Source organism: Rutidosis leptorrhynchoides, chromosome 10 (genome assembly GCF_046630445.1).
Source record: "Rutidosis leptorrhynchoides isolate AG116_Rl617_1_P2 chromosome 10, CSIRO_AGI_Rlap_v1, whole genome shotgun sequence".
In the NCBI taxonomy this organism is placed as follows: Eukaryota; Viridiplantae; Streptophyta; class Magnoliopsida; order Asterales; family Asteraceae; genus Rutidosis; species Rutidosis leptorrhynchoides.
This window is the reverse complement of record NC_092342.1, coordinates 136,086,263-136,158,351: the sequence shown is the minus strand read 5'-3', so window position 1 is coordinate 136,158,351 and position 72,089 is coordinate 136,086,263. Positions and strand designations below refer to the sequence as shown.

General features: G+C 36.1%; 1 protein-coding gene across 1 annotated transcript; it reads right to left on the bottom strand.

Annotated features, from left to right (window-relative positions):
* Positions 1 to 31,349: 31,349 nt before the first annotated feature.
* Positions 31,350 to 46,841, bottom strand: LOC139870638 (cyclic dof factor 1-like). Its single transcript, XM_071858418.1, has 5 exons — positions 46,746 to 46,841; positions 44,061 to 44,898; positions 41,755 to 41,819; positions 41,559 to 41,639; positions 31,350 to 31,511 (listed from the first exon to the last, which is right to left on the bottom strand). The coding sequence occupies exons 1-5, from the start codon at positions 46,839 to 46,841 to the stop codon at positions 31,350 to 31,352; spliced, it is 1,242 nt and encodes a 413-aa protein (XP_071714519.1).
* Between the last annotated feature and the right edge of the window lie 25,248 nt (positions 46,842 to 72,089).

Sequence of the window (72,089 nt, the reverse complement as noted above, 5' to 3'; positions counted from 1 at the left end):
CTACAAAATATCATATTGTGAGTTTCATTTGCTCCCTTTTTAAATGCTTTTGCAATATATATTTTTGGAACTGAGAATACATGCGCTGTTTTTATAAATGTTTTACGAAATACACACAAGTAATCGAAACTACATTCTATGGTTGGATTATCGAATTGAATATGCCCCTTTTTAGCTTGGTAACCTAAGAATTAGGGAACAGTACCCCTAATTGACGCGAATCCTAAAGATAGATCTATGGGCCTAACAAACCCATCCGAGGTACGGATGCTTTAGTACTTCGACTTATTATTATACAGATGAGAGGATTCTGTTTTGGGAATATTCTATATGCATCTTGTTAATGTCGGTTACCAGGTGTTCACCATATGAATGATTTTACCTTTATGCAGACGAGAGGATTCTGCTATTAGAATTATGTTTATAAAAATGAAAATCTTGTGGTCTATTAAAATTATTGAATGATTGATTATGATAAATCTATGAACTCACCAACCTTTTAGTTGACACTTTAAAGCATGTTTATTCTCAGGTAATTAAAGAAATCTTCCACTGTGCATTTGCTCATTTTAAGGATATTACATGGAGTCGTTCATGGCATATAGAGGTCAGCACCACGCGATGGGACCAAATGTTGATGACTTCGTCCAGATGGATTAGGACGGGGTTTGACAGGCAATGTTCCAATTTCAGCATTTTTATGTTTTGTCTTTTTCTTCCGTCTTTTGCTTTCGTCTCAATTCTTTTTGCATTAAAACTTTGACGAAACTTCCAAAACACTTCTTTGAACACTCTCTTCATTATTAAAACATTTATAAAACACAAATCTTCAAAAAGGCGTTAACAATAATCGAACCAAGAATCGATAACATGCATAAAAATGTGTATAAATTGGGCGTTATCAAATTCCCACCCACACTTGAACCTTTCTTATCCTCGAGTAGACATATCTTGAAAAAATATAAACCAATGCAAGAGTAAACATAACCAAAGCGTCTTCAATAATAACAAGATCAAGATACACAATTATTGTCATAAACAAATAAACCCAAAACGTGTGATCTTTAACAAGCAATCGCAAGGTTCAAGCCTTCAACAAAACTAAATTTCTTCAATTATCAAATCTAAAATTACCCACAAGCTTCACAACTGGAATCAAGAAGCTCAATTTAGCGAAATCGCCAAAAAGTTTGGCCTTAGTAAAAACAAGACCTTTGATAACTATTTTTGCATTTTCAGAACGGAAAAACAAGTTAAGTTTTACACAAAATAAGTTCTCAGAAAAATTATGTTGTTAAGGCTATGTGCTTTCAAAGCTATCCTGGTTTTGGAATAACCGCAAGGATAATTGCCAACTGTGACGACCCGGAAATTTCTGACCAAATTTAAACTTTATCTTTAAATGATTTCGACACGATAAGCAAAGTCTGTATTGTTGAATCTCAAAAATTTTGAACTATTTATATGGACTCAAGTAAACCCTGACCATCCCCTACGATTCACGAACAATTGTGTATACATAAATATGTAAAATATATATATAATTATGAATATAAATAAAGGTGTATATATAATATTTTGAAACAGTAAAATACAAAATGATTAGGCTATTATTAAAATGAAATCTATATATGAATTCTATAATTATTATGATATGTATATTATAATAAAAATATATAAATAATAAATAATCAATAAAAGTATTACATATTATATAACTATCAAATATTACATAATTAATAAATTGTAATATATTGAATGTAATTACAAGTTTAATTTTAATTGATATATTATTAATACATTTTTCATTATTATTAATATTAATATCTATACTATTAGTATATTTAAATAGAATTTTATGAAATTTGATACATAAAAATTGTTATGTTATTATTGTTAATATCATAATTATAATTAGTAATTATAATTTTTATTAGTATTATTGTTAAATATTATTATTACCATCTTATCATTATCATTATTACTACTTTTATCTTTATTATTATTATTAGTATTATTTGATGTTACTAATTATTTTTATCATTAAGACTAGTATTACTTCTATTATGATTATTAATATATATTAATTATTACGGATTATTAAATATAAAAAAAAAAACAAAAAAAAACAGATATAAATAAACATATGCTTTCATGTCATTATCCGTATTATTTATTTAGGGAATCGACTTCAGTAAAATCCAGTGGCACATCTCAAAGTGTAGTTTTGTTAGAAACCTTCTAGTCAAGTTATCTGTAAAGTTTCATGAATCAATTTATCGATTTGATCTTGAATTCGTGAGTCAAAGTTTAATTTGAAAAAGTCAACTAAATTGTTCTTCATAAAAATTTGAGTGCTAGTTAATGTTTCAGGATCAATTGATGATTCTAATACATTCTATTAATGATTTTTAAGATCTTTCATGTAGAGGTCAAGGTCTAAAAACGTTTCAAAAATCAAAATCATTATTTTGTGTTCTTCATATTACGGGAACGTACAGCAAGTTTTTTTTTTAAAAAAATTTTATTTTGTGTTTAATTGATAAAAAGTATCGATTACATGTAGTTTGCAGTTAGGTTACAAAGTTAAATCTTAATTTGATATTTTTATTGATATCGTGTTCCCTGGTTAACTGAGTAATATGAGGAAGATGATGATAAATGTAACACGGTTTATATTTAAAACAAATGGGTTTAAATCAGAAAGAATAGAATGGAGGAGTGGTCTGATGTGTTTCGGGTTGGGTGAGAGGTCGCGGGTTCGAGTCCCGGCGTGGGCTATTATTTTAGAAAGGCTTATATAAGGGTATACATTTTTATATTTCCATTTTTTTCATTATTATTATTATTATTATTATTATTATTATTATTATTATTATTATTATTATTATTATTATTATTATTATTATTATTATTATTATTATTATTATTGTGTTATTATTATTGTTGTTAATATGCTAATCAATGTTATTACTACATTTAATTTTATGATTAATGTTACCAATGATAAAGATAGATATTATTCTCCCTATTATTAGTATTTAATAAGTATTATTAATACTAATAATATCATTATAATAATAATTATTATTATTAGTACCATCAATTAGAATATTATTAGTCGTATTATTATAAAAAGCAACATTGTTTTTATTACTATTATTATTATTATTATAAATATCATTATTGCTAAAATTAGTATGAAAAGTATCATTTTAGTAAAAAGTATTATATTTATTAAAATTATTATCATTATTATTAAAAGTAACATTTTTATAAAAAGTATCATTTTGGTAAATATTAGGAGTATTATTATTAGTACTATTTTTGGAGACACCATTATTATTACTACTATAATAATTATTATTACTAGTATTAATATTAATAATATCATTATAATCAAACACAATTTTTATTATTATTGATATAAAAATATACTTATAGAAATGTTACATATAGATATGTATTAATCATATTATCATTTTATATAAATATTCCTATAAAACAAATTAGATATTTTTAATATAATATTTACTATATAAAGGGTAATCATTTTTAAAAGTATGTAAATATACTATATGAAATTGTCCAATTATAATTATGTGTATTAATAAATATACGAATTATATAGGTTCTTAAATCCAAGGCCAACCCTGCATTGTTCAATATAGTCATATGTATTTTTACTACAAATTACATTAGGTGAGTTTCATTTGCTCTCTTTTTAATTGCTTTTGCAATATATATATATATATATATATATATATATATATATATATATATATATATATATATATATATATATATATATATATATATATATATATATATTGGGCTGAGAATACATGCAATATTTTATAACAAAATAGAGACAAGTGATTAAAAATGATATTCTGCGGATTGATGTGCTAGGTAATTTAGTTATATGTTATAAGAGCATATAAGCGCGAATCCTAAAGATAGATCTATCGGGCTTAACACCCCCATCCTGTAGGCTGCACTAGACATAAGAGCTAGTGGGTGGATGTTTAGTACTTCGAGGATTATTTATACACTTGTGAGTGTACGTATCCATCTTTGCGAAGATGGCTTATTATATTATTGTTAAGGTTGGTTACTGAGGCCTCAACATAAGTAGAACGGTTTTATACACTTGCGAGTGTACATATATTTATAAACGGAAATCTTGTGGTCTATTAATATATTGAAATGATTGTTATGATAAAATTATGAACTCACCAACCTTTTGGTTGACACTTTTAAGCATGTTTATTCTCAGGTATGAAAGAAATTTTCCGCTGTGCATTTTCTCATTTTACATGGAGTCATTCATGGCATATTTAGGACAGCACCTCGCAATGAGACCAAATGTTGATGACTTCGTCCAGGTAGATTAGGACGGGTCATCACAGGCATTGTAACATATGTGTTAAATCCGTCCCACATCGGTTGGAGAGGGGAACGAAGCATGCCTTATAAGGGTGTGGAGACCTTTCCTAGCATGACGCGTTTTGGGACCACAAGCACAGAAGATCTCATGAGAACTCTGCAGTTAAGTGTAACATCCCGCGTTTTTCCGTTAAATTTATTTTAACACCGTCTTTTTTTATATATATATATATAATATCTTTCGTCATTTAAATTTGTATCCTTCGTTAACTATCGTTCATAATATCCTCGTTATTTAATTATAACGTCACCCGTTTACTCGGGCGTTTCAAAATAATTCGTTTGGATAATCCACGCACCCGACTACAAACTTGAGGGACTAAACTTGCCAAAAGACCAAACTTTTGACTAGGTCAAAGTGGTCAAACCACTCTCCACCATTCATTAATTCTATTTTCATTTTCCTTTTTCCTTCATACTTTCCATTTTCCTTTCAATTCTCCAATTTGAAGATTCATCATCCATTTCAATTCAAGCAATCAAACATCAAAACAAACTACATATTCTTGATCCTCTCACCATCCTCTTCGATTTGATGCTAACCACTTCGATTTTGGGTAACATTTCTAAAACACTAGATTTCTTTAAATTCGTGTTCTTGACTTATAAAGTTGTTAATTAGTGTCTATGGCTCATCGTGATGTCGTGTATGTAATTTGTATGCTCGATTCGTTGTTTTTGGTGTAACTAGTTCATTATGAAAATTTGCTTGCTAAATCTTTGATTTTGAATGATCAAATGTTGTTAGATTGTTAAAGTGCATGTTTTAAAAGTGTTACTAGTATCATTAGCTTCGTTTTGATGTATATGTTGATTAAGGAAACTCCAAGAACATGATTAGTGATTTTGTGAACTTGGATTAGGGTTTGATAAGCTTTAGATGAACTTTTGATGCACCAAATGCTATGAAATATTGTAGATAAGAATTTTGTTGCAATGTGTGTATGATTACCTTCGAAACGGCATATCATACATGTAAATTGGTTGCCCGAATCATAAAATGCGTTTTAGAACTTGAAACTTTGATTATGAACGTTTAATGCGGTTTTTGGTTGTTGTTAGTGATGAATTGCTTGATGAAATGTGATTAGTTGTTTTCCTTGTCAAATTACCTTTCTAATGATATAGGTTATGCGTTTTAAGTGTTTTCGGTGCATGAAATGTGTTATATTGTATTTTGGTTCGTGACTTGGACCATTTTTCTGCAAACTGCATGATTCCCAGGTATTGCGCGCCGCGCATTTACCCGCGCGCCGCGCAGAATCAGAGATCCCAGATGTTTGCCTTCTTGGTTGAGTTCTGACCAGAAATTGCACTTGGGTGCGCGCCGCGCAACCCAGTGCGCGCCGCGCAAAAGCCCCAGGCCACTCTCTTTTGTTTTTAAATGTCACAAAAATGTTTCCGCTTAACTAAAACTCCGTTTAACATGAAACTTGACTATTAGGCTCTTATATGACTTCTCGTCTTGGGAAAATTGTCGGATACCCGACCCGACCCCGTTGACTTTGACTTTGACTTTGACCAAGTTTGACTTTTAGTCAAACTTAACCAAACGATTATACAATCGTTCTAACATACTTAACTACTTGTATCGTGCATGAAACTTGACAAATTGATTCACATGCTATATTAATCGAGTCGTAACGAGCCATAGGACTAATTGAACATCTTTGACCGTTTGTGTTTACCGTTATTGTTACAACCTATATGTTTAGGTCAAGACTAGCTTTGTCTTTGCACGCGTCTACTTGTTGAAGTACTTTATTAACTCTTGCACTCAAGGTGAGATCATAGTCCCACTTTTTACTCTTTTGAACTTACTTTTGGGATGAGAAAACATAAACGATTCTTTTGAACTAAGTGAACACAAGAACGGGAAAACAAACATTCTACATACGAGTTTAGAACAAAAATCCTCAATTCGATTATCATTAGTTACATCAGATGGTGTAAGCGAGAACTTATGTTATATGGCCATATGGGTTTGACAACCCTCATCTTTGACGGTTCGCTACCGTCTACGGATGAAATATATTTTCGGGAAATAGTGTTGTTCTAGCACTAATTGATGGGGTATTCAACGGACGGAATGTTAAGTTTTGATAATTGGGTGCTCATGAATATTAACTTTTAGAATGTGTTACTATTATTTCAACTTTGCAAACCTTGTGGTTCGACTTACTTACTTTTACTCACTTACTTACTTAAACCTATGATTTCACCAACGTTTTCGTTGACAGATTTCTATGTTTTTCTCAGGTCTTGCACGATATGTGATACATGCTTCCGCTCACTATTTGATACTTGCATTGGATGTCGAGTATACATGCATTACTTGGAGCGTCTTTTGACTTTACTTTAAACCGTGTTGCCTAGATTTCAAATGTACTTATAACCTTGTAACTTAACTTTTGGTTGAACAATTCTTGTAAACTTTGAAAACAATCTTTATTTTGAAATGAGGGTGACATATTTTGGTCAAACATTGTCATAAAGACTTATGACCAGGTAATGGGACCCACGTAGTCGACGCCGTCACTTGACGATTTGTCGGGGTCGCTACAAGTGGTATCAGAGCCTTGGTTGTAGGGATTTAGAGTTCATTTGTGTCCACCCCGAGTCATAGGGTACATAGGTGAATCTAGACTACAACCGGCATATAGACTAAAGTAGGAATTACTTGACTAATTGTGCATTTATACTCGAACTCTTCTATCATATCTAACTCGTATTCGATCTTGATCTTACGTTGATAAATTTTGTTGATGCGCCACCTTGACTTTATGAAGTAATGTTAAATGCACATGAGAATCAGGGTAATATAATTTCCGGGATTATATTACGGTGATTCACATGGACGTTCCGACATTATGACATAGAGAATTTAAGGCGAGTCAAGGAAAATTTTCTCTCTATCCTTATTCCATGCCACGGTTAGTATTGTTGAAAATACTAACCAACGATATTCTTGTCTCATGAAGGAACAATGGCTCACCAAGGTCAACACAATACTCCTCTCGAAACTCTAGAACAAGCTCTTCAACGAATGATAACCACCGCCGTGGGTACGGCCGTGGCCGATCACTTTTCTAACAACAACAATCATGGAGCCGGTAATTCAATCGAAGGTTGCTCCTACAAGAACTTCATGAAGTACAATCCTCCCACTTTCAATGGAACCGGGGGACCGGTTACTCTCACCCGATGGTTTGAACAAATGGAGACCGTTTTTAACACAAGCGGTTGTCGAGACCAAGATAAGGTCAAGTTTTCCACCCTCACTTTCACCGGTATTGCTCTCTCATGGTGGAACACGTATGTACAATTAGTGGGAAGCGATGAAGCCCACACACTCTCTTGGACCGAATTAAGAGAAAGAATGATCACCGAATACTTCCCGCGCGATGAGACTCGAAGGCTCGAGCAGGGTCTAAGGAATTTAAAAACGGTCGGGAACGACCTCGAAGCTTATAATCAACGGTTTACTGAACTAGTCTCGATGTGTCCAAATCTCATGACTCCCGAATCCCTAAGAGTCGAACTTTACATGGATGGCCTCCCTAAGAGCATTAAACACGGGGTAATGACATCCCAACCCACTAACCTACAAGAGGCTTTAGCAAAGGCCCACCAAACTTTGGAAACGGTGAATGAAATGGAAGCACCGGCACCAATGGTCGAGAACCACCCGAGTAACAACAAAAGAACATGGGGAGCCTCTCAATTTAGCAACCACAACAATAACAACAACCCCGCCAAGAAGCCTTTCACCTCCAACGACAAGAAAGGCTATGCCGGAAAACTACCTTTTTGTAACGAATGCCACAAGCATCACTTTGAAGGATGTGGCAGGTTTCGCCACCGGCGCCAAGGAAGTGGTCATGTCACCAAACGTTGTGGAAGTACCACCCCCGTCGCTCGAATGATGCCCAACGCACACAGGACGGGTGCTTGCTTCGAATGTGGTCAAACGGGTCATTTTAGGATTGAATGCCCAAATAAGAAAATCAACCCCAACGCACGCCGTTGAACTTTCAACATCAACGCCTAGGATGCCCTAGACGACGATGGACTAGTCACGGGTACGTTTCTTCACAACAAACCGTATGTTTCATACTTATTCGATTCAATTACCGCTAGACGTTTTACAACCAAGACTTTGACTTGTACTCATTACATTTCACCTTTTTCCCTTAGATACTACTTAGGCAATTTAAGCGACCAACGGAAAGATATTGTGTGTCTATAAATTCTATCGAAGGATATACGTTAAGAATATTGACTTGACACCTATAGAACTAGGGAGCTCAGAACCTATTCGTTAAGGAGAAATTGTTTCCCTACAACTAGGTATAGATTATTGTGAACTAAATAATTTTCGGTTGAAAACCGATACCCTCTTCCTCGTATCCATGACCACCTGATTACTTGCATGAATCCCGTGTGCATTCCAAAATGACCTCCGTTCCGGTTATCATCAATTGGGGGTTAAGGGAGACGATGTCTCCTAAGCCATTTCCGAACTCGCAACGTTAGTTGTAAATCTCTCTTAGTACCGTTTGATTTATTTAGGACTCCGTCCGTATTCATGAACCTCCTAAACCATGTATGCAACTTATCTAGACAAATCTGTTATCGTATTTATAGATGACATCTTAACTTATTTAAGTAAAGAAGGAAAACGAACAACATCACCATCTTACGCTCGAACTTTTGAGAAAAGAGCAACTTTATACCAAATTCTCCGAGTGAGAATTTCTGTTGAACGAAGTCCAATTTTCTAGACCATGATGTTAATGGTCAAGGCATTACAATCAATCTCGAAATCAAGCCACATGTAATCAGGAAACTCTCCCAACTCAGACTTGTATTCGTAAAATCTTAGATCTCGTCTATTTTTACCGAAGATTCATTTCTGACTTTTCTCGTGTTACACGACTTTTAAACTCGTTAACTCACTAAGGAAAACTTTAAACCTCTCCGTGTTCGAACCTTGAGCGTGATTCTTCACACCAACAATTCTAGTTAAAATCGTATAGCAACAGATGGAACTCAAACATGGAAATATTTCTACTTGAACGCCGAAAGGCATACTCTCTCGTCTCAAAAATCAACATAACTAAAATTCGTTATTTTGCACGAAGAATTCGAATCCTAAATTGTGGATCCGATCAATTTTCTCGTCATCCCGTACCACACTACCTACCTCTGTTATTTCACCGTCACCGTCTAATATTACTGGAATTTAAGATAACACACAATCCAACGATACTTCACTCTTCTTTGACTTAACGCCCTTGTGTTTCTGATAATCGGTCAACTATTATTCAACCTCGAACTATACAACTACGTGTACTGCCTCGTTTCTCTTTCAAACTTCAACTTTTGACAACTAGAGGCACGTTATGGCAACCCCGAGATGTAAGCTCATCCTATTCTAAGTCCTCATTTCACTCCTATCTTTATCGCTCGCATTTCCGTTTAAGGAAACTCCTTGTAACATTTCTCCATGGATAGAGAAACTCTTCATATTACAATAGTATTCGCCACGAGGGTGAATAGTTCTAACGAACATTTTCGAACCCTAACTAACTTGTTCAAACGTATATTAAGAGATTCTATTCCAACACGGTGCATCTTTGTCAATTATCACGTATCGAAATACTCGTTTCACTTCTAGTTTTGCAAGAAACCTTGGAGACCCGCTTAGACATGAGTACCGCGTACCACCCACAAACCGACGAACCGAGCAAACGAACGATTTACGTCTTGGAAAGACATGTCACAAACTCGTATTGTCACCTTTAGTAGATCACTCTTACAACAGTAGATACCACTCGTGTGTTCACACGCACTTTCCGAAACCCTATATGACCGCTAATGTCATACCCCTGTTCATTTAACCAAAGCATCAACCACCGAAATCTGAACTCCATCAAGAAACAACAATTGAGATCGTTCAAGTCCGAGAAGGGCTCGAGACAACCCATTGTCGCCAGAAGAGTTATACCAAACTTAGATGAAAACCTCACCAAACCCAGTGTGTAACCGCGTAATATTGAGAAACCGCACCTTGGAAGGGTGTAATCCATTTTGGGAAATCGAGAAAGGCTATATCCGCAATATTGAACCTTTTGAAACCTTGGGGCGTATTGGAACCGCTTCCTACCGTTTAGAACTTCCGACTCAATTAAGTTTCCGTTTACCCTACATTTCGTGTAACAAACTTAGAAACGTGTCCTGCGGAACAGGAACGTGCAATCCTGCTAGATACATCAACTATCGATGACAAACTACTCTTCATAGGAAAACCAGTTGAAACCGGGGATCGTAAAAACCAAACCTTAATACAACGTGAAACCCTAACTATCCAAATTCATGAGAACACTCAAGGACGTACCTTCACTTATTCATAGCATTGACATCTCCGGTCTCGAGTGAGAGGCATCGATTATTACTTCCAACTAAATTTCGGTACGAAATTTCTTTTGAGGTGTGGATAATGTAACATCCCGCGTTTTTCCGTTAAATTTATTTTAACACCGTCTTTTTTTATATATATATATAATATCTTTCGTCATTTAAATTTGTATCCTTCGTTAACTATCGTTCATAATATCCTCGTTATTTAATTATAACGTCACCCGTTTACTCGGGCGTTTCAAAATAATTCGTTTGGATAATCCACGCACCCGACTACAAACTTGAGGGACTAAACTTGCCAAAAGACCAAACTTTTGACTAGGTCAAAGTGGTCAAACCACTCTCCACCATTCATTAATTCTATTTTCATTTTCCTTTTTCCTTCATACTTTCCATTTTCCTTTCAATTCTCCAATTTGAAGATTCATCATCCATTTCAATTCAAGCAATCAAACATCAAAACAAACTACATATTCTTGATCCTCTCACCATCCTCTTCGATTTGATGCTAACCACTTCGATTTTGGGTAACATTTCTAAAACACTAGATTTCTTTAAATTCGTGTTCTTGACTTATAAAGTTGTTAATTAGTGTCTATGGCTCATCGTGATGTCGTGTATGTAATTTGTATGCTCGATTCGTTGTTTTTGGTGTAACTAGTTCATTATGAAAATTTGCTTGCTAAATCTTTGATTTTGAATGATCAAATGTTGTTAGATTGTTAAAGTGCATGTTTTAAAAGTGTTACTAGTATCATTAGCTTCGTTTTGATGTATAGGTTGATTAAGGAAACTCCAAGAACATGATTAGTGATTTTGTGAACTTGGATTAGGGTTTGATAAGCTTTAGATGAACTTTTGATGCACCAAATGCTATGAAATATTGTAGATAAGAATTTTGTTGCAATGTGTGTATGATTACCTTCGAAACGGCATATCATACATGTAAATTGGTTGCCCGAATCATAAAATGCGTTTTAGAACTTGAAACTTTGATTATGAACGTTTAATGCGGTTTTTGGTTGTTGTTAGTGATGAATTGCTTGATGAAATGTGCTTAGTTGTTTTCCTTGTCAAATTACCTTTCTAATGATATAGGTTATGCGTTTTAAGTGTTTTCGGTGCATGAAATGTGTTATATTGTATTTTGGTTCGTGACTTGGACCATTTTTCTGCAAACTGCATGATTCCCAGGTATTGCGCGCCGCGCATTTACCCGCGCGCCACGCAGAATCAGAGATCCCAGATGTTTGCCTTCTTGGTTGAGTTCTGACCAGAAATTGCACTTGGGTGCGCGCCGCGCAACCCAGTGCGCGCCGCGCAAAAGCCCCAGGCCACTCTCTTTTGTTTTTAAATGTCACAAAAATGTTTCCGCTTAACTAAAACTCCGTTTAACATGAAACTTGACTATTAGGCTCTTATATGACTTCTCGTCTTGGGAAATTGTCGGATACCCGACCCGACCCCGTTGACTTTGACTTTGACTTTGACCAAGTTTGACTTTTAGTCAAACTTAACCAAACGATTATACAATCGTTCTAACATACTTAACTACTTGTATCGTGCATGAAACTTGACAAATTGATTCACATGCTATATTAATCGAGTCGTAACGAGCCATAGGACTAATTGAACATCTTTGACCGTTTGTGTTTACCGTTATTGATACAACCTATATGTTTAGGTCAAGACTAGCTTTGTCTTTGCACGCGTCTACTTGTTGAAGTACTTTATTAACTCTTGCACTCAAGGTGAGATCATAGTCCCACTTTTTACTCTTTTGAACTTACTTTTGGGATGAGAAAACATAAACGATTCTTTTGAACTAAGTGAACACAAGAACGGGAAAACAAACATTCTACATACGAGTTTAGAACAAAAATCCTCAATCCGATTATCATTAGTTACATCAGATGGTGTAAGCGAGAACTTATGTTATATGGCCATATGGGTTTGACAACCCTCATCTTTGACGGTTCGCTACCGTCTACGGATGAAATATATTTTCGGGAAACAGTGTTGTTCTAGCACTAATTGATGGGGTATTCAACGGACGGAATGTTAAGTTTTGATAATTGGGTGCTCGTGAATATTAACTTTTAGAATGTGTTACTATTATTTCAACTTTGCAAACCTTGTGGTTCGACTTACTTACTTTTACTCACTTACTTACTTAAACCTATGATTTCACCAACGTTTTCGTTGACAGATTTCTATGTTTTTCTCAGGTCTTGCACGATATGTGATACATGCTTCCGCTCACTATTTGATACTTGCATTGGATGTCGAGTATACATGAATTACTTGGAGCATCTTTTGACTTTACTTTAAACCGTGTCGCCTAGATTTCAAATGTACTTATAACCTTGTAACTTAACTTTTGGTTGAACAATTCTTGTAAACTTTGAAAACAATCTTTATTTTGAAATGAGGGTGACATATTTTGGTCAAACATTGTCATAAAGACTTATGACCAGGTAATGGGACCCACATAGTCGACGCCGTCACTTGACGATTTGTCGGGGTCGCTACATTAAGCGTGCTCAGGCGAGAGCACTACCAGGATGGGTGACCTCCTGGGAAAGTGCTTGTCGTGTGTGGTTTCCAAGAAAAATCCGTGCGCCTACGGGCAAAGTGGACAATATCATGATACGGGGAACGTTTACCTGGGATGTTCAGATGGTATCAGAGTCAGGCCCCGGACCAAACGTGCACAGCGAGGACGCTGTGTCCCATTAGGAGGGAGATTGTAACATCCGTGTTACATCCGTCCCACATCAGTTGGAGAGGGGAACGAAGCATGCCTTATAAGGGTGTGGAGACCTTTCCTAGCATGACTCATTTTGGGACCACAAGCGCAGCAGATCTCATGAGAACTCTGCAGTTAAGCGTGCTCAGGCGAGAGCACTACCAGGATGGGTGACCTCCTGGGAAAGTGCTTGTCGTGTGTGGTTGCCAAGAAAAATCTGTGCGCCTACGGGCAAAGCGAACAATATCATGCTACGGGGAACGTTTACCTGGGATGTTACACCAACCCTGTAGCAAACTATCCGGTTCGATGGAGATGGGAAGACAACTACCTTAGGTGTGTGTTTAGGTGCCATCCACAGTCGATTTGGTAGTAATCAACGGCACGGAACAAGTGACCAAACCTAACAAATTTCCTCCGGTGTTTTAGGAGCAAGATGGAAAGGCCACAGGAAAGCGGTTTGGATTTACCCTACCAAACCTATTTTTGGGTTGAAATGCAATTCGAAAGACTTGACTTCCTTAAATGGGTGTACTTGATACACCCGGAAGTGTTTAAATACTTAGTTAATTTTATTTAGGGTCCTTGGACCCCACTTCCAATGCATCTAGCTTTTAAGCTATTTTTAAGAAAATGTAGGAAGCATATACTACATTCCCATATTTTAAAGGGAGTACCATGGCTTTTAACCTTGGCATGTGTTGTCTAAGCAACACTAGCACGAAGCCATTGCTCTTTCTAAAGAAGACAACACATTGTGAAGCTCAAGGCTCCTCTTCTCACAGTATGATACATTTGTGTGATACATCGTGAAATGATGCATCAACTAATGTCAATATGAAATGATATGGATTAGGAAGTCTCCCACACCGAGTGAAACAACATCTGTTAGACTCAACTTCCTTAATGGATGGACATGAATCATCCTACAGTTTGGGTTTTTAAATGCCCTGGAATACTTTACTAACGGATTGTGCAAGTTTATTAACGAGTCTTGCACTAGACTCCACCTCCTTCTCAACTGACACCCGGATGGTAGGTTCCCTCATCCTTCAAACCACGGGAACCACCACTTACATTACCATCGCCAATCATACTTAATAACCAATCATCTGCCGCTCTTGACTCCCTCTTTCTCTTTTTTCGATAAATTAGAAACTAACCGGATTCTTATATTCTCATCTTTTTCATTCATAAGCTTCTTAATGTAGTGACCCGAACTTTTCCATGTTTATATATATTAATTGAGATTGATATTTACATGATTAAATGTTTCCAACATGTTAAGCAATCAAACTTGTTAAGGCTTGATTAATTGAAATATGTTTCATATAGACAATTGACCACCCAAGTTGACCGGCGATTCACGAACGTTAAAACTTGTAAAAACGACATGACGATATATATATGGATATACATATGGTTAACATGAGATTATGATAAGTAAGTATCTCCATAAGTATATTAACAATGAGTTATATACATATAAACAAGACTACTAACTTAAGGATTTCGAAACGAGACATATATGTAACGATTATCGTTGTAACGACATTTAAATGTATATATATATCATATTAAGATATATTAATATATCATAATATCATGATAATATAATAATTTAACATCTCATTAGATATAATAAACAATGGGTTAACAACATTAATTGAGATCGTTAACTTAAAGGTTTCAAAACAACACTTACATTAACGACTAACGATGACTTAACGACTCAGTTAAAATGTATATACATGTAGTGTATTTAGATGTATTAAAATACTTTTGGAAGACTTCAAGACCTATATCAAAACACTCATACTTAACGAAAATGGTTACAGTTACTTTCCCATTCTTTTCTTTCATCAAGAATTCTAGTCGTATTCTTACCCGTATTATACACAGCTTCAAAACGTACTTACTATGGGTATATACTAATAGGAACTAGCATGGGATTCCACTCTTGATTATGTCATGTATAACTAATCAATTTTAACTTCTACCATGAGCTAGTCAACTAACTAGAACTTCTTTTAACCCCACTCACCACTCATCATTCACTCCATTTCACTTCCAATTCTCTTTCTAATTCTCTCTCAACACACACACACTCTATTATGAACGTATTTTTCCAGTAGTTAATCATCATCTTCATCAAAATTCACTTCAAGAATCAAGCTATAATCATCATAGGAAGAACACTTCAAGAACACTTCAAAAATCCCTTCAAGTTTACTAATTTACTTCCAAGCTTTCTAATCCATTCCAAGTAATCATCTAAGATCAAGAAACTTTTGTTATATACAGTAGGTTATCTTTCTTATTCAAGGTAATATTCATATTCAAACTTTGATTCAATTTCTATAACTATAAACTATCTTAATTCGAGTAAAAATCTTACTTGAACTTGTTTTTGTGTCATGATCCTACTTCAAGAACTTTCAAGCCATCCAAGATCCTTTGAAGCTAGATCATTTCTTGTCACTTCCAGTAGGTTTACCTACTAAACTTGAGGTAGTAATTATGTTCATAACATCATTCGATTCATATATATAAAACTATCTTATTCGAAGGTTTAAACTCGTAATCACTAGAACATAGTTTAGTTAATTCTAAACTTGTTCGCAAAAAAAAGTTAATCCTTCTAAATTGACTTTTAAAATTAACTAAACACATGTTCTATATCTATATGATATGCTAACTTAATGATTTAAAACATGAAAACACGAAAAACACCATAAAACCGGATTTACGCCGTCGTAGTAACACCGCGGACTGTTTTGGGTTAGTTAATTAAAAACTATGATAAACTTTGATTTAAAAGTTGTTATTCTGAGAAAATGATTTTTATTATGAACATGAAACTATATCCAAAAATTATGGTTAAACTCAAAGTGGAAGTATGTTTTCTAAAATGGTCATCTAGACGTCGTTCTTTCGACTGAAATGACTACCTTTACAAAAATGACTTGTAACTTATTTTTCCGACTATAAACCTATACTTTTTCTATTTAGATTCATAAAATAGAGTTCAATATGAAACCATAGCAATTTGATTCACTCAAAACGGATTTAAAATGAAGAAGTTATGGGTAAAACAAGATTGGATAATTTTTCTCATTTTAGCTACGTGAAAATTGGTAACAAATCTATTCCAACCATAACTTAATCAACTTGTATTGTATATTATGTAATCTTGAGATACCATAGACACGTATACAATGTTTCGACCTATCATGTCGACACATCTATATATATTTCAGAACAACCATAGACACTCTATATGTGAATGTTGGAGTTAGCTATACAGGGTTGAGGTTGATTCCAAAATATATATAGTTTGAGTTGTGATCAATACTGAGATACATATACACTGGGTCGTGGATTGATTCAAGATAATATTTATCGATTTATTTCTGTACATCTAACTGTGGACAACTAGTTGTAGGTTACTAACGAGGACAGCTGACTTAATAAACTTAAAACATCAAAATATATTAAAAGTGTTGTAAATATATTTTGAACATACTTTGATATATATGTATATATTGTTATAGGTTCGTGAATCAACCAGTGGCCAAGTCTTACTTCCCGACGAAGTAAAAATCTGTGAAAGTGAGTTATAGTCCCACTTTTAAAATCTAATATTTTTGGGATGAGAATACATGCAGGTTTTATAAATGATTTACAAAATAGACACAAGTACGTGAAACTACATTCTATGGTTGAATTATCGAAATCGAATATGCCCCTTTTATTAAGTCTGGTAATCTAAGAATTAGGGAACAGACACCCTAATTGACGCGAATCCTAAAGATAGATCTATTGGGCCTAACAAACCCCATCTAAAGTACTGGATGCTTTAGTACTTCGAAATTTATATCATATCCGAAGGGTGTCCCGGAATGATGGGGATATTCTTATATATGCATCTTGTTAATGTCGGTTACCAGGTGTTCACCATATGAATGATTTTTATCTCTATGTATGGGATGTGTATTGAAATATGAAATCTTGTGGTCTATTATTATGATTTGATATATATAGGTTAAACCTATAACTCACCATCATTTTTGTTGACGTTTTAAGCATGTTTATTCTCAGGTGATTATTAAGAGCTTCCGCTGTCGCATACTTAAATAAGGACGAGATTTGGAGTCCATGCTTGTGTGATATTGTGTAAAAACTGCATTCAAAAAACTTATTTTGTTGTAACATATTTGTATTGTAAACCATTATGTAATGGTCGTGTGTAAACAGGATATTTTAGATTATCATTATTTGATAATCTACGTAAAGCTTTTTAAACCTTTATTGATGAAATAAAGGTTATGGTTTGTTTTAAAATGAATGCAGTGTTTGAAAAACGTCTCATATAGAGGTCAAAACCTCGCAACGAAATCAATTAATATGTAACGTTTTTAATCAATAAGAACGGGACATTTCAGTTGGTATCCGAGCGTTGGTCTTAGAGAACCAGAATTTTGCATTAGTGTGTCTTATCGAGTTTGCTAGGATGCATTAGTGAGTCTGGACTTCGACCGTGTTTACTTGAAAAATGATTGCTTAACAAATTTTGTTGGAAACTATATATTTTTAACATGTGAATATTATGTGATATATTAATCTCTTAACGCGTTTGATATTATGTGATAGATTTCTACCTCTAGAACAAGTCCCATTGACTCACCTAATAATAATGAAGAGTCAAATGTAAATTAGAATGATTCGTGGACTGATTCACAAGTTCCCGAAGAGGAACCGGAAGAAGAGTCGCAAACAGAAGAAGAATCGGAACCGGATGAAGAAATAGAACCGGTGGGGGAAATAATAAAACGGTTAAGTAAAATAAAATCCTCAACCAACCGACCAAGGTTAATTATGGTCAATGATGTTTCCGCTAAGGAAGCAAAATATTGGGAGGATTACCAATTCTCCGATGAATCGGATTCTGACGAGAATTCCGATGATGTTATAGAAATTACCCCAACTGAATTTAAAAAGGCAAAAGAAAATAATAAGGGAAAGGGCATAAAAATAGAGAAATCTAATTCCAACCCCGATGAACTTTATATGTATCGTCAACTCCCGAAGTCCTTAAGTTGTAACAATGACCCGGGAACCTCTAAACCACCAGGTTTTTCTAAACCAATGTGGAAAACGACGGCTCGTATTAGGGGAACATCATATATCCCTAGAAACTTGGCAAAACGAACCAAAACCGAAGAAGAAGAAACAAGCGAGTCGGAATAAGATAGTTGTATTCGTGTGGTGTAATATATGTAATATAGTGTGCTTATGCTTTATGATATATGTAAAAAAATTGCTTGTATTAATAAGTATTTTTTTTTATGAATCTAACTCTTGTCTATTTTACAGTATAAAAACACAAAATGGATAGACAACCCAATATTTTAAGAGACCTACCCGGAGACATGATTGATGAAATCTTGTCTAGAGTCGGTCAGAATTCTTCGGCACAACTATTTAAGGCGAGATCAGTTTGTAAGACATTCGAAGAATGTTCCAAGAATGCCTTGGTTTATAAAAGGCTTTCGTTCGAAAGATGGGGGATATCACATTGGGAAATCCATAAGTTACGATGTGTTTACTTTGATGCATATATTGCGGGGAACCCAAATGCTATTTTACTCAATGGGTTAAGAAATTATTTTGACTCAATATATCCGAATATTGGAATTCGTGATTTAGAAAAAGCGGCTAACATGCAACATAAAGAAGCATGTTATGCTTACGGATTAGTAATGTTCGCTTCTCACCAACGTGAGAACAAGAACATCGGCCTACAACTATTAAACAAAACGTTCCCACAAGTGACGGAGTCGGTAATTGGGGTAAGAAATGAGGTTTTTAGATTGTTACGGGACTGTTGGACATTACGTAACCCTCGTCCCTTTGACGACGTTACAACACGCTGTCTTATCAACGGCTATAATGGTTATGTTCCACAAGACCAAGGATGGGAAGTAGTCCTAGTAAAACCAGAATGCATGACTTGTTTCTGGACGTATGAATTACGTGTCTTTATTGCCTTTGCTGAACGACTTGTGTACTAGCTAGAATTATCTTCACAACTATCTTGTATCAAAGTTATTATGTGCTATATTTCATGCTTTATGTAAAATAAGCGGTATTGTAAGTTTGTAAAATATTGTATAAAAGTTTGAACGCGAAATATTATTATAATCAGTTTTTCATATAGAATTGTAATAGTTGAATTGTATATTAGCTACTAAGTATGAACTTAACGGGTAGGTACTACCCGAATTTAAACTTATAAAACGCTAATATGAAGAAAAAGCTTTTATAAATGAGTTCATATTATGCTACGAAATACTATTAACTACTCTTAATATTCTGTATGATTAACTTGTTCCATTTGACTATTTTGAAGGAAATGGCACCGACTACTCGACACACTGTGAATATGAATGAAGAGGAATTCCGTACTTTTCTAGCTTCAAACATAGCCGCAGTACAGGCTGCGCTACATACCAATAATAACCTTGGATCTAGCAGTACAGGAAATCATGTAGGATGCACCTACAAAGAATTCACTACCTGCAAACCTTTGGAATTTGATGGAACCGAAGGACCGATCGGATTGAAACGGTGGACCGAGAAGGTCGAATCGGTGTTTGCCATAAGTAAGTGTACTGAAGAGGACAAAGTAAAGTACGCTACGCATACCTTCACAGGTTCTGCGTTAACATGGTGGAATACCTATCTAGAGCAAGTGGGACAAGACGATGCGTACGCACTATCGTGGTCAGCATTCAAGCACTTGATGAACGAGAAGTACCGTCCCAGAACCGAGGTCAATAAGCTCAAGACAGAACTTAGAGGGTTAAGAACCCAAGGATTTGATATTACCACGTACGAAAGACGATTCACAGAATTGTGCCTATTGTGTCCGGGAGCATTCGAAGATGAGGAAGAGAAGATCGACACGTTTGTGAAAGGATTACCGGAAAGAATCCAAGAAGATATAAGTTCACACGAGCCCGCCTCCATACAACAGGCATGTAGAATGGCTCACAAACTAGTGAACCAGATTGAAGAAAGAATTAAAGAACAGACTGCTGAAGAGGCCAATGTGAAGCAAGTCAAAAGAAAGTGGGAGGAAAACGGTGATAAGAATCACCAATACAACAACAGCAGCAATTACAACAATAATCGCAACAATTATCCCAACAATCGTAACATCAATCGCAACTACAACAAACGGCATAACAACAACAACAACAACAACAGCAACTACAACAATCATCCCAACAACAATAATAACCGCAACAACAACAACAACAATCAGAAGCAGCTATGCCAAAGGTGTGAAAAGTATCACTCGGGGTTCTGCACCAAATTTTGCAACAAGTGTAAAAGAAATGGTCATAGCGCGGCGAAGTGTGAGGTCTACGGACCAGGGGTTAATAGAACGAAAGGAACAAATGGTGTCAGAACGAGTAATGGCGGAGCAAGTAGTGTCGGAGCAAGTTATGCCAATGTAGTTTGTTATAAATGTGGAAAACTGGGCTACATTATTAGAAATTGCCCGAACCAGGAGAACACGAATGGACAAGGCCGCGGAAGAGTTTTCAATATTAATGCGGCAGAGGCACAGGAAGACCCGGAGCTTGTTACGGGTACGTTTCTTATTGACAATAAATCTGCTTACGTTTTATTTGATTCGGGTGCGGATAGAAGCTATATGAGTAGAGATTTTTGTGCTAAATTAAGTTGTCCATTGACGCCTTTGGATAGTAAATTTTTACTAGAATTAGCAAATGGTAAATTAATTTCAGCAGATAATATATGTCGGAATCGAGAAATTAAACTGGTTAGCGAAACATTTAAGATTGACTTGATACCAGTAGAGTTAGGGAGTTTTGATGTGATAATCGGTATGGACTGGTTGAAAGAAGTGAAAGCAGAGATCGTTTGTTACAAAAATGCAATTCGCATTATACGAGAAAAAGGAAAACCCTTAATGGTGTACGGAGAAAAGGGCAACACGAAGCTACATCTTATTAGTAATTTGAAAGCACAAAAACTAATAAGAAAAGGTTGCTATGCTGTTCTAGCACACGTCGAGAAAGTACAAACTGAAGAAAAGAGCATCAATGATGTTCCCATTGCAAAAGAATTTCCCGATGTATTTCCAAAATAATTACCGGGATTACCCCCACATCGATCCGTTGAATTTCAAATAGATCTTGTACCAGGAGCTGCACCAATAGCTCGTGCTCCTTACAAACTCGCACCCAGCGAGATGAAAGAACTGCAAAGCCAATTACAAGAACTTTTAGAGCATGGTTTCATTCGACCAAGCACATCACCGTGGGGAGCTCCTGTTTTGTTTGTCCATAAGAAAGATGGTACATTCAGGTTGTGTATCGACTACCGAGAGTTGAACAAACTTACCATCAAGAACCGCTACCCACTACCGAGAATCGACGACTTATTTGATCAACTACAAGGCTCGTCTGTTTATTCAAAGATTGACTTACGTTCCGGGTATCATCAAATGCGGGTGAAAGAAGATGATATTCCAAAGACTGCTTTCAGAACACGTTACGGTCATTACGAGTTTATGGTCATGCCATTTGGTTTAACTAATGCACCAGCTGTGTTCATGGACCTTATGAACCGAGTGTGTGGACCATACCTTGACAATTTTGTCATTGTTTTCATTGATGACATACTTATTTACTCAAAGAATGACCAAGAACACGGTGAACATTTGAGAAAGGTGTTAGAAGTATTGAGGAAGGAAGAATTGTACGCTAAATTTTCAAAGTGTGCATTTTGGTTGGAAGAAGTTCAATTCCTCGATCACATAGTGAACAAAAAAGGTATTAAGGTGGATCCGGCAAAGATAGAAACTGTTGAAAAGTGGGAAACCCCGAAAACTCCGAAACACATACGCCAGTTTTTAGGACTAGCTGGTTACTAAGAAGGTTCATCCAAGACTTTTCCAGAATAGCAAAACCCTTGACTGCATTAACGCATAAAAGGAAGAAATTTGAATGGAAGGATGAACAAGAGAAAGCGTTTCAGTTATTGAAGAAAAAGCTAACTACGGCACCTATATTGTCATTGCCTGAAGGGAATGATGATTTTGTGATTTATTGTGACGCATCAAAGCAAGGTCTCGGTTGTGTATTAATGCAACGAACGAAGGTGATTGCTTATGCGTCTAGACAATTGAAGATTCACGAGCAAAATTATACGACGTATGATTTAGAATTAGGCGCGGTTGTTTTTGCATTAAAGACTTGGAGGCACTACTTATATGGGGTCAAAAGTATTATATATACCGACCACAAAAGTCTTCAACACATATTTAATCAGAAACAACTGAATATGAGGCAGCGTAGGTGGATTGAATTGTTGAATGATTACGACTTTGAGATTCGTTACCACCCGGGGAAGGCAAATGTGGTAGCCGATGCCTTGAGCAGGAAGGACAGAGAACCCATTCGAGTAAAATCTATGAATATAATGATTCATAATAACCTTACTACTCAAATAAAGGAGGCGCAACAAGGAGTTTTAAAAGAAGGAAATTTAAAGGATGAAATACCCAAAGGATCGGAGCAGCATCTTAATATTCGGGAAGACGGAACCCGGTATAGGGCTGAAAGGATTTGGGTACCAAAATTTGGAGATATGAGAGAAATGGTACTTAGAGAAGCTCATAAAACCAGATACTCAATACATCCTGGAACGGGGAAGATGTACAAGGATCTCAAGAAACATTTTTGGTGGCCGGGTATGAAAGCCGATGTTGCTAAATACGTAGGAGAATGTTTGACGTGTTCTAAGGTCAAAGCTGAGCATCAGAAACCATCAGGTCTACTTCAACAACCCGAAATCCCAGAATGGAAATGGGAAAACATTACCATGGATTTCATCACTAAATTGCCAAGGACTGTAAGTGGTTTTGATACTATTTGGGTAATAGTTGATTGTCTCACCAAATCAGCACACTTCCTGCCAATAAGAGAAGATGACAAGATGGAGAAGTTAGCACGATTGTATTTGAAGGAAGTCGTCTCCAGACATGGAATACCAATCTCTATTATCTCTGATAGGGATGGCAGATTTATTTCAAGATTCTGGCAGACATTACAGCAAGCATTAGGAACTCGTCTAGACATGAGTACTGCCTATCATCCACAAACTGATGGGCAGAGCAAAAGGACGATACAAACGCTTGAAGACATGCTACGAGCATGTGTTATTGATTTCAGAAACAGTTGGGATCGACATCTACCGTTAGCAGAATTTTCCTACAACAACAGCTACCATTCAAGCATTTAGATGGCGCCGTTTGAAGCACTTTATGGTAGAAAGTGTAGGTCTCTGATTTGTTGGAGTGAAGTGGGGGATAGACAGATTACGGGTCCGGAGATTATACAAGAAACTAACGAGAAGATCATCCAAATTCAACAACGGTTGAAAACCGCCCAAAGTCGACAAAAGAGCTACGCTGACATTAAAAGAAAAGATATAGAATTTGAAATTGGAGAGATGGTCATGCTTAAAGTTGCACCTTGGAAAGGCGTTGTTCGAGTTGGTAAACGAGGGAAATTAAATCCAAGGTATATTGGACCATTCAAGATTATTGATCGTGTCGGACCAGTAGCTTACCGACTTGAGTTACCTCAACAACTCGCGGCTGTACATAACACTTTCCACGTCCCGAATTTGAAGAAATGTTTTGCTAAAGAAGATCTCACTATTCCATTAGATGAAATCCAAATCAACGAAAAACTCCAATTCATCGAAGAACCCGTTGAAATAATGGATCGTGAGGTTAAAAGACTTAAGCAAAACAAGATACCAATTGTTAAGGTTCGATGGAATGCTCGTAGAGGACCCGAGTTCACCTGGGAGCGTGAAGATCAGATGAAGAAGAAATACCCGCATCTATTTCCAGAAGATTCGTCAACACCTTCAACAGCTTAAAATTTTGGGACGAAATTTATTTAACGGGTAGGTACTGTAGTGACCCGAACTTTTCCATGTTTATATATATTAATTGAGATTGATATTTACATGATTAAATTTTTCCAACATGTTAAGCAATCAAACTTGTTAAGGCTTGATTAATTGAAATATGTTTCATATAGACAATTGACCACCCAAGTTGACCGGCGATTCACGAACGTTAAAACTTGTAAAAACGACATGACGATATATATATGGATATACATATGGTTAACATGAGATTATGATAAGTAAGTATCTCCATAAGTATATTAACAATGAGTTATATACATATAAACAAGACTACTAACTTAAGGATTTCGAAACGAGACATATATGTAACGATTATCGTTGTAACAACATTTAAATGTATATATATCATATTAAGATATATTAATATATCATAATATCATGATAATATAATAATTTAACATCTCATTAGATATAATAAACAATGGGTTAACAACATTAATTGAGATCGTTAACTTAAAGGTTTCAAAACAACACTTACATGTAACGACTAACGATGACTTAACGACTCAGTTAAAATGTATATACATGTAGTGTATTTAGATGTATTAAAATACTTTTGGAAGACTTCAAGACCTATATCAAAACGCTCATACTTAACGAAAATGGTTACAGTTACTTTCCCATTCTTTTCTTTCATCAAGAATTCTAGTCGTATTCTTACCCGTATTATACACAGCTTCAAAACGTACTTACTATGGGTATATACCAATAGGAACTAGCATGGGATTCCACTCTTGATTATGTCATGTATGACTAATCAATTTTAACTTCTACCATGAGCTAGTCAACTAACTAGAACTCCTTTTAACCCCACTCACCACTCACCAATTACCACTCATTATTCACTCCATTTCACTTCCAATTCTCTTTCTAATTCTCTCTCAACACACACACATTCTATTATGAACGTATTTTTCCAGTAGTTAATCATCATCTTCATCAAAAATCACTTCAAGAATCAAGCTATAATCATCATAGGAAGAACACTTCAAGAACACTTCAAAAATCCCTTCAAGTTTACTAATTTACTTCCAAGCTTTCTAATCCATTCCAAGTAATCATCTAAGATCAAGAAACCTTTGTTATATACAGTAGGTTATCTTTCTTATTCAAGGTAATATTCATATTCAAACTTTGATTCAATTTCTATAACTATAAACTATCTTAATTCGAGTAAAAATCTTACTTGAACTTGTTTTTTGTGTCATGATCCTACTTCAAGAACTTTCAAGCCATCCAAGATCCTTTGAAGCTAGATCATTTCTTGTCACTTCCAGTAGGTTTACCTACTAAACTTGAGGTAGTAATGATGTTCATAACATCATTCGATTCATATATATAAAACTATCTTATTCGAAGGTTTAAACTCGTAATCACTAGAACATAGTTTAGTTAATTCTAAACTTGTTCGCAAACAAAAATTAATCCTTCTAAATTGACTTTTAAAATTAACTAAACACATGTTCTATATCTATATGATATGCTAACTTAATGATTTAAAACCTGAAAACACGAAAAACACCGTAAAACTGGATTTACGCCGTCGTAGTAACACCGCGGGCTGTTTTGGGTTAGTTAATTAAAAACTATGATAAACTTTGATTTAAAAGTTGTTATTCTGAGAAAATGATTTTATGTTTCATATAGACAATTGACCACCCAAGTTGACCGGCGATTCACGAACGTTAAAACTTGTAAAAATGACATGACGATATATATATGGATATACATATGGTTAACATGAGATTATGATAAGTAAGTATCTCCATAAGTATATTAACAATGAGTTATATACATATAAACAAGACTACTAACTTAAGGATTTCGAAACGAGACATATATGTAACGATTATCGTTGTAACGACATTTAAATGTATATATATCATATTAAGATATATTAATATATCATAATATCATGATAATATAATAATTTAACATCTCATTAGATATAATAAACAATGGGTTAACAACATTAATTGAGATCGTTAACTTAAAGGTTTCAAAACAACACTTACATGTAACGACTAACGATGACTTAACGACTCAGTTAAAATGTATATACATGTAGTGTATTTAGATGTATTAAAATACTTTTGGAAGACTTCAAGACCTATATCAAAACACTCATACTTAACGAAAATGGTTACAGTTACTTTCCCATTCTTTTCTTTCATCAAGAATTCTAGTCGTATTCTTACCCGTATTATACACAGCTTCAAAACGTACTTACTATGGGTATATACCAATAGGAACTAGCATGGGATTCCACTCTTGATTATGTCATGTATGACTAATCAATTTTAACTTCTACCATGAGCTAGTCAACTAACTAGAACTCCTTTTAACCCCACTCACCACTCACCAATTACCACTCATCATTCACTCCATTTCACTTCCAATTCTCTTTCTAATTCTCTCTCAACACACACACATTCTATTATGAACGTATTTTTCCAGTAGTTAATCATCATCTTCATCAAAAATCACTTCAAGAATCAAGCTATAATCATCATAGGAAGAACACTTCAAGAACACTTTAAAAATCCCTTCAAGTTTACTAATTTACTTCCAAGCTTTCTAATCCATTCCAAGTAATCATCTAAGATCAAGAAACCTTTGTTATATACAGTAGGTTATCTTTCTTATTCAAGGTAATATTCATATTCAAACTTTGATTCAATTTCTATAACTATAAACTATCTTAATTCGAGTAAAAATCTTACTTGAACTTGTTTTTGTGTCATGATCCTACTTCAAGAACTTTCAAGCCATCCAAGATCCTTTGAAGCTAGATCATTTCTTGTCACTTCCAGTAGGTTTACCTACTAAACTTGAGGTAGTAATGATGTTCATAACATCATTCGATTCATATATATAAAACTCTCTTATTCGAAGGTTTAAACTCGTAATCACTAGAACATAGTTTAGTTAATTCTAAACTTGTTCGCAAACAAAAGTTAATCCTTCTAAATTGACTTTTAAAATTAACTAAACACATGTTTTATATCTATATGATATGCTAACTTAATAATTTAAAACCTGAAAACACGAAAAACACCGTAAAACCGGATTTACGCCGTCGTAGTAACACCGCGGGCTGTTTTGGGTTAGTTAATTAAAAATTAAGATAAACTTTGATTTAAAAGTTGTTATTCTGAGAAAATGATTTTTATTATGAACATGAAACTATATCCAAAAATTATGGTTAAACTCAAAGTGGAAGTATGTTTTCTAAAATGGTCATCTAGACGTCGTTCTTTCGACTGAAATGACTACCTTTACAAAAACGACTTGTAACTTATTATTCCGACTATAAACCTATACTTTTTCTGTTTAGATTCATAAAATAGAGTTGAATATGAAACCATAGCAATTTGATTCACTCAAAACGGATTTAAAATGAAGAAGTTATGGGTAAAACAAGAGTGGATAATTTTTCTCATTTTAGCTACGTGAAAATTGGTAACAAATCTATTCCAACCATAACTTAATCAACTTGTATTGTATATTATATAATCTTGAGATACCATAGACACGTATACAATGTTTTGACCTATCATGTCGACACATCTATATATATTTCGGAACAACCATAGACACTCTATATGTGAATGTTGGAGTTAGCTATACAGGGTTGAGGTTGATTCCAAAATATATATAGTTTGAGTTGTGATCAATACTGAGATACGTATACACTGGGTCGTGGATTGATTCAAGATAATATTTATCGATTTATTTCTGTACATCTAACTGTGGACAACTAGTTGTAGGTTACTAACGAGGACAGCTGACTTAATAAACTTAAAACATCAAAATATATTAAAAGTGTTGTAAATATATTTTGAACATACTTTGATATATATGTATATATTGTTATAGGTTCGTGAATCAACCAGTGGCCAAGTCTTACTTCCCGACGAAGTAAAAATCTGTGAAAGTGAGTTATAGTCCCACTTTTAAAATCTAATATTTTTGGGATGAAAATACATGCAGGTTTTATAAATGATTTACAAAATAGACACAAGTACGTGAAACTACATTCTATGGTTGAATTATCAAAATCGAATATGCCCCTTTTTATTAAGTGTGGTAATCTAAGAATTAGGGAACAGACACCCTAATTGACGCGAATCCTAAAGATAGATCTATTGGGCCTAACAAACCCCATCCAAAGTACCGGATGCTTTAGTACTTCGAAATTTATATCATATTCGAAGGGTGTCCCGGAATGATGGGGATATTCTTATATATGCATCTTGTTAATGTCGGTTACCAGGTGTTCACCATATGAATGATTTTTATCTCTATGTATGGGATGTGTATTGAAATATGAAATCTTGTGGTCTATTATTATGATTTGATATATATAGGTTAAACCTATAACTCACCAACATTTTTGTTGACGTTTTAAGCATGTTTATTCTCAGGTGATTATTAAGAGCTTCCGCTATCGCATACTTAAATAAGGACGAGATTTGGAGTCCATGCTTGTGTGATATTGTGTAAAAACTGCATTCAAAAAACTTATTTTGTTGTAACATATTTGTATTGTAAACCATTATGTAATGGTCGTGTGTAAACAGGATATTTTAGATTATCATTATTTGATAATCTACGTAAAGCTTTTTAAACCGTTATTGATGAAATAAAGGTTATGGTTTGTTTTAAAATGAATGCAGTGTTTGAAAAATGTCTCATATAGAGGTCAAAACCTCGCAACGAAATCAATTAATATGGAACGTTTTTAATCAATAAGAATGGGACATTTCACTTAACCCGCCCGAATAACCTTCGCATAGACCTATCAACAATACTATCATCGAGCTGTTTGACTACGGTTTTTTCTTTAACAACTTCACCCCCACACTTAGGCTTTTTATCATTATTAGTTTCACCATTAGTAAGCACATTCACAAAATCAACGGGTGTGGTTGGTGGTTTAATGCTAAACGTTGTCTGAAAACTCAAAGTTTTACCTCTATCCCTTAAAATTAATTTACCAGTTCTCCAGTCAGTTAATGCACCTGCAGTTGCTAAACATGGTCAACCTAAAACAATGGGTACAACCTTATCCTCTGGCATATCAATAACCACAAAGTCAGATGGGAACTCTAATTGATTTATCTTAACTACCAAATTTTCAGCAATCCCTATGGGTTTACTAATCGACTGGTTAATTGGTCTAACTTCTGTATTAGTCGACTTAAGTTCACCTAAACCCAAACATGAATAAACATACAAAGGTATAAGATTGATACTCGCACCTGAATCAGTTAAACACCTAAAAAGTTTAGAGTCATCAATCCTACAGGGTACTATGAATGGCCTGGGATCACGTAACTTGGGAGGCATATCACTCTTCTTTAAATTTGCATGGCATTCCGCTTCAAGAAATGCGGAGAATGCTTGCTCATGTTCACCCTTCTTTGCCATTAAATCTTTCAAAAATTTCCCATAATTGGGCATACCTGCAAGAACATCAACCAAAGGTATATGCACACAAATATTATCATTATTATTAACCGGCTTACAAATAGTGTCCTTTGGCTGCTCGAATTGAATAGCTCTCGGATATGAAATTGGTGGCTTGTAAACTTTTAACTTAGGTGAAGGTGTCACCTTTTCATCTACTCCAACCTTCTCATCACTTAACTCGGGAGACTCGGTAGTCTCAACACTCTTCACTTCCGACTCTTGATTACCCGAACTCAAAGAACTCCCCGTCATCAAACTCATCAAGTAATTACCATACGCAGGAGTTATACCACTAATTCGAATCCAACCGTCTTCACCATTAAGAGTATAAGTCAGAAAAACCTCTTTGGAACCATAATCCTCAAAACTAAAAAATATTGACCTGCGAATAATTAGAAACCTGAGGATCTTTGTTCTTCACATCACTTCTATTAGCATTCTTTAAGATTGTTCGGGGCAGCCCACTAACGTTAGGATTCACTTGGGTAGTGGATGGGAGAGAACCCGGTGGTCTCTCCGTTAACACTGTGGTATCTGACCTACTTCCCGTTCCAAATTCTACATTGAAGCTTGTTGAAGCCTCATTTGTTGCTTTGTCAGATAGCTGTCTTATCTTAAAGCCGATATGCTTTCATCAGTCTTCATTATAAAACCCCGAAGCAAATCCTCCAACGATGGAACCTTATCCACATACGACTGATTCTGATTCCGATTAACGAACCCCGATGGTCCGTTCCTCTGATAACCCGAACTACCTCCTTGATACTGATTATTATATTGGTTACTCAAGTAGTTCATCTGCTCTTCCATTGTTGACTGATCACAAACCTTCGTGAGGTGTGGTCCTTGGCATAATTCACAACCAACCCTCATAGCATGCATCTCTTTAGTCATTTACTCTATTTGTCTCTTGAAGATTTCTAGTTGTGCCTTAACCGATGAGAGTTCATCACTAGTTTTAGTACTAGTGACATGAGATGATCTAGAAATATCCATCTCTTGGTGCCAATCATACGAATGTGTAGCGATTTGGGAGAGAACCACCTGCAGCATCTGGTGTCTTCTTCATGAGAGAACCACCTGCAGCAATATCAATCTCCTTCCTCGTAGGCACATTAAAACCCTTTTAGAAAATCTGGACCTTTTAGAAATTGTTCAACCCGTGTTGAGGACAATTTCTTAACATTTTACCGAATCTTGTCCAAGCATCTTAAAGTGTCTCGTTTGAACTCTGAACAAAATGATTTATATCACTCTGTAACTTTGCAGCCTTTGAAGCAGGAACAAATCGTTGTAAGAACCTATCTTCCATAATTTCCCAACTATCAATCTCACCCTCGGGCAGCGACTCTAACCAATCCTTGGCATCATCCTTCAAATACCATGGAAAAACTCACAAGTAAATAACAGTATCTGCAACTTCTCTAATTTTAAACAAGTTACAGATGCTCTTGAAAGCTCGAAGATGCTCGTTAGCATCTTCTTTTGGTGTACCCCTGAACTGGCATTGATGAGTAATCATGTTGAGAATCTGCCCCTTGACCTTGAAATCAACCGTAACTACTTGTTGTGTAATGGCACATTACCAGCCCTCGTGGCTTTCATCGTCGCCTCCATAGTTTAACCTTGAGCTGGTTCGCCCATCTTAACTTCTTCCTTGATATATACAAAATCTGGAATATAAAAAGGTAAAGCTATGAAACCTTCAGCCATTTTTTGCTCTTCTTTCGCTTTGCTGCGTGTATGATAAACTCTAGACGGTTCCAGAGTTATGAGTACCTAACCTGCGATCACAACACAATAAAACCCACGCGTAAATCCAAACAAAAATAACAGAAAAGTAACTTTTGCAAGAATTACTTCTCACAAAAGGATCAAATAACTAAAAGCTTGTAAAATCCTAAAACACACCGCTCCCCGGCAGCGGCGCCAAAAATTTTAATATACGTAAACACAACTAAATTAAATGCACTAGACTAAACGGGTTTTATCACATGAATCAGACAACTGTCTTGATCAATGTAGTAAACATTTAGAAAGAACGAGTTTTTCCACAGAGAGTGGTTGATTTACATTTTAAAAACTAATAAATATTCTAAGTAAAAACTTTTAAAAGGGGGAGTTTTATATAAAACTATTAAACTAAAATACGCGATTTAAGCAAATACAAAATCGATAGACAAAGGGGTATTCACTTAGATTCAATTCCCTAGAATCACGATTGCTTTTATTAAGATCAATTAGTTAGTAAGATAAGTTGGTGTTCCACACTTAGATACTAATTTAAATCATGAAAGTGTCAGTTTTTCACGCTGGTTTCCCTCACGCTTCTGAAGAACACATTCAATCAATTTATAACTACTCAAGATGGTGATAAGTTGAAGGGTGTAAGACCCAAATATGTATTGTACATAATGTATTTATGGTGTACGATGCGTGTATGAAGTGTACGCAGCATGTACGTGTTGCTTACTCGAACGTCGAAGGAAACTGGACGTTGTCTGTAGTGACAAGGTGTGTACGTATCTTTTTAACCCCAAATAAAGTTTGTGTTGATGTTTTAAAGCCTAACCATTGGAAATAAAATCTTATTACGTTTCCAACGATATTTGATTCATCGAAAACGGAGCTACGGTCAAAAAGTTATGGCCAAAACAAGTTATTGAAAACTGACCTGAAGGTTGGAGCGGCGCTCCGATCCCGTCTGATGCAATTTTCAGCTTTTTTAAAAGGTTTAAATGAGGTTTACTTTGGTCTTTTCACGAGGGGTCGGTTTGGGGTCATCAAAACTGATCCATTGATCATTTTAGATCACATTTCACTCATCAAACCCTCTCATCAAACCCTAGAGTGAGAAACCCATTTTAAGTGAGAGAAAGCTCCATTTGGAGAAGAAGAAGTTTGATTCGGGTCAAATCTCAAGTTTTAAAGTTGTTCATCTCGTCAACGGCATCATTTTGGCCGTATTGGTAAGTTCAAACTCCGAATTACATTTGTTAGATTTGATATTCAAGTTAGGGTTTGAGTTTGATTTGTAGTGAAACCCTCTTAGATGATGAAATGGGTTTATGGTGACTAGTTATTCTTGTCACTTGGCGGGTTTTGGGTTGATTGACGATTTGGCCTTGATTAGGCTTTAATCTTGAGTTTAATCACTAGGTTTAGTGATTGTGGAAGTGTTGGAACCACTTTAGGTGAATTTGGGTTGACTAATTTTGACTAGAGTCAAAATTAGGGTTTGGTAATGATTATGACACAATTGTCGATTTAATAAGGTTTATAAACTTGAAATGGATTAAGTTGAAGCATAGAACCGAGTTAAATATGTTTTGGTGTCAAAACTTGCCAATGGCGTGATATTGACTTCTTATGGGTCAAATTAGGGTTAAAATGTCATTTTGGGCAAGATAGGTGTTTAACACCTATGTTTGGGTTTGATTGGCATATTAAGACCATTCTCACTTGTGTTAGTGATTATTGGTTAGTTTGGGCGTGGTTTGTACTTGGAAGTGCATTTAGGTCGAAATTGCACTAGTTGTCAATTTTGGTTGATTTGTATATCCACCCTAATTGTGTTACTTGTTATGTGATAAATGGAATAGGTACATTCCATCGGCAATTGCGGATTATTCTGTGGCATTCCTCAAGGCGACAACGTGAGTGTTAATATCCTATGTGCATATGTATGTGTAGGATGGGTGCGGGTCGGGTGAAGTGGTTCTCGGTTATAGAGCTCACTTCACATATAGGTAGATTTGATGGACTTGTGTATAGGTCCAATTAGCACAGATGTGCTTTTTGGTTGACCACCTTTGGCGAGGTACACGTTTTGTGTGTACATTATCACACGTGATTGTGAATTGGATAACCCCAATGGCGAAGGGTTGATATTGAATTGTGATGTGTTTATTTTTATGAATGGATATGTGTTGTCCAAGTTAGTGATATATGTGTTGTACGCTAACGGTTTTACGAATGGATATGTGTTGTCCAAGTTAGTGATATATGTGTTGTACGCTAACGAATTTATGAATGGATATGTGTTGTCCAAGTTAGTGATATAGGCGTTGTACGCTAACGGTTTCATGAACGGATATGTGTTGTCCAAGGGTTAGTGATATATGTGTTGTACACTAACGATTGTTACGAACACCGATGGGAAATTCGAGTACCATTCCTTTGTGCGATTGGTTAATCTTGGGCGGTTTTACGCTCTGTTATATATATATTAATGTATTGTTGTGATGTAGCTAACCCTCCGGTTGTAGCTTATTGGCGTTGTTCACATCGTCGTTGGTGACTTACTTTATGCTTGTTGTTACTAGCTTGTTGCTTAGTGATTACACGGTATGCTTAGCTTAGCTTGCCTTTATGCTTGGAGGCTCCGGTATGCGGTATTTGATTATTTGTGTGGCGTATCCATTTTATGCATATATATGTATGTAGTATATTCTCACTCACTAAGCGTTAGCTTACCCTCTCGTTGTTTACATTTTTATAGATTTGCTTGGATGCGGTGGCTCGGGTAAGCGTGGGAACTAGTGGACTCGCGTAGTTGCTTTAGAAGGCTTGCTTTTGGATTTGATTAGGATTGGGTAGCGTATCCCCAATCGCCATGCTCGGCTTTATTTTGTATTAAAAATCATGTGGTTAAAAACTTGAATTTTGTACGAAAGTCGTAAAACGGCCGATGTGGGCCCGGTCTCGTAAAACTCGTTTTATTATTGGAACATGTTAGTTTTAACTAATATAAAATGTTGTGAAAAGCGTTTGGTCTAAAAGTGTCGGGAAGCAAGAGATCTTTTTCGCAAAAAAGGAAAAGTTGGAGAGGCCATTTTGGCGCGCCGCACAGGTCAGTGGCGCGCCGCGCCACTATGCTGTACAAAAATATTTTTTTTTATTTGCATATTTCGATTGCATATGGGTTGGGTTGTTACAAAGGGTAAATCTAAAATGTCCCGTTCTTATTGATTAAAAACGTTCCATATTAATTGATTTCGTTGCGAGGTTTTGACCTCTATATGAGACGTTTTTCAAAGACTGCATTCATTTTTAAAACAAACCATAACCTTTATTTCATAAATAAAGGTTTAAAAAGCTTTACGTAGATTATCAAATAATAATAATCTAAAATATCATGTTTACACACGACCATTACATAATGGTTTACAATACAAATATGTTACATCGGAATCAGTTTCTTGAATGCAGTTTTTACACAATATCATACAAACATGGACTCCAAATCTTGTCCTTATTTTAGTATGCAACAGCGGAAGCTCTTAGTATTCACCTGAGAATAAACATGCTTTAAACGTCAACAAAAATGTTGGTGAGTTATAGGTTTAACCTATATATATCAAATCGTAACAATAGACCACAAGATTTCATATTTTAATACACATCCCATACATAGAGATAAAAATCATTCATATGGTGAACACCTGGTAACCGACATTAACAAGATGCATATATAAGAATATCCCCATCATTTCGGGACACCCTTCGGATATGATATAAATTTCGAAGTACTAAAGCATCCGGTACTTTGGATGGGGTTTGTTAAGCCCAATAGATCTATCTTTAGGATTCGCGTCAATTAGGGTGTCTGTTCCCTAATTCTTAGATTACCAGACTTAATAAAAGGGGGCATATTCGATTTCTATAATTCAACCATAGAATGTAGTTTCACGTACTTGTGTCTATTTTGTAAATCATTTATAAAACCTGCATGTATTCTCATCCCAAAAATATTAGATTTTAAAAGTGGGACTATAACTCACTTTCACAGATTTTTACTTCGTCGGGAAGTAAGACTTGACCACTGGTTGATTCACAAACCTATAACAATATATACATATATATCAAAGTATGTTCAAAATATATTTACAAAACTTTTAATACATTTTGATGTTTTAAGTTTATTAAGTCAGCTGTCCTCGTTAGTAACCTACAACTAGTTGTCCACAGTTTGATGTACAGAAATAAATCGATAAATATTATCTTGAATCAATCCACGACCCAGTGTATACGTATCTCAGTATTGATCACAACTCAAACTATATATATATTTTGGAATCAACCTCAACCCTGTATAGCTAACTCCAACATTCACATATAGAGTGTCTATGGTTGTTCCGCAATATATATATATAGATGGGTCGACATGATATGTCAAAACATTGTATACGTGTCTATGGTATCTCAAGATTACATAATATACAATATAAGTTGATTAGGTTATGGTTGGAATAGATTTATTACTAACTTTCACGTAGGTAAAATGAGTAGTTTTTATCAATCTTGTTTTACTCGCCATTTCTTCGTTTCTAATCCGTTTTGAGTGATTCCAGTGGCCACGATTTTGTATTGAACTTAACTTTATGAATCTAAACAGAAAAATTATAAGTTTATAGTCGGAAATACAAGTAACAAGTCATTTTTGAAAGAGGTAGTCATTTCAGTCGAAAGAACAACATCTTGATGACCATTTTGAAAAACATACTTTCACTTTGAGTTTAACCATGATTTTTGGATATAGTTTCATGTTCATAAGAAAAATCATTTTCCCAGAAGTATAGCTTTTAAATCAAAGTTCTTCTTTAGCTTTTAATTATCCCAACCAAAACAGCCCCCGGTTTTACTACGACGGCGTATATCCAGTTTTATGGTGTTTATCGTGTTTCTGGGTTTTAAATCATTAAGTTAGCATATCATATAGATATATAACATGTGTTTAGTTTATTTTAAAAGTCTAGTTAGAAGGATTAACTTTATTTGCGAACAAGTTTAGAATTAACTAAACTATGTTCTAGTGATTACAAGTTTATAACGTTGAGTAAGACAGTTTTTTTATGTATGAATCGAATGATGTTATGAACATAATTACTACCTCAAGTTCCTTGGATAAACCTACTGGAAATGAGAAAAATGGATCTAGCTTCAAAGGATCCTTGGATGGCTTGAAAGTTCTTGAAGCAGAATCATGACACGAAAACAATTTCAAGTAAGATTTTCACTCGAAATAAGATTGTTATAGTTATAGAATTTGAATTAAAGTTTGAATATGATTATTACCTTGTATTAGAAAGATAACCTACTGTAATTAACAAAGGTTTCTTGATCTTGGATGATTACTTGGAATGGATTTAGAAAACTTGGAAGTAAACTTGCAATCTTGGAAGTATTCTTGATTTTATGAAACTAGAACTTTTGGAATTTATGAAGAACACTTAGAACTTGAAGATAGAACTTGAGAGAGATCAATTAGATGAAGAAAATTGAAGAATGAAAGTGTTTGTAGGTGTTTTTGGTCGTTGGTGTATGGATTAGATATAAAGGATATGTAATTTTGTTTTCATGTAAATAAGTCATGAATGATTACTCATATTTTTGTAATTTTATGAGATATTTCATGCTAGTTGCCAAATGATGGTTCTCACATGTGTTAGGTGACTCACATGGGCTGCTAGGAGCTGATCATTGGAGTGTATATACCAATAGTACATACATCTAAAAGCTGTGTATTGTACGAGTACAAATACGGGTACATACGAGTAGAATTATTGATGAAACTGAACGAGGATGTAATTGTAAGCATTTTTGTTAAGTAGAAGTATTTTGATAAGTGTCTTGAAGTCTTTCAAAAGTGTATGAATACATATTAAAACACTACATGTATATACATTTTAACTGAGTCGTTAAGTCATCGTTAGTCGTTACATGTAAGTGTTGTTTTGAAACCTTTAGGTTAACGATCTTGTTAAGTGTTGTTAACCCAATGTTTATAATATCAAATGAGATTTTAAATTATTATATTATCATGATATTATGATGTATGAATATCTCTTAATAGGATATATATATACATTAAATGTCGTTACAACGATAATCGTTACATATATGTCTCGTTTCAAAATCATTAAGTTAGTAGTCTTGTTTTTACATATGTAGTTCATTGTTAATATACTTAATGATATGTATACTTATCATAATATCATGTTAACTATATATATATATCCATATATATGTCATCATATAGTTTTTACAAGTTTTAACGTTCGTGAATCACCGGTCAACTTGGGTGGTCAATTGTCTATATGAAACCTATTTCAATTAATCAAGTCTTAATAAGTTTGATTGCTTAACATGTTGGAAACACTTAATCATGTAAATAACAATTTCATTTAATATATATATAAATATGGAAAAGTTCGGGTCACTACAAAATCGATGTCCCTTCATAGGCTTCACAATTACCTACTCAATTGATGGGTTAATTACTAAGTCTAATTACACTGGTGTCTCGCATGCAATTCAACAGATCTAACTTATCTTTCAATAACCTAGATGATCGAGTTTATCAATTTAATAGTTGTCGTTACTTCAATTAATAGACTCATAATTAAGGGATCAATCAATTGGAGTAATTAAGCATCATGGATCAAAAGCAATTATTAATACATACAAAAGCTTAAGCAATCCTTCACCTAAGTTCAATCATCTAAGTGAATACATGAATAAATTAGCTAGACATGGCAATAGAAGAAATCACACACAAAGATAAATAATTAAAAACCATAGTATTAATCAAAAGAGTAAACATAAGAGTTACCAATGATCCATGATAGGCAAAATTGAATCCAAGTGTTAAAACTCCAAGAACAACCATGACCCTTAAAAATTCGTAGCAAAACCCTAGAAAACACAATGTAAAAGCTCCTCGAAAGTTAGGGTATAAATAAGGTATTTATAGGGAAATTTTCGGGGCTGAAAACTGACCTAAACCTCGCGCTCGCGTCGCTAAACCTCGCGGTCGCGAAGTCGTACTTTTCGAATATCTGACTTTCTGACGAAATCTCGCGGCTGCAATGTTAATATCACTGTCGCAATGTTCCAATTTCAGCATTTTTCATGTTTTGTCTTTTTCTTCCGTCTTTTGCTTTCGTCTCAATTCTTTTTGCATTAAAACTTTGACGAAACTTCCAAAACACTTCTTTGAACATTCTCTCCATTATTAAAACATTTATAAAGACAAATTTTCAAAAAAGCGTTAACAATAATCGAACCAAGAACCGATAACGCGCATAAAAATGTCTATAAATTAGGCGTTATCAAACTCCAAAAATTAAAAATTCATATATCTATACACGTGCATCAATACTTGGGCCTGTTCACACTTACACGTGCATCTTACTTGGTATCGCAAACTGCCCAATATTGTAAGATGTTGAAGGCATGTATTAGCATGCACGCACGCACACACATTGTTCATACACTTAGGAGTAACAAAGATATCGACCCGATTGACCGACTTAGAGTAATGATCACCTCCAACAAGAACATCAATAATATAAATTACAAGTAATTACCTATAGTACCCCAAATTAGATCCAGATACTCAAGTACCTCAAGAGTAGCTTCCTCTAGAGTTGATACGGTTGATGTGGTACGTGACTACTTAACCTGCTTCACTGTACTTGATGCGTAATTAACGTGCAAGTGCTTTAAAAAACACTAAATGGAGGAGGGCTTCTTAATTGAAGTGCTTCCCATGAATACTCATAGAACAAAGCTTTGATTGAAAATAACGGTCCATGTAAGCGGCCAATTTTTGGTTCAGCTCAACAGCATCATCCACGGTCGAGAATGGTAGAGCATACTTAATAAAAGTAAGTAATGAACAGAACTTAATCATCAAAGATTCGATTCAAGATAAATCTTACAGTAGGGCTGGAAACGGATTGGCACTGAATCAATCATGTATGTTCAAGAAATTTTTCAATGTAATGACGGATGGGTTTATGATTCGAGAACAATTAGGGCTGGAAACAACCATAATCTTTAAAGCAAGGCCACAATTGGTGCCGATATGAGAAACTATAACCAATAATTTGAAGGGTATTGTTCCAGATGTGATTATCATTGATTATTACAGTTAATTCAGTGACGGTGATGAAGTAAAGGAGGAAATTTTGAAGTTTTGATGTGGTGGTCGATTTGGAGTGGAGGTGCGTCCCCACCCATCATAGCCCCGGCGATGTCGTCCCCCATTCCCCTCCCCCGTCGCCGTAACGCGTTCCACCTTGGTCAGTCACCACCCGGACGCATGTTTGCAATGTATATAAAAAGAAATTAAAAAAATCCAACGGTTACATTTCTTATAGTTTGTTTTTTATTTATTTTCAAAAACATTAAAATTCTTTATATAAACAACTCATTCAAACACATACACAAACAATTCTCATTCAAACACAACTACTTTCATCAAAAGTTTTTGATTTCACGATGTCGAACAACCTGTATTATCTCAATTCACAATGGAGTTTACTCTCATCATACTCACCCGGATCGACTCAAGCAATTTTTCAATGTAATGACGGACCGATATCTGATTCGAGAACAATTAGGGCTGGAAACAACCATAATCTTTAAAATCGACACCACAATTGGTGTCGATATGAGAAGCTATAACCAATACTTTGAAGGGTATTGTTCCACAAGTGATGAGGAAATTTTTGATGTGCTGGTCGATTGTTTTTAAAATTGACGAAACTCTGTTTGAATCACCACACATATGCATTTATTTAGAACCAAGGGTATTTTGGGTAGTTTAAGATATTTTTATTTATTTATTGATGAATGATGATGAATTTGAATCATTTGAATCTTTGTTTCGTGTTGTTTGTATCCGTTTTGTAGGTTCTTTCATTTTTCGATTAAGGTTCCTAGTTCTTAATAATAATCGTTTTTTGCCACACACAAAAAAAAAAAATGTAAATTTTTTAATCTAAGAGTTATAAAGGTAGTTTTGAAAACATTTACTTGCTAATAATACTTTTTTAATGTATAGGAGGATTTTTTTTCCTTATTATAGATAAATATAGTTATAGATAAATATAAATATAAATAAAAAACATAGATGTGTCACTTATAAATACGTTTAACTGTAGCGGTCTAAATAAAAAGAAATGTAGTAGTGAGCGTACTCTTAGCAAATTGGCGATTTTATATTCATTTGTGACTATATTACAAGGATAGTTCTTGATGATTGCTCAAAAACACACGGATAATCCAAACATGATTTTTTTTACAATTTTAGTCTGGAAGTGTGGATTTTCGTTCATGGATAGTACAGTCATCTGACATCCGTTATTTTTGTCTGTTAAGTGGCCTCACATACCAGGCACATGAGGGTAATTAAGTCAATAACTCATGAAATTCACATTCACCAAGAAACCCAACTTTCATCTTCATCTTCACCCATATTTACTCGTTCCCACATACAAGATTGCTTCATTTGATAATATCCACTAAAAATAGTAACAAGCTTCAATTTCAAACCTCAAACTTAACAAAATTTCTTACAAGATTGATTCATCACTTCGCAAGTTTCTGACGTCCACCGCCATCCCATTACCGATAGATCACCGATATTGAGTCCACGAAGTGCTGCGGTTAATTCCATAGTTTTGGAGTGCTTGTTATCATGAAACACTTTCTGCAAAAAACCCCATGTGTTATAAGCGGTGGTGGGTTTCGAATTGTAAGACGTTCGAGCAAAGATTTGGAGATCGTAAGGAAAATCCAAGTGAAACAACATCATCCGCTTTTACCCAATTGAGATTCAATTTTTCTTCATTTTTTGGTTGCTGGAGGATGAAGTTTAACACGTCGAAACCTGCACAGTGGGTCGAAAATAACTTTTCCCAGTGTGTATAATTTAACTTGTCGAGGTCGAGTTTAACAGAGATTAGATGATGAACATAAGTAACTGTGTATATATTATCGTATTGATTTGGTGCCATGAATGGAGAAGGAAAATAGAAGAAGAAGAGAAAGCATGATTAGCCGTAAAAAATAGGGTAAGAGTGAGCGTATGTGAGGCTCGGATACCATGATAGAAAGTGATAAGTATTATTATTTGATAATCAAAAAGCGTACAAGATACCATGACATATATAAAGCCTATCCCTAACAATGAAATATGGGCTAGACCCAACAATAAAGATAGAGGGCTAAATACTAGTCTAACAAAAAAACTCTCGAAATGTATATTAGATACATATGAAAAGTGTACTTATTATCATCCACATTATTATATATACAACAACTATTACGTACTAACACTATATTAGTTTGTAATATATATGTATGATATGAATGAGCGGGAAAGAGTCCACACGTTGCAGTATAAAATGTTTCGCTTCATACCTTTATAATTATAGATCGAACATCGGTCATTAGATCCAAATATTATATGAACGTTTTCTTAAATTTATTTAATAAAAAAATATTATATGTGTGTGTGTGTGTGTGGAATGATTTAACTTTTACATATATAATCGATTATTTCTTGAATAGTCAATTATATTGAAAACAAATCTAATATTGTTTGTTATAAATAGTGTAATGTATAATTTTTATAATTGTTAATTTTAAAAATGTGTAAATAAAAATAAACATATACTAGTGTACTCATTTCTTTTTGTATTTATTTATTGTCCGATATGCATATTTAGAATAAGGAATTAATATTTTCTAATCACTTGGCCTAACAAATAAGCTAGTATGAAAAGAAAGATTAACAAACAATTAATGAGGAATAACAAAACAAAAACAAAAAAAGAGAGAAAAAGTTTAGCTGGGATTCAAACCGAAGCATACACGAAAACAAAGAGCGTTATACCATTCAGTTACCATCACTTATGTTATTTATATACCGCATTTAATGATTAACTTCTAAACAACTTCGGTAAAAAAAAAATAAAGTAGTGGATGTTGTCATGCTAGTGTCAACATAACATCATGACGTCAATAGGTTAGTTGTCACTTTTATGTATTTTAGTATAGTATAAGGATCAATATGTAAATGTATGTACATACATGTATTTTTTTATGTATTTAAGTATGTATTGTAGAAACATGTTATGCCAAAAAAAAAAAAAAAAAAAAAAAAAAAAAATGTTATTCCCTGTTGCAAGTCAGAACTCTTCTAAGGTGATTATCGCTAAGTTATGGTATGCGGCTACGGTGTATTGCATATGGCGTGAAAGGAACTCCCGGATCTTTAATGGTACTCATAGGACGGTGGATCAATTGTTCGAAATGATTCGCTCAAATTATCGATTAAAGTTGATGTCGATTCACTTTAAGGCGTCCTCTCATGTGAGTCGTATGAAGTCCGATTGGCACTTATAATGGGTGTTGGTTTGGGTTTTTGTGTTTGTTCTAGCTTTCTTGTATTTAGCTTGCTAGTTGGTTGTTTATGTTGGGCTGCTAGGTTCGCTAGTAGCAGGTGCTCCTTATTTGTATCACTCTTTTATTATTTTTAATAATATTTGCCGGGTAATCTTTACTCAAAATAAAGTATGTATTGTAGTAATTTCATATACATTATTTTAGTAATCATACCATCCACATTAATATTCATATTCAATATTTATCGATTTAAATCGTTTATATCAATCATTAAGCTAGTGAATTAACTGTATATTCATTAAATGGGTGAACATAGTATAATAATTGTAAATCTATTTATAACGAATTAATAAAGTATTATAGATTCTTGACGTACATTCCCTTAGTCATGATAATCGTCGTCAACTTGCACTTTGTGACATTAAAGAATCTTTATTCTATTTCATTCCATTTTGTTAAACATATTTATTTGTTTATCATATGCAATAAATCTTGCCTACTATACAACCCTATAGTCATCATATTCTAATCGCATCCACCTTTTATATCCTCTAACCTTGTTAAGAACTCCTCTTGAATTTCTGTTGTAAACATGAAGTTTCGCGAAAGTTTATCCATCTTGATAATGCCGCAGGGTTAGCTTGCAAATTGACCAAAGAACTAGCACCAACAACTTCATTTTTCTCATCAAATTTTAGTTAAAAAGCCTTATAAAGATTACCTCCATTGTTTGACCATAACGATCTTTTTGCAGCCTCATTTGCATCATCGATTCGCAAAGTCTTGGGGATCATAACTCTACTCTCTAAATCATCATTTCTAGAATGCTTTCCTATCGGAGAACTAGGTGCGATTTGGTCATTAGGTGGGGTTACAATTGGCATAATCCATGGGGTTGGTTGCACTTGTACGGCACCACCCCAATAAGGCGGCGTTGGATAAAATGAAACCGGCCTATATTGAGCTGAATTCAATGGACAGGGCCATGGAGGAGTAGGATAACATGGTACTTGAAGAGGGTACTTTTGTAAATTCACCAAACTATTCTTCCCTCCTTTTTCTATCAAATTTGAAGCAACATCGAACTTCTCATCAACGAGTTTTTGTGATTTATCACGAAAGTTAAGAATTCTCCCATTTCGTTTCAAAAAGGAGTCTGAAAGAATGATGTTTCGATAGTAAGAAGCTGACAATGACCTTTTGTTCTTTCTTCTACCCGAACCAACAGGCGTGTTTCGCATGGTCCCACCTGCAGTCCAATATCTTTGACAATTTTTGCAATAATGGCGAGGCTGGTTTATGTTGTAATTATTGTAGTAGCAGAATTTGGTATCCATGCTATTGCACCGAGGACATGGTATAATCTTGTCGGGTTGTAGTGGTTTTTCGTTTGAGTTCGGGTTTGAAATTGTGGTATCCTTTTTGGTGTTGTTCTTGGATGAAGTTTCTGTTTCGGTTGTTGGTGTTTTTGGATCATCATTTTTGGTTCCGGATGATCTAGAATTATTTGAGCTTGTGTCTTCTGTTTGCTTTGTAGTATGATGTTTCTCCAATGTGTTCTGATATTAAAAAATAAAATAAAAGATCCAATAGTTAATATAAGATGAACAATTTATTCAATTAATATTGCTAATTACTAATTCCATATGGAAATATGGAAATGGTATAATACTTTTGTTTGCATAAGTTAGAGGGTATCTAAAGTAGCAAATTCATTAATTAATCAAACAGTTTGCAACCATATTATTATCATAGGCGAATCTAGCTTGAACTAAGGTGGGTCTATGGACCCATCTTTGATTAGAAACTAGTACGTATTATTCTAAGACCCTGATTAGTGTGTTGAATTTAATAGATGTTTCACGAAGAGAGAGGATGTCATGGAAAATGGTTTGAGTAGCATAATTCACGTGATAATAATGAGAAAAGGTTGTGGGGTAGGCCTCACCTAATTACTCCGTATTTAAAAACATATGAACGCCTCATTTTTCATAGAATGAAAAGTTGACATATTGCTCACTTTTTTGCCCACTGGGGGCCTAACGGAAAAAAACGATAATTTATAAATTGGAAGCACTTTCAACAAAACGATAACTTTTTTTTTTTTTCCCACTAGAGGCGCTAATGAGAGCCACCAACAGAACGACCCATAAGAAGCGTTGTGTTTCGTCAGTTAGCTCGAATATGCACCCGTCGAGGGGCGCGTAACAAAAAGTCTTAAGAATTGGATGGACTAATAGGCTTTTATGTATAATTGAGTACTTAAGATTTGTAAGTTGAAAAATTAATAAAAGACTATCTGACTAATTACTATAACATCCACCAATGCGACCGGACCGTCATTTAACCCATATCATTCGATTATTTCATCCTTCTAGAGAAATTTGGCTCATGTAGTCATGTTACATTTTACCCTAAATTAACTTATATAATCCATAGACTTAACTAGTTTGTTCGTCATTAAAGGCCAACAAATTCTGTTATTCATACTCAAACAGTGGAAATTACATTAAAATGATTAGACAAGATTATTCAGATAAGTTTACAAGATGTTAGTTTTGAGGTTTGTACATCCACTAATCATCTTAAAACAAATGTAAGAATGTACCAAAATACAAACTAATAATATACAAGTAGTTATCAAATACGTTCTAATTAAATTTAGCATTAATAATTAATATTAATAAAGTACAATAAATCAATAACACAAATAAGTGTTCCCCCAAAAAAATCAATAAAACTCCTCCAAGTATTTATTTTAAATCCTTTGAAAAAACTTTTGCATGAAAATGTTTATATTACCCCAAGAATTTTCAAAGATATAAAACTTAGAAACCGGAATATAGATTGTTTGCATGTAATTAACACAGTGCCTAGAAAGTTAACAATTATTAAAAATTACTATAATACAATATCCACCTAAATATACTAAAATATCCTTAATGATAACTTGCACAAAGTTTTTACTATTAAGATCAAACAAGGGATATTTATGGAACAAAGACATCAAATAATGATGAAAGAATAATTTTTGATGATGGAAATATCAACTCCTATATTGTATTTGACTACAATACTCAATATATTTATTCAGCAATGTATGTCATCCAAAACCTATAACACATCACAACCCAGCCATAAAACAACTAAACATTACAAGTAAATAGTAGAGTTTTTTTTTTTAATGACAATCCTTAAAACTAATGTTAAAATGCGAAAATATTGTATACATAGTTGTTATATGATAACTTTAAAGTAACAATTATCAGAATGAACATTACATGTATGTACTTTAACGATAGCCATTAAGGTAAATTAATGGTTATCATTTGAATAATCCAATAAAAAGTCTAAAACAAAGTTGAACACAAAAGCATTTAATGAGAAACTTGTATTATAATTATACCTTAATATCTCCGGAACAATACTTATGTTGATCAGGATGTAGCAGCTGAATGGTCTTGCCAAAAAGCTTGATCGCCGGATCTTTAATTTCTGGCATTTAGTTTGCTGTAGATTGTAGTTGTAACGTAAATAATATTTGAGTTGAAATGTTAGGTAGTAGTTTGTGGGTTAAAAAGGTGAGGTAAAGGTATGACACGTAAGCATAGGAAATACTTGTTAGCCACAAGTTGTTTGTGGCTTCAGTCAGATTTTGTTTGGAGCAAAGTAGGATACACCCAACTTTAATATTAGTTGTCATAATATTATTGGTTACTAACTTACTAAGTCGACAAATATATGTTTAGACTTTTGTTTCCAAGTCAAACTTATAAGTTCAAATCATTTATAGCCTTGGAATAATTTTTGAGTAAAAAAAAAAAATAAAAAATAAAAAATTTTGAGTACAACGTTATCCTGTTTTACAACTTGATATAAAATATTCTGGACCTAGGTCCATTTTGACAACTTGTGATGTTGTTGTCGTGATTTATGTCAACAAATAAAACATACTATAACACGAAGGAACCCAATTACAATATTAAGCACAAATTATACCCCGTAACATTGATAACATCAGAATTAACACTAAAGAAAAGAAAGTTGTAGATTCAAAATCCAATTTCACGAGTATTAATATATGTCGGATGGTGAAGAAGAATCAAACAAAGATCAAAGGGTGGAGGTGCTCGAATCACGCGACCGGGAAAGGTAAGCTCGCGATCGCGAGCTAGCATACTCGTGAGAGGGAAAACAAGCTCGTGTCGCGTAATCTACTCGATGTGAAGTTTGCGAACGCGAAAGTGATGTTGTCTGGAGTCTTGTGATCGCGAGAGGGCATCTGGGCGGCCTGAATTTGAATACAGTAAGGACTCCTAGTAATCTTCTGAGTTGAATTCATTTATGTACTATGTATAGACTCTATTGTAACACATACATGTATCCACTAATTTATCAATAAAATACTCTCTAGTGGGTCTGTGGATTAAAGTAATCACATTGATTACATATAACCACGTTATATATTGTGTTCAATTTTATTTTCGCGTTCTTACTTTCGTTTATTGTTGTGGGTGGGTGATTGTGCTTAATCACCTACGTTCTTGAGCCCTAAAGATCCTTACAATTAATTACGTCAACCTAATTCAGATTATATTTCTATGTAAATAACCGTAAATTAACACTAACTCAGTCAGTTTTGTAATGTGATGATATCTCTTATTCACTCAATGGTTGTGGCTATTATGGGTCGTTAGAGCTTGACCCCTTGACCTTCCGCTATCTTTTTGGTTATAGGATGTTACATTCCCTCAGTCTTACTAACTAAGCTATATGTCATTGTTAATCCGATAAAGTTTTAACTTTGTATGTTTGGTAGTGTTCTAAATAAGGGTAAAGTGCTAAAAAAGTCATTTTAACAGAAATAATTTATAGTCGGAGTTGAAAGTTGGAGCATGAGCTCAAGTTAGAAGCTTATAACTATAGCCGAAACTAGTAGATTATATGATTTAAATACCCACATTTACTAAAATTAGTCAAAGAACTGATAGAAATAGACGGAAGTTGATAAGTCGAAGAAAATTGGTTTAACACAACTTGAACGTGAAAGCATTAGGTGATAAACAAATTAGAATAATATTAAATTAAAATGTAATAATATACTTTCGAAATTGGTATCATCCCGTACAAAAATCGTCAATAGAACTGGAAATAGAAATAGAACTAGAAATAGAATAAAGAAAGTAAACGCATGAAAATGACTACATAGCTGGCGTTCATTGAATTGGGCTTGACAAATATCAAAATCCAAGTCCACATAAGGTATCCAGTTCTTTTTTTCACTTGTCAACCATCCAGAAACTGACAAGTACTATTGACTTTTAAGCTGTGGGAACGTGCCAACTAAGCGATCGTACTCAAACCGCAGACATGGTTCCACTGAAAAACACTCAAAAAGTAAATAAAAACTTCGTTGGTACTCAATTTTGGACCGTTCATTTGTATTAGCTTAGTACAACTAGCCACGTATCAATCTGAAAGATTTAGAATACTCTTTTGTGGCTCTAGTTAAGTTTAAAGGATATCATAGTTTTCTCTTTATTTATTCTTTGAAAATTACCAACATGAGTATTTGTTAATGCATAATTTATATAGTTGTTGCTTCATGAATAGTTTATTAATGTTTATTATTGGGCAATTTACCAGGTTTGTAAATTTTATTAAAAGATAATTTGTTTATCTCAATTTTCTAATTTAGATAATCTATCTTTATTTTAACTTTTAATTGTTTTATCAAATGTCAAACAAACAGAGGAATATTGTTACTTTAAATTCGTAAAAAAATTAACGTTACTCCATTTTTAAGTAAATCATATGCACCTCCGATTAATGGCACTTACCTAAAGATATGGAATACCTCGTGAATGATGATTCTTACGAACTAGATATTTACTTAACATTCGTTATGTATGTAATATGATTGTAGAAAATTTAACGGCACACGTATGTGCCAATTATCAGGTTTGCGTACGTTCTTTATCCTCAAGTAAGTGCCAATGATAAGTAATGATAAGTGCAACGACCCTGAATTTTCCAACGTTTATTTATTAATAATTATTATTATTAATACTTGTGATTAAACGAATGTATGTTATTACATTTACATGTTGCCATGAATGCCCGTACTTGACTTTAAATGCCCGAAACGTCTTTGTGACACACGAAACTTGCACGAATAATATTTTCAAGTATTATTTACATTCATGATTAGTTTTATTAATCATTTTAATTAACTATGGTTATTAGTTAGTTACTTGGGCTTTAATTGGACTTATTTGTTAATTAATGGAACTTGGACTTGATTAATGTAAATGGACTCTTGAATATGGGCTTATAAGCCCACCCTACTTCTTAGTTGGACTAGTTAGCCCATGTCTTACACTTGTAAGTATTATTTAGATGGAAACTAGCTAGTTTTGTTCAAATGAGAATCTAGTTACCATAATCCCCATAAACAACCATCTAGTAACCACCTATAAGGACAATTACATGCAAGAACTTAGTGTGTATTCTCCTCCCCCCATGCTTGGCCAAACCGTCGGCCTAGGGGTGTTTTAGAGGAGTTTTCATTCATTTTTTTTGTATTACTTCTACTTGCATTTTGCTCTCTTTTTCTCACACACAAAACACTCTCATACTTGCAACTCTTTTACTCTCTTTTTCTCTCTATACTTAGTAAGTAACTTGAACTTTCTTTCTTTCTTCTTTTCTTGTTAAAACCGAAACCAAGAACATCTATCATCATCATCTTTTGTTTATTGTTACTAGTCTTTGATTATTACTCACTTACTTATAGTTGTTCTTTACTAGTTACAAGAATCATACTCTTTAGTTTGATTCTCCATTTATCTTGTATTAACAAGAACACATAAGAACCTAACTTACTAGTTATGTTCTACATTTAATTTCTTGAAAGATTGTAAGTTCATGTGTTGGAAAGCATACTTGTAATTCATGTTAGTAAACTTTAAAGTTTTCTTTCTTAAAAATCAAACTTTGGTTTGAATCTTTAAAGTATGAACCACCATGAATCATTTACTTGTTTACTTAGTTTACTACCTTATATTATGTACTTTAAATTCATTTTTTTGTTGGTTAATATTGGTCAAATGTTACTAGTTAACTTTGATCTCATTAATCTTGAACTAAAGTTAACTTTAAAAGTTCAAGAACATGTAAGTAGCTTTCTTTAATTATAACTTTGTATACTTATGCTTGATCTAGACTTTTGAGTCTTGGATCTTCAAGATCTAACTAAGAACTATGTTCTACAACTTAAGATCTTGATTTCATAAGTTCACTTTCAAGTTTGTAACTTATTATTAGTTTTAAAGTTCATGTATGTGTTAGATCTAAGACTTTGATGTAACTTTGGTTCATCAAAACACTTGCAACACTTAAGAGAGTTGTGCTTCATGTCTTAGACTTACACTTGGGTTATGATGGTCAAACCTTGGTGAAAATGATGCAAACACATTAACGAGTTGTACACTTGAAGCTATATCCATCAAGGATGAGAACCATGATAAGCATCGAGCACCAAGAACCACCGGAACCTACTGACCCTACTGTTATACTGTTTCTGTGTCTGTGTCTGACCCGTACGACCTGGGCTACTGTAATTATGATTTTCAGATAGCTCTGTTCGAGTAGATAACTTTTCATATAGGACTCGTCTTAATCCGAGTTACGTTTTAGGATTTATGGCCCTCCGATCGTCACTATGTCCATTTAACGTTGTGCTGAAAAATTATGACCTACTCGCACTTAGACCGTCGCCACGGTCAAACGAAGACGAGTTTGCTTCTGTAATTTTTACCACACTTAAAGGACTCATAGACGGAGCCATGGCCACTGGTCTCACCTTATTTCAGTAGGAGTAGAGGCCGTGGTGACTGACCGAACTCAGCCTTTGTTTTAAACTACTTTCATACACGAAAATTACTTTACACCTTTTGTTAAATGATGAATGATGATGACCCTTAAGACCTTATTTACATACTTTTAAACCTATTCGGATGATTTACTGACTTAGTACTATTTTACTTAGGTTGAGGACCCGTTTGGACAACCTTCATTACTTGCTTACTTTCCGAGTCATACTTTACCGCTACTTTATCATTGTGAGTTATAGCATTCCCTTTTTACTTTAACTTATTTTGCGAACTGAGAATACATGCGGATTTTATGTTTTACATACTAGGCACGAGTACTTAAACTTATATATGTGTGGGTTATACAACGGCATAAACATTCCCTTTAGCTCGGTAAAGTTTAATCATTGGTTTTTGAACCGGTGAACGCGAATCTTAGATATGGATCCATAGAGTTTGACATCCCCACTCGGGCTAGTCGCGCTAGCATTTAACGAGTGTTTAATACTTTGTAGACATACGCACTTGCCAAGTGTACTTTCAGGGGGTATAAACGTTAAGTTAGTTACCAAGTGCCCACGGTTAACATATACTTTATCATACTATTTTGAAACGCTCTTTATAGCACTGAAATCTCGTGGCCTATCTTACATACTGTTATACTTAAACTATAGCTCACCAACCTTCGTGTTGACGTTTTTAAGCATATTTTTCTCAGGTGCTTAAGGTTATTTGCTTCCGCTGTCGTGCTAGTCTTGCCATAGACACCCGCTGCTCTAGTGTTATCACCGCATGAACTGTTTATCTTGCATTCAAACTTTAATACATTTGAAACTATGTTTTGTAACGACCTAAGGGTCACGTACATTTATTCATGCTTGCTATTCGTAGAAGCATACTGTTGGTGTAAAACATTTGACGTCGGTTATGATGTCATCTTTTTATCGTGAATGCAACTTCTTTTATTACAGCATATAGTACGTAACCTTGTAATGATCCTGTTGTTGATGATTCGTACACGATGGTTTTGTACGGGGCATCACATTTGGTATCAGAGCATTGGTTGTAGGGAATTAGGTTGCATTAGTGAGTCTAAGACCGACCCGATTAGGATTCACTAATAGGACTAATCTACAACTTGCTAGTTTACTTGTTTCCGCTAACTTACTGCATGTTGCTGCTTACTTTTACTGCTATATGCCATATGCTACTACATGATTTCACTACTGTATGATATTACTTGCTTTCGATTGCATGCTACCTCTGTACGATTCGTTATTATTGCCATGCTACTTATTGTTATACATGATTTAAACTGTTGGCATAATACATGCTTGCTTTATGACTTACTGACATGGAAAAATTTATTTTTCCTTGTTCAGATGTCGAATATTCCACCTGCTATCGTTTTGGGCAGTTCAGACTCGTCAGCCACCCCACCTGCTGCTGCTTCCGACACACCGATCCCGCTACCCACGAGTGACCCCGGCGCTTCATCTTCCGGGACTAGCAGCCAGGCGCCTGCCCCAGTGGATACTTCTAGCGGAGCCCAGGACCCTTCGGAGATTCCAGCTCCATCTGCCCCTGGACCTTCAGGATCACAGCCCCGCTCCGACGAGATTGTGATTCCCGCAGAGTTTGGGGAAGGTCCTTTCTGTAACCGGTATCGCCATTGGTGCCGCGCGCCCTGATGGACGTCTCATTCCGATCGGACCCGCTCGTTACCAACAGATGATGGCCGCTCAAGGACGACCAGTTCAGCCACCCGTACAGCCACCACATGATTCGGACGACCCGTCATCCACTGATGCTTCAACCGATGACACCTCCTCAGATGATTCCAGTGATGATGAGGACCCTGCTGATATACCTATTCAGCCACCCTCCACCCCGCCGAAGAAGCGGTATCACTTAGACGGTACCATCATTCCGGGGATCAACGGAGGACGAGCCTTCACTGACGCATTTGGTCGGCGTCGTAGGGTTACTGCTAGTAAGCGGCTTATGCCGTACCCTGCCGACCCACAAGTGCGTAAGGCACCCCGTTACATACTGACTATTTCTAGAGCCGGAACGTCTGCACCTCGTTTCGTGAAGTCTGCACCACCGGCACCACCTGCACTGCCGGCACCGCCTGCTCCACCATATCCCACTGTCGAGGATTTGACAAGGGAGGTGGGGATCCTCCGAGCTCGAGTTGCTGAGCTAGAGGACCAGATGGCCCATGTTATGGACATCCTTCACCCACCTTCACCGTAGGACTTTTGTATTTAGATTTCATTATGTAATCTAGTTATAGTTTTATGTTTCACTTATGTATTGTACGAACTTATTCAGATGTATGAAACTTATTATTATTAATGAATGGAACTTTGCGTTATTTAATTCTTGCACGATGTTCTATTTACATTACTGTACGATGATTCTGTGGTATTTGTACCTAGATGCGTTATTTAATAACATGTGATATTTTGATTCCATGTTGGTTACTATATACTGTATTATTACTATATTGAATGCTGGATTTTGACTTAAGTCAAAATTTTTGTTTAGAACACCATGGCTAACGGTCGATCCACACCTACTGCTGCTCAAATTGAAGAGATGATCCAAGAACGTGTAGCCGCAGCCATTGCGGAAATGCAACCCCAAGCTCCAATGCCACCGCCACCACCACCGGTTATTCAACCCGTTCGAAATGGGTGTACTTGCAAGGAATTCTAGAGCTGTAAACCACATAACTTCAGCGGCACTGAGGGACCGGTTGGTCTCACCAGATGGTTCGAGAAACTTGAATCAGTATTCCGAGTTAGCAACTGTTCGGAGGACAACAAAACCAAATTTGCTTCTTGCACGCTGTCTGACGGCGCGCTTGGTGGAACACAATGGCACAGGCGCAAGGCATTGATGAGGCGTATGCTACGCCATGGGAAGAATTTAAGTGTGCCATGATTGAGGAGTATTGTCCGAGAACCGAGATACAAAAGATGGAAATGGAATTCATGCAGTTAAAGGCCGTTGGGAACGACCTTGATGGTTACAACAGGAGATTTTTGGAACTATCCCTGATGTGTCCGACAATGGTCACCCCAGAATTCAAGCGAATGGAAAGGTACTTCTGGGGACTCCCAAAGAGCATTAAGGGGAATGTTACCTCGTCCAAGCCACCGAATGTTCCCAAAGCGATGCGCATGGCGCATACTTTGATGAATCAAATAACCATCGATGAACCGGAGAAAACTAAGTCTGAAGCGGGTACTAGTGAGAAGCACAAATGGGATAACCACAACAACAACAAAAACAGGGGAAGAAACTATGAACAGAACCCGACAAAACGACATGAGGGTTTCAGAGGAAACAACAACGGTGGAAACCCCAACCCCAACAACAACACCAACTCCAACCCGAACTACAAGGGAAGCTTACCACAATGCAAACGGTGCTACAAACACCACACTGGGTATTGCAATGTTGTCTGCGAGAAGTGTCAACGGTCTGGGCATGTTGGCAAGGACTGCAAGGTCACCACTTTGAATGGGAAGCCAAACACCAACGGGCCGAAGAAATGTTATGAATGCGGGCAGACGGGCAATTTCAGAAATGCGTGTCCAAATAAGCGAAAAGATGGCGGACCACCGCGCGCTAGAGCTTTCAATGTTAATGCAAGGGACACACGCGAAAACCCCGACTTGGTGACAGGTATATTCAAAATCAACAATCTTTTAGCTTCTGTCTTGTTTGATACCGGTGCGGATAGAAGTTATGTATGTAGACATTTTTGCGATAAGATTACTTGGTCATTAGTCCCGTTAAAAGAGAGTATGGTTGTCGAGGTCGCCAACGGTAAACTTGAAAAAGTTGACCACATTAGTCGAGGAGCTATTATCAACATAGCTGGCACTGATTTCGAAATTGATTTGATACCTATCAAATTGGGAAGTTTTGACGTGATTGTCGGTATGGATTGGTTGAGGAAGATAAGAGCCGATATTATTTGTGGAGATAAAGCTCTTCGTATACCACAAGGAGACAGTGAGCCACTGATCATCTACGGAGAGAGATGTACCTCGAAGCTGAACCTCATTAGTTGCGTGAAAGCGCAAAAGATTATGAAGAAGGGACGTCTTGCTGTCCTAGCGCACGTGAAAACGGTAGAAACTGAGGTGAAGAGCGTGAACGACGTTCGAATTGTGAACAAATTTTTCGATGTCTTCCCTGAAGAATTGCCTGGATTACCGCCGCCGAGAGCCGTAGAGTTTCAGATCGACTTAGTGCCAGGAGCTGCACCTGTAGCTCGCGCACCTTATAGACTTGCACCTTCCGAGATGCAAGAATTACAGAGCCAACTACAAGAACTACTTGACCGAGGGTTTATCCAACCAAGTTTCTCACCTTGGGGCGCACCTGTGTTGTTTGTGAAGAAGAAGGATAGATCCTTCCGTATGTGTATCGACTACCGTGAGCTCAACAAATTGACAATCAAGAATTGGTATCCTCTTCCTAGAATTGATGATCTTTTTGATCAACTACAAGGATCGAGCGTTTACTCAAAGATCGATTTACGATCCAGTTATCACCAGTTGAGGGTGAAGGAAAGTGACGTGATGAAAACTGCATTTAGAACTCATTATGGTCATTATGAGTTTCTCGTGATGCCATTCGGATTAACCAATGCACCTACCGTGTTCATGGATCTCATGAATCGTGTCTGCAAGCCGTACTTGGATAATTTTGTTATCGTCTTCATAGATGATATCCTCATCTACTCTAAGAGTGAAGAAGAGCATGAGCAACACCTCCGACTAGTACTTAAACTCTTGAGACAAGAGCAACTTTACGCCAAATTCTCCAAGTGTGAATTTTGGTTGAAGGAAGTACAATTTCTGGGTCATGTTGTGAGCGACCAGGGTATCAAAGTTGATCCCACCAAGATTGAAGCCATCAGCAAGTGGGAGACTCCCACTACTCCGACCCACATTCGCCAATTCCTTGGTCTCGCCGGTTACTACCGAAGGTTCATTGAAGGATTTTCTCTGATCGTACGTCCTTTGACCGCGCTGACTCACAAGGGCAAGAAGTTCATTTGGGAACCCGCACACGAATCAGTATTCCAAACTTTGAAGAAGAAGTTAACCACCGCACCTATCCTATCACTTCCTGAGGGCAGTGACGACTTTATTGTTTATTGTGATGCATCGAAGAGTGGTTTTGGTTGTGTACTGATGCAACGATCAAAAGTTATTGCCTATGCCTCCCGCCAATTGAAGATTCATGAGCAGAACTACACTACTCACGATCTTGAACTTGGAGCCGTTTTCTTTGCACTCAAATTGTGGAGACACTATTTGTATGGAACTGAGAGTACTATCTTCACCGATCACAAGAGTCTCCAGCACCCATCTTCGATTAGAAGCAACTGAATATGAGACAACGTCGATGGATCGAGATGCTCAACGTCTACGATTGTGAACTCCGTTATCATCCTGGCAAGGCCAATGTTGTAGCTAACGCTTTGAGCCGAAAGGAGAGGACGGCACCTCTTCGTGTTAGGGCTCTGAACATCACCATCCATTTGAACCTCAACAGCCAGATCAGAGTAGCCCAAGATGAGGCTCTCAAGGAGGAGAATATATCTCACGAACATTTGAACATACTTGTCTCTCGATTCGAGGTTAGGGAGTCTGGACTTCGATGTTATACCGGAAGAATTTGGGTACCTTATTATGGAGATCTACTGAACCTTATACTTGATGAAGCCCACAAGTCGAGATATTCGATTCACCCTGGAGCGAGCAAAATGTACCACGACCTTAAAGAACAGTATTGGTGGCCGAATCTTAAGAAGGACGTTGCGACTTATGTTGGTAGTGTTTGACTTGCTCGAAGGTTAAAGCCGAGCATCATAGACCTTCTGGTTTACTTCAACAATCGAAAATCCCACAATGGAAGTGGGAAAGGATAACGATGGATTTCATCACCAAGCTACCAAAAACGGTGGGCGGATACGATACTATTTGGGTTATTGTTGACCGCCTTACCAAATCTGCACACTTTCTAGCGATGAAGGAAACAGATACAATGGAGAGACTTGCTCAACTATACATCAAGGAGGTTGTATCTCGTCATGGTGTACCTTTATCGATCATCTCGGATCGCGATCCCCGTTTTGCTTCTAGATTTTGGCGTTCTTTACAAGAAGCCATGGGAACCCGTCTCGACATGAGTACTGCTTATCATCGACAGATCGACGGGCAAAGTGAATGAACGATTCAGACCTTGGAAGACATGTTGCGTGCATGTGTTATCGATTTCGAAAAGGCCTGGGAAAGGCATTTGCCACTCGCCGAATTCTCGTACAACAACAGTTATCACTCAAGCATTAATGCCGCACCTTTTGAAGCATTGTATGGCCGTAAGTGCCGATCTCCTATTTGTTGGGCCGAAGTAGGCGAAAAGCAAATCACTGGACCCGAGGTAGTCCATGAAACGACGGAGAAGATTGCTCAGATTCAAGCTAGACTTAAGACTGCCCGTGATCGCCAAAAGAGTTATGCTGATCTTAAACGTAAGGACTTTGAATTCAACGTCGGTGACCGTGTTATGTTGAAGGTTGCACCTTGGAAAGGTGTGATCCTTTTTGGAAAACGTGGAAAGTTAAACCCACGATACATTGGCCCTTTTGAAATTTTGGAACGTGTTGGACCCGTTGCTTACCGTTTGGATCTACTAGCACAATTGAGATCAGTTCATCCTACCTTCCACGTGTCAAACCTGAAGAAGTGTCTTGCTGCACCCGAACTTATCATACCATTGGAAGAACTTACAATTTACGACAAACTCCACTTTGTGGAGGACCCTGTTGAAATTATGGATCGTGAGATCAAAACTTTGAAATGCAACAAGATTCTGATCGTCAGTGTACGATGGAATTCCAAACGAGGACCTGCGTTTACTTGGGAGCGAGAGGATCAAATGATGCGGAAGTATCCTCACCTTTTCCCGACTCCTCCATCTACCTCAGCTTAAAATTTCGGGACGAAATTTTCTTTAACAGGTGGGTAATGTAACGACCCTGGATTTTCCAACGTTTATTTATTAATAATTATTATTATTAATACTTGTGATTAAATGAATGTATGTTATTACATTTACATGTTGCCATGAATACCCGTACTTGACTTTAAATGCCCAAAACGTCTTTGTGACACACGAAACTTGCACGAATAATATTTTCAAGTATTATTTACATTCATGATTAGTTTTATTAATCATTTTAATTAACTATGGTTATTAGTTAGTTACTTGGGCTTTAATTGGACTTATTTGTTAATTAATGGAACTTGAACTTGATTAATGTAAATGAACTCTTGAATATGGGCTTATAAGCCCACCCTACTTCTTAGTTGGACTAGTTAGCCCATGTCTTACACTTGTAAGTATTATTTAGATGGAAACTAGCTAGTTTTGTTCAAATGAGAATCTAGTTACCATAATCCCCATAAACAACCATCTAGTAACCACCTTTAAGGACAATTACATGCAAGAACCTAGTGTGTATTCTCCTCCCCCCCATGCTTGGCCAAACCGTCAGCCTAGGGGTGTTTTAGAGGAGTTTTCATTCATTTTTTTGTATTACTTCTACTTGCATTTTGCTCTCTTTTTCTCACACACAAAACACTCTCATACTTGCAACTCTTTTACTCTCTTTTTCTCTCTATACTTAGTAAGTAACTTGAACTTTCTTTCTTTCTTCTTTTCTTGTTAAAACCGAAACCAAGAACATCTATCATCATCATCTTTTGTTTATTGTTACTAGTCTTTGATTATTACTCACTTACTTATAGTTGTTCTTTACTTGTTACAAGAATCAAACTCTTTAGTTGGATTCTCCATTTATCTTGTATTAACAAGAACACATAAGAACCTAACTTACTAGTTATGTTCTACATTTAATTTCTTGAAAGATTGTAAGTTCATGTGTTGGAAAGCATACTGGTAATTCATGTTAGTAAACTTTAAAGTTTACTTTCTTAAAGATCAAACTTTGGTTTGAATCTTTAAAGTATGAACCACCATGAATCATTTACTTGTTTACTTAGTTTACTACCTTATATTATGTACTTTAAATTCATTTTTTTTGCTGGTTAATATTGGTCAAATGTTACTAGTTAACTTTGATCTCATTAATCTTGAACTAAAGTTAACTTTAAAAGTTCAAGAACATGTAAGTAAACTTTCTTTAATTATAACTTTGTATACTTATGCTTGATCTAGACTTTTGAGTCTTGGATCTTCAAGATCTAACTAAGAACTATGTTCTACAACTTAAGATCTTGATTTCATAAGTTCACTTTCAAGTTTGTAACTTATTATTAGTTTTAAAGTTCATGTATGTGTTAGATCTAAGACTTTGATGTAACTTTGATTCATCAAAACACTTGCAACACTTAAGAGAGTTGTGCTTCATGTCTTAGACTTACACTTGGGTTATGATGGTCAAACCTTGGTGAAAATGATGCAAACACATCAACGAGTTGTACACTTGAAGCTATATGCATCAAGGATGAGAACCATGATAAGCATCGAGCACCAAGAACCACCGAAACCTACTGACCCTACTGTTATACTGTTTCTTTGTCTGACCCGTATGACCTGGGCTACTGTAATTATGATTATCAGATAGCTCTATTTGAGTAGATAACTTTTCATATAGGACTCGTCTTAATCCGAGTTACGGTTTAGGATTTATGGCCCTCCGATCGTCACTATGTCCATTTAATGTTGTGCTGAAAATTCTGACCTACTCGTACTTAGTCCGTCGCCACGGTCAAACGAAGACGAGTTTGCTTCTGTAATTTTTACCACACTTAAAGGACTCATAGATGGAGCCATGGCCACTGGTCTCACCTTATTTCAGTAGGTGTAGAGGCCGTGGTGACTGACCGAACTCAGCCTTTGTTTTAAACTACTTTCATAAACGAAACTTACTTTACACATTTTGTTAAATGATGAATGATGATGACCCTTAAGACCTTATTTACATAATTTTAAACCTATTCGGACGATTTACTGACTTAGTACTATTTGACTTAGGTTGAGGACCCGTTTGGACAACCTTCATTACTTGCTTACTTTCCGAGTCATACTTTACCGCTACTTTATCATTGTGAGTTATAGCATTCCCTTTTTACTTTAACTTATTTTGGGAACTGAGAATACATGCAGATTTTATGTTTTACATACTAGGCACGAGTACTTAAACTTATATATGTGTGGGTTATACAACGGCATAAACATTCCCTTTAGCTCGGTAACGTTTAATCATTGGTTTTTGAATCGGTGAACGCGAATCTTAGATATGGATCCATAGGGTTTGACATCCCCACTCGGGCTAGTCGCGCTAGCATTTAACGAGTGTTTAATACTTCGTAGACATACGCACTTGCCAAGTGTACTTTCAGGGGGTATAAACGTTAAGTTAGTTACCAAGTGCCCACTGTTAACATATACTTTATCATACTATTTTGAAACGCTCTTTGTAGCACTGAAATCTCGTGGCCTACCTTACATACTGTTATACTTAAACTATAGCTCACCAACCTTCGTGTTGACATTTTTAAGCATTTTTTTCTCAGGTACTTAAGGTTATTTGCTTCCGCTATCATGCTAGTCTTGCCATAGACACCCGCTGCTCTAGTGTTATCACTGCATGAACTGTTTATCTTGCATTCAAACTTTAATACATTTGAAACTATGTTTTGTAACGACCTAAGGGTCACGTACATTTATTCATGCTTGCTATTCATAGAAGCATACTGTTGGTGTAAAACAACTAACATCGGTTATGATGTCATCTTTTTATCGTGAATGCAACTTCTTTTATTACAGCATATAGTACGTAACCTTGTAATGATCCTGTTGTTGATGATTCGTACACGATGGTTTTGGTACGGGGCATCACAATACGCATAATGATCCGTCTCAAAACAAGCATCCCGACAAGGATCTTAACCGGCACCGTCTGTCAAAGAAGACGGACCCTCTCCCAACATTCATCCGGCAACATCTCAGCAACTTTACCACGCCGAACGAATGGCTAGGTTGAGAGCCCGGATGACATACAAGTAACTGGCATCATGTAGCCAGTCATAATGATTTTAACCGTGAAGAAACACTTGAAATAAATAGAAAGTAAAATCTTCCCGGCTAGACTGAGAGCACCGTGACGCCTTAGCTAGAACCAACATGCCACCGGTACCATCACCATTTCCCGGTTTGGTATTCCAACCCGACATAAAGACACCTTCCCGGGTCAAACACGCCGTCCCAGAGAAAGCGCACTGTCCTGGAACAGGCAGTTCATCCCGGAACAAGCATGCAAGCAGGTTGCATGCCACATCAGCCCATGAATCTAGGAATGTTTATTAGGATCTGCTCGATTATACCCATGAAAAGGAAAGGTGCCATGTCACCCCTCGGGATTGGCAAAGTTTGTTACAACCATGAAAGGGACATGTGCCACGTCATCATTTCCTCGCAACACCTATAAATACGATGACTAGATCATTCATTCAGATAACACTGGATGCATTAATGTTACTCTGACCAAATCGACTACGGTAGCATTACTCCAATCGTTAAGTCTATTCCGATCAATGCTCCGATCATCGTCGGAATTAATCCCCACTCTTAGATGTTAACTTATTCGATAACAATCGAATAAGGTTAATCTGATCGATTGTCTTACGCCCTTGGAATCCAGATTTCAAATCGGGGTTTGCACAATTATTGGAGTTAAAACATTCGACTCACTCTTTTTTCCAAAATCAAGCACTAAAACCGGAAATCTACCCTAACCAATTTTGGTTTGATCAAATGGCGCTACCTAAAGGTACGAACAACACAGTGAAACCAAATAGCGAAACAGCAAGCAAGAAAGGCACGAGCGATGACTTTCAACCACCTTTGAACAAAGGAAGCTCACCAACGGTGGAGCCACCTCAACCTCAAAAATAATCAATCGCTCAAATCCACTCCGGTGATGCGTCAGGAGACGAGATGAATGTCTCAGACGATGACGAGGACACATATGAGGGATCACCACTCGGTGGAGATAGGTTGAAGCTCGGCACCCTTGGTCTCAAAACTGGTGGTTCAAGCGGCATCGGATCGCCTCACAACGACACTGACATGATCACCAAAATGATCTCAGCCGACGTCAAAAAATAAGTAATCGAAAAGCTAAAAGCCATGCTGAACGATAATAGTCTAGCAGAGAGGCAGTAATCGCAAACTCTAGATGTTCTGAAGACCAGCCCACTGTTAAACATCGGTGCGAGAAGCGAGGGTGTCACCAAGGCTGAATGCATGGCTAACTGAGCTCCTCGTGCAGGCTGCGCCACCGACATATAAACACTCCCTGTCACAACCCGCCGTCCAGGGAACTGCACTTGAGAATATGTTCGCCCTAATCACCGGTAACAAAGCAAAGCGACCTGTTGAGATGTCGGCTACTAGCCAAAAGCTATGCGAACGGATCGCCGGTTGTATACTCCCTGCTAACATCGTCATACCGGTCACTTTGGGGGTGTACAATGGCACTACTGACCCGGACGATTTCCTGCAAATCTTTGAGGGCGCCATGAAAACCTAACATTGGAGTGATGAGGTAGCGTGCCATCTCTTTCCGACTGTCCTGCAGTCGGCTGCCAGGGAATGGTTCGCCAAATTACCACCAAATAGAATCACATGCTTCGCAGACTTGCGGGAAAAGTTTCTCATGCAATATCAGAACCTCCGCCGACACACATATACATACCTGTATGCTCACGAAATCCTAATGTACCGGGGAGAGAAAATTGAAATCTTCATCACAAGGTACATGGTGGAATGTCAGAAAATCTCAGGGCTCCCGAAAACACAGCAGATTTCCGAATTTATAACACGCCTGGACAAAGATGCACACCCGTCGCTTGTCTCTGAACTCTGATGGAACATCCCGGGTACATTTGTAGATGCCGTGATGGTAGCAAGGCAATACCAACACTCTGGAAGGGAAAGACAGGCTTGATATCACCGGGACGAAAAGAAAAGAGAAGAGGAAAGGAGAAGCGACAGCAGGCACCGTCATGACAGCAGCAGACGCAGTGAAAGCCATCACAAAAGCCACAACAGCCACATCAAAAGGCATGACAACCATAGGCATGATAAGAGCAGCCGAAGACCATACGATAAGGGATCCCTAATTGACAGCCTTTCCAAAACTCTAAGGGAGATACTATTAAAGGAGCCCGTAAAGGTAAAGTTCACCCCTCTGGAACCATTAGAAAAACGGGATGGTCAAAAGTCAGACAAATACGGTGAACTCCACGAAGACAATGGTCATGACACCGATGAATGCAAAGCACTTATACGTGAAATCATTTCCAAAATCAAGGCAGGCGAACTTAATCACTTGTTGTCAGGTCGGAAGTTCAAAAAGGCTGACCCCAGCAAAACATTTAGTTGGCAAAAGGAAGACGGCAAGAAGCGTGAGAAGGCAAAAGATAAAGTTGTCATTAACATGATCAACATCGAGAAAGATGAATTTGTTCCGCAAAGCTCCTGGAAAGATGCTACCATCACATTCCCGGGACTACCCGCGCAACACTCTAGGGATGAACCGGTAGTAATTACCGGCTTGATAGATGGGTTCCCAGTCAGCGAAATGTACACCGACACGGGAAGTGAAGTTGAAGTCCTATATGCCCATTGCCTTTCAAAGCTCCCAAACTATGTCGTAAGGAAGATGAGACAATCTAATGCTGTCATTTTTGGGTTCACGGGTTCCAATGAAGAACCCATAGGTAAACTCAAGGCAACGGTCACAGTGGGTACTTAACCCTACCTCCGCAGTGAAGTAATCGACTTTTATGTCGTCAAATCTGTGACTGCCACAAATGTGATACTAGGAAGGAAGTTCTTCAGGAAGTTCGGTGCAATAGCCTCTACCGCTCATGGTATACTCAAACTCCCAACCCGGCGAGGTATGGCAATGGTTCAATCCACCCGACACCCTTTACCAGGGAACGAGTGCACTCGAGATAGGCAATGTGCCAAATCATGGAAGACACCACACTTCATGGAAGAAAAACGTGTATCTGTTCTTAAACGGCTAACTTTCTCATCCCCATCAGCACACTTTAGTAGTAAAAATCCAGTCGTCATCGATGAGGTAGAGAAGGCAGTTGCCGGCTGGCATCACAGGCCAGGATGGGAGAAACCATTTAACGGTGTATACAAAATGGTTGAACCCTTCAATCCGACACCCAAACGTTCCAGGACTGAAAGCTTTGAGAGCTCCAACCGAGACAAGACAACGATTGAAGGAAACAAAAGTGGCTAAGTGCAACAACTGAGATTTAGATGGATACCGTAATTGAAACTAATCACTTCAACTCATGGTTATCTTGATATTTATGTCTTTTTCTCCTAATAAAGACTCTGTGTATGTTTTTCCTTTTTAGGAATGAATAAAAGAATTTTTACCATTTACAATAACTTAGTCATTATGTTATTTACAACGAAGTTCACATAATAATAACCGGCTAGTGGCAGACGGATTCCGGCATCCACATAAGTCCCATGCAGGTTATTTTGTACCCCCTTAAGAGGTGATTGTCTAGCCCTCGTCGGTACAAGTTTATACTGATAAACGGCCAATGAGTAGATGGTATAAGCACGCGTGACTGCACGGTGTACACGCCAAAACTAATACAAATGTATTCTAGACATACATACGAAGAAATGAACTAGTTCAACAAGAAAGTATGATAATCACATAAATATTCACATGGTTACACAGCCAAAATAGAGTAACCATTACAAAAAATGGTATCCGAGATACATACCTCGGATACAATACATATGCCCAACAAAACAACCTAGAACTTATATTCTAACAATTGGTTGATCGTCGTACTCTCCTCGGCACACAAACTCTTGAATAATTTAAATCGGATGTTATTCACCGCTGCCTGCGTCATACGAATCTCCTGAAAGGCATTCACCTTGACCTTATCAGCCATTTTCGGATTAAGAGCAAGGTCAGATCCGAGATGATGATGCTTCCGTACAAGCTGAAACATATCAAGCGCGTTGGCAGTGCCAAACCACTTCAAATAAGAACCAGATGGCCCCATCACAGACGGCGAGGCCACACACCTTTTCAGGGAAGACGGAAGCTCAGACCTCAAATGGTCAAGCTCCCCAAAAGCAGCCTTCAACTTCACTTGCAGATCCTGAGCAATAGACTCCTGGGTCATGACAGGCTGCTCTTCCCGGTTAAGACCGACCAGGAAAGCAGTAGTACAAGCCACTAGAGCTCGGACCCGAGCAGCTCTCGCTTTATCAACAAGAAGGGCGAAAACAGATCCCAACATATCCGGGGAAGACCATTTAGAGACGATATCTGAAATGTCCCGTTCTTATTGATTAAAAACGTTCCATATTAATTGATTTCGTTGCGAGGTTTTGACCTCTATATGAGACGTTTTTCAAAGACTGCATTCATTTTAAAACAAACCATAACCTTTATTTCATCAATAAAGGTTTAAAAAGCTTTACGTAGATTATCAAATAATGATAATCTAAAATATCCTGTTTACACACGACCATTACATAATGGTTTACAATACAAATATGTTACAACAAAATAAGTTCCTTGAATGCAGTTTTTACACAATATCATACAAGCATGGACTCCAAATCTCGTCCTTATTTAAGTATGCGACAGCGGAAGCTCTTAATAATCACCTGAGAATAAACATGCTTCAAACGTCAACAAAAATGTTGGTAAGTTATAGGTTTAAGCTATATATATCAAATCATAATAATAGACCACAAGATTTCATATTTCAATACACATCCCATACATAGAGATAAAAATCATTCATATGGTGAACACCTGGTAACCGACATTAACAAGATGCATATATAAGAATATCCCCATCATTCCGGGACACCCTTCGGATATGATATAAATTTCGAAGTACTAAAGCATCCGGTACTTTGGATGGGGTTTGTTAGGCCCAATAGATCTATCTTTAGGATTCGCGTCAATTAGGGTGTCTGTTCCCTAATTCTTAGATTACCAGACTTAATAAAAAGGGGCATATTCGATTTCGATAATTCAACCATAGAATGTAGTTTCACGTACTTGTGTCTATTTTGTAAATCATTTATAAAACCTGCATGTATTCTCATCCCAAAAATATTAGATTTTAAAAGTGGGACTATAACTCACTTTCACAGATTTTTACTTCGTCGGGAAGTAAGACTTGGCCACTGGTTGATTCACGAACCTATAACAATATATACATATATATCAAAGTATGTTCAAAATATATTTACAACACTTTTAATATATTTTGATGTTTTAAGTTTATTAAGTTAGCTGTCCTCGTTAGTAACCTACAACTAGTTGTCCACAGTTAGATATACATAAATAAATCGATAAATATTATCTTGAATCAATCCACGACCCAGTGTATACGTATCTCAGTATTGATCACAACTCAAACTATACATATTTTGGAATCAACCTCAGCCCTGTATAGCTAACTCCAACATTCACATATAGAGTGTCTATGGTTGTTCCGAAATATATATAGATGTGTCGACATGATAGGTCAAAACATTGTATACGTGTCTATGGTATCTCAAGATTACATAATATACAATACAAGTTGATTAAGTTATGGTTGGAATAGATTTGTTACCAATTTTCACGTAGCTAAAATGAGAAAAATTATCCAATCTTGTTTTACCCATAACTTCTTCATTTTAAATCCGTTTTGAGTGAATCAAATTGCTATGGTTTCATATTGAACTCTATTTTATGAATCTAAACAGAAAAAGTATAGGTTTATGGTCAGAAAAATAAGTTACAAGTCGTTTTTGTAAAGGTAGTCATTTCAGTCGAAAGAACGACGTCTAGATGACCATTTTAGAAAACATACTTCCACTTTGAGTTTAACCATAATTTTTGGATATAGTTTCATGTTCATAATAAAAATCATTTTCTCAGAATAACAACTTTTAAATCAAAGTTTATCATAGTTTTTAATTAACTAACCCAAAACAGCCCGCGGTGTTACTACGACGGCGTAAATCCGGTTTTACGGTGTTTTTCGTGTTTCCAGGTTTTAAATCATTAAGTTAGCATATCATATAGATATAGAATATGTGTTTAGTTAATTTTAAAAGTCAAGTTAGAAGGATTAACTTTTGTTTGCGAACAAGTTTAGAATTAACTAAACTATGTTCTAGTGATTACGAGTTTAAACCTTCGAATAAGATAGTTTTATATATATGAATCGAATGATGTTATGAACATTATTACTACCTCAAGTTTAGTAGGTAAACCTACTGGAAGTGACAAGAAATGATCTAGCTTCAAAGGATCTTGGATGGCTTGAAAGTTCTTGAAGTAGGATCATGACACAAAAACAAGTTCAAGTAAGATTTTTACTCGAATTAAGATAGTTTATAGTTATAGAAATTGAATTAAAGTTTGAATATGAATATTACCTTGAATAAGAAAGATAACCTACTGTATATAACAAAGGTTTCTTGATCTTAGATGATTACTTGGAATGGATTAGAAAGCTTGGAAGTAAATTAGTAAACTTGAAGGGATTTTTGAAGTGTTCTTGAAGTGTTCTTCGTATGATGATTATAGCTTGATTCTTGAAGTGATTTTTGATGAAGATGATGATTAACTACTGGAAAAATACGTTCATAATAGTGTGTGTGTGTTGAGAGAGAATTAGAAAGAGAATTGGAAGTGAAATGGAGTGAATGATGAGTGGTAATTGGTGAGTGGTGAGTGGGGTTAAAAGGAGTTCTAGTTAGTTGACTAGCTCATGGTAGAAGTTAAAATTGATTAGTCATACATGACATAATCAAGAATGGAATCCCATGCTAGTTCCTATTGGTATATACCCATAGTAAGTACGTTTTGAAGCTGTGTATAATACGGGTAAGAATACGACTAGAATTCTTGATGAAAGAAAAGAATGGGAAAGTAACTGTAACCATTTTCGCTAAGTATGAGTGTTTTGATATATGTCTTGAAGTCTTCCAAAAGTATTTTAATACATCTAAATACACTACATGTATATACATTTTAACTGATTCGTTAAGTCATCGTTAGTCGTTACATGTAAGTGTTGTTTTGAAACCTTTAAGTTAACGATCTCAATTAATGTTGTTAACCCATTGTTTATTATATCTAATGAGATGTTAAATTATTATATTATCATGATATTATGATATATTAATATATCTTAATATGATATATATACATTTAAATGTCGTTACAATGATAATCGTTACATATATGTCTCGTTTCGAAATCCTTAAGTTAGTAGTCTTGTTTATATGTATATAACTCATTGTTAATATACTTATGGAGATACTTACTTATCATAATCTCATGTTAACCATATGTATATCCATATATATATCGTCATGTCGTTTTTACAAGTTTTAACGTTCGTGAATCGCCGGTCAACTTGGGTGGTCAATTGTCTATATGAAACATATTTCAATTAATCAAGTCTTAACAAGTTTGATTGCTTAACATGTTGGAAAAATTTAATCATGTAAATATCAATCTCAATTAATATATATAAACATGGAAAAGTTCGGGTCACTACAGTACCTACCCGTTAAATAAATTTCGTCCCGAAATTTTAAGCTGTTGAAGGTGTTGACGAATCTTCTGGAAATAGATGCGGGTATTTCTTCTTCATCTGATCTTCACGCTCCCAGGTGAACTCGGGTCCTCTACGAGCATTCCATCGAACCTTAACAATTGGTATCTTGTTTTGCTTAAGTCTTTTAACCTCACGATCCATTATTTTGACGGGTTCTTCGATGAATTGGAGTTTTTCGTTGATTTAGATTTCATCTAATGGAATAGTGAGATCTTCTTTAGCAAAACATTTCTTCAAATTCGAGACGTGGAAAGTGTTATGTACAGCCGTGAGTTGTTGAGGTAACTCAAGTCGGTAAGCTACTGGTCCGACACGATCAATAATCTTGAATGGTCCAATATACCTTGGATTTAATTTCCCTCGTTTACCAAATCGAACAACGCCTTTCCAAGGTGCAACTTTAAGCATGACCATCTCTCCAATTTCAAATTCTATATCTTTTCTTTTAATGTCAGCGTAGCTCTTTTGTCGACTTTGGGCGGTTTTCAACCGTTGTTGAATTTGGATGATCTTCTCGGTAGTTTCTTGTATAATCTCCGGACCCGTAATCTGTCTATCCCCCACTTCACTCCAACAAATCGGAGACCTGCACTATCTACCATAAAGTGCTTCAAACGGCGCCATCTCAATGCTTGAATGGTAGCTGTTGTTGTAGGAAAATTCTGCTAATGGTAGATGTCGATCCCAACTGTTTCCGAAATCAATAACACATGCTCGTAGCATGCCTTCAAGCGTTTGTATCGTCCTTTCGCTCTGCCCATCAGTTTGTGGATGATAGGCAGTACTCATGTTTAGACGAGTTCCTAATGCTTGCTGTAATGTCTGCCAGAATCTTGAAATAAATCTGCCATCCCTATCAGAGATAATAGAGATTGGTATTCCATGTCTGGAGACGACTTCCTTCAAATACAGTCGTGCTAACTTCTTCATCTTGTCATCTTCTCTTATTGGTAGGAAGTGTGCTGATTTGGTGAGACGATCAACTGTTACCCAAATAGTATCAAAACCACTTGCAGTCCTTGGCAATTTAGTGATGAAATCCATGGTAATGTTTTCCCATTTCCATTCCGGGATTTCGGGTTGTTGAAGTAGACCTGATGGTTTCTGATGCTCAGCTTTGACCTTAGAACACGTCAAATATTCTCCTACGTATTTAGCAACATCGGCTTTCATACCCGACCACCAAAAATGTTTCTTGAGATCCTTGTACATCTTCCCCGTTTTAGGATGTATTGAGTATCTGGTTTTATGAGCTTCTCTAAGTACCATTTCTCTCATATCTCCAAATTTTGGTATACAAATCCTTTCAGCCCTATACCGGGTTCCGTCTTCCCGAATATTAAGATGCTTCTCCGATCCTTTGGGTATTTCATCCTTTAAATTTCCCTCTTTTAAAACTCCTTGTTGTGCCTCCTTTATTTGAGTAGTAATGTTATTATGAATCATTATATTCATAGATTTTACTCGAATGGGTTCTCTGTCCTTCCTGCTCAAGGCATCGGCTACCACATTTGCCTTCCCCGGGTGGTAACGAATCTCAAATTCGTAATCATTCAATAATTCAATCCACCTACGCTGCCTCATATTCAGTTGTTTCTGATTAAATATATGTTGAAGACTTTTGTGGTCGGTATATATAATACTTTTGACCCCATATAAGTAGTGCCTCCAAGTCTTTAATGCAAAAACAACCGCGCCTAATTCCAAATCATGCGTCGTATAATTTTGTTCGTGAATCTTCAATTGTCTAGACGCATAAGCAATCACCTTCGTTCGTTGCATTAATACACAACTGAGACCTTGCTTTGATGCATCACAATAAATCACAAAATCATCATTCCCTTCAGGCAATGACAATATAGGTGCCGTAGTTAGCTTTTTCTTCAATAACTGAAATGCTTTCTCTTGTTCATCATTCCATTCAAATTTCTTCCCTTTATGCGTTAATGCAGCCAAGGGTTTTGCTATTCTGGAAAAGTCTTGGATGAACCTTCTGTAGTAACCAGCTAGTCCTAAAAACTGGCGTATGTGTTTCGGAGTTTTCAGGGTTTCCCACTTTTCAACAGTTTCTATCTTTGCCGGATCCACCTTAATACCTTCTTTGTTCACTATGTGACCGAGGAATTGAACTTCTTCCAACCAAAATGCACACTTTGAAAACTTAGCGTACAATTCTTCCTTCCTCAATACTTCTAATACCTTTCTCAAATGTTCACCGTGTTCTTGGTCATTCTTTGAGTAAATAAGTATGTCATCAATGAAAACAATGACAAACTTGTCAAGGTATGGACCACACACTCGGTTCATAAGGTCCATGAACACAGCTGGTGCATTAGTTAAACCAAATGGCATGACCATAAACTCGTAATGACCGTAACGTGTTCTGAAAGCAGTCTTTGGAATATCATCTTCTTTCACCCGCATTTGATGATACCCGGAACGTAAGTCAATCTTTGAATAAACAGACGAGCCTTGTAGTTGATCAAATAAGTCGTCGATTCTCGGTAGTGGGTAGCGGTTCTTGATGGTAAGTTTGTTCAACTCTCGGTAGTCGATGCACAACCTGAATGTACCATCTTTCTTCTTGACAAACAAAACAGGAGCTCCCCACGGTGATGTGCTTGGTCGAATGAAACCACGCTCTAAAAGTTCTTGTAATTGGCTTTGCAGTTCTTTCATCTCGCTGGGTGCGAGTCTGTAAGGAGCACGAGCTATTGGTGCAGCTCCTGGTACAAGATCTATTTGAAATTCAACGAATCGATGTGGGGGTAATCCCGGTAATTCTTTCGAAAATACATCGGGAAATTCTTTGGCAATGGGAACATCATTGATGCTCTTTTCTTCAGTTTGTACTTTTTTAACGTGTGCTAGAACAGCATAGCAACCTTTTCTTATTAGTTTTTGTGCCTTCAAATTACTAATAAGATGTAGCTTCGTGTTGCCCTTTTCTCCGTACACCATTAAGGGTTTTCCTTTTTCTCGTATAATGCGAATTGCATTTTTGTAACAAACGATCTCTGCTTTCACTTCTTTTAACCAGTCCATACCGATTATCACATCAAAACTCCCTAACTCTACAGGTATCAAATCAATCTTAAATGTTTCGCTAACCAGTTT

Coding starts and splice junctions, on each gene's coding strand:
- LOC139870638 (XM_071858418.1), bottom strand. CDS start 46,841: ATGCCAGAAATTAAAGATCCGGCGATCAAGCTTTTTGGCAAGACCATT. Junction 41,820..44,060: donor GTTATGGTCAAACAATGGAG/GTAATCTTTATA, acceptor CCCACTGTGCAG/GTTTCGACGTGTTAAACTTC. Junction 31,512..41,558: donor TCAATATCGGTGATCTATCG/GTAATGGGATGG, acceptor TGGTATTTGAAG/GATGATGCCAAGGATTGGTT.